Genomic DNA, 72089 nt, shown 5'->3' on the forward strand with positions numbered 1-72089 from the left:
TTTTCCATTTCTTTGTGTCCTCTTCAATTTCTTTCATAAGTGTTCTATGGTTTTCAGAGTAAAGATCTTTTTACCTCTTATTCCTAGGTATCTTACTGTTTTGGGTGCAGTTGTAAATGCGATCGATTTCTTGATTTCTCTGTCTTTCTGCTGTTTCATTATTGGTGTATAGAAATGCAACCAATTTCTGTACATGGATTTTATATCCTGTAACTTTGCTGAATTTATATTTCAGTTCTAGTAATTGTTTGGTGTAGTCTTTCAGGTTTTCTACATAGAGTATTGTGTCATCTGTGAATAGTGAAAGCTTTACTTCTTCTTTGCTGATTTGGCTTCCTTTTATTTCTTTTTGTTGTCTGATGGCCGAGGCTAGGACTTCCAGTATTATGTTAACAACAATGGTTAGAATGGACATCCCTATCTTGTTCCTGACAATAGAGGTAAAGCTCTCAGTGTTTCCCTGTTGAGTAGGATATTAGCTGTGGATCTTTAAAAATGGCCTTTATGATGTTGAGGTGTGTTCCTCCTTATCCCTACTTTGTTGAGGGTTTTTATCAAGAATGGATGCTGATGTGCTGGGTGGCTCACTTGGTTAAGTGTCTACTCCTGATTTTGGCTCAGGTCATGATCTCACAGTTCGTGGGTTCAAACCCCAAACTGGGAACATACTGGCAGTGCAGAGCCTGCTTGGGAATATCTCTCCCCATTCTCTCTGCCCTCCCCCCAAATAAAGCAATAAATTGAAATACATGGATGCTGTATTTTGTCAAATGCTTTTTCTGCATCTATTCACAGGATCATATGGTTCTTATCATTTCTTTTATTAATGTGGTGTATCATGTTGATTGATTTGCAAATATTGAACCAGCCCTGCAGCCCAGGAATAAATCCCACTTGATCATGGTGAATAATTCTTCTAATGTATTGTTGGATTTGATTTGCTAGTATCTTGTTGAGACTATTGCATCCATGTTCATCATGGATATTGGCCTATAATTCTCCTGTTTAGTGGGGTCTTTGTCTGGTTTTGCAATCAAGGTAATGCTGGCCTTGTAGAAGGAGTTTGGAAGTATTCTTTCCATTTCTATTTTTTGGAACAGTTTAGGAAAAATAGGTATTAACTCTTCTTTAAACGTGGTAGAATTCCCCTGGGAAGCCATCTGGCCCTGGACAGGTGCGTGGGAAATTTGTTTGTTGGGAAATTTTTCATTACTGATTGAATTTCTTTGCTGGGTATGGGTCTGTTCAAATTTTCTGTTTATTCCTGTTTTGATTTTGGTAGTTTGTATGTTTCTAGGAATTCATCCATTTCTTGCAGATTGTCCAATTTGTTGGTATAAAATTTTCCATAATATTCTCTTATAATTCTTTGTATTTCTGTGGTGCTGGTTGTGATCTCTCCTCTTTCATTCATGGTTTTATTTATTTGGGTCCTTTCTCTTTTCTTGTGGATAAGTCTGGCTAGGGGGTTATCAATTTTATTAATTCTTTCAAAGAACCAGCTCTTTGTTTCATTGATCTGTTTTACTGGAGTTTTTGTTTGTTTATTTGTTTGTTTCCATATCATTTATTTCTGGTCTAATCTTTATTATTTCCCTTCTGCTGGCCTTAGGTTTATTTGTTATTCCTTTCCTAGATCCTTTCAGTGTAAGTTTAGGATGTGTATTTGAGACTTTTCATGCTTCTTGAGATAGGCTTGTATTTCTATACACTGCTCTCTGTCAGTGCAGAGCCCGACACAGGGCTCCATCTCACAAACCATGAAATCATGACCTGAGCTGAAACCAAGAGTCAGATCCTTAACCAAATGAGCCACCCAGGTACCCTCATAATTTTATCTTCTATATCACTGATTTGTTCCTCTGCTTCTTCCATCTTTGTTGTCATTGCATCCAGTCAGTTTCGCATCTGGGTTATAGCATTTTTTATTTTGGCCTGGCTAGTTTTTAGTTCTTTTATCTCTGCAGTACGGGGTTCTCTAGAGCCTTCTATGCTTTTCTCAGGCCCCACTAGTATCTTTATGATTGTTGTTTTGCATTATGGTTCATGCATATTACTTATATCTGTTTTGATTAGATCCCTGGCCATGACCTCTTCCTGTTCTTTCTTTTGGGGTGAATTCCTCCGTTTTGTCATTTTGTCTAGGTCACTGTCTTTTGGTGTGTTAGCATAGCCTGTTTTACTTCCTGCTCCTGAGAGTAATGGCTGTATTAAGAAGAGGTCCTATACTGTCCAGGGCCTGGTGCTTCAGGAAGTGTTTCAAAGTGTACACTCTGCTGTTGTGTTTTGGTTGCTCTTTCCCTCAGGTCAGTCCTCTGCAGTTTCTCCTTACCTACAGTGAGGAGTGTTTGGACCTTGTCCACTGTGTGGCAAGTTTTAACTAGGTATGTTTTTGTCTGTTTGTTAAAAGAGGATAAATATGATTTCCCTTAAAGCTGAAGGTTTGCAATACTGTATGATCAGTAGATTTGGTATGCGTGAGGGGTTTGTGCTAGTCTTCTGGGGGAGGGGCCTGCTGTGCTGATTCTCAGGCCAACTTGCCCTAGTAAAGATACACCTGTAGGGCGCAGGGAGGCAGGACTTGGTGTAAGTGGGTCCAGCCTCCACTTGGTGGTGCTGTGCTACTCACTGAAGGGTGTTGGTGCTGATGGGCCAGAAAATGGTGTTCCCCAGCTCTCTTGTCCATAGAGAAGGGAATTCGCATCTGCTGTTGTCCAGAAAGCTGTCACAGAAGAGTGAACAGTCTCCCCTCTTGTGTCTCTGGCTTCCATCAGATCTCTGCCTTTACCCTATGTCTGGGCTGTCTGCCTGCCAGACAGCACAGAACTCCTGTGTTTTATCTCAAGCACTCAACTGAGTTTCAAAACTCTGAATTTTAGGGACCCGGTATGGTGTGGACCCTCACTGATCCTCTGGGGAAGGGTCTTGCCATGCTGCAGCTGGTGTCATTTAGTTCCAGAAAAGCAGTTGCATGATTGCACAGGGGTTGGAGTTTACGGTAAAGCACAGCAAAAAGCTGGCACCAAGGTTTGCTGCCCTCATCAGGTGTCTCTGTTCCTATGCTAATGAATAGGACAGCACATTGGTACAGGCCAGCTCTTTTGTCCCCTGATAGGCCATGCCACCTCTCCCAAATGTGCTCCAAGAAGGGGAGCTGTCTGTCCCAACGTGACCCAGGGGATCCTCAGACCACACTGGCTGCCCCCAGGCCTCTGCCCTCCTTCCCCACAGAAGCACCACTATGCCCACCAGGCCCCGGCAGTAGCACCACTTTTAAAACTTGAGACTTTCAGTGCTACCGCTTATAAAAATTTGCAATAATCAGCTGCTCTCATTCTCCCAGTCAGTGGTTTTGGGGAAGTGTTTCTCTTGTGAAGTCTCTGTTTCTCTCTCCATCTCTCTCTCTCCTCTCTCTCTGAGATCAAGGCCCCCTCCCCTCTGCAGCACCTGGGATTCTTTTCTTCCAGGAATCATGTCTCCTCATTTCCTACCTTCTAAAAAATGGCTTCTTTTCTCCCCCTGTTTCTGCAGCTTGTTCTCTCAGCATTCAGATTGATTTCTTGGGTGTTCAGAATGATTTGGTCTTTATCATCTAGCTGTGTTCCAGGGACAAGGCAAGCCTAGGGTCCCCCTACTGCTCCACCATCTTAACTCCTCTTTGATTTCCTGCAAGGTTAAAGTTACTCTATTTTTAAGGTTACTTGAACATTTCACAAGTCACAAAAATATTTTTAAGATTCTTTAATAGAAAAGTGACTGAAATAGATTGGATCAAAATAAGCTTCACCTTTCATCAGAGACTAGGCATGAGATATTTCCATTCAGATGGAGGATTTTTTTTTTTTGGCTTATATTCACCTGATGAGTGAGATATGAAAATCAGATTGCTAGCTTAGCTAGGGAATTCTATTTTGGAAACCATATTCCTCTCATTTCTATTCAGTAGCACATGGAGTGAAAACAGAAACACTGCAATTAAGTAATCATCCAGTTTCCTCATAAGAACACAGTATGTTTCAGATGATATCAAGAAGAGATGATATGCAATCCATAGGACTTAGAAACATAACATACCAGCATAATGTTTTGAAACCCATTGTCAACAATATTTACTAGGCATGGCAAAAGAGGGTGGGTGGTAAGAAAAGCCAAAATTACTGAAAGGGTCTGGTAGCAAACACCTGTAGATTGCAATTTGAAAATAAATTTTCTTGTCATTAAAGAGAAATGAATTTTAAGTAAGCATGTCATTTGCTTAAACATTTCCATTGATTCACCCTTCTGGGTTGCTAGCCAAGAGGTTCTCATTGCACTGTGCATTGTAGCATCTACAGGGCAGAATATAATCATTTGCATTACTAAATTAGAGAGAAAATACTAATTAAATTAAGGTGAATTTCTGCTTCTCACGCTAGTAGTAAACAGAGAGACGTCTGATTTGGCCAGGTATTCTAAGCCCAAAGAGAGGTGACTAACAATGATACACTTTTCTTAGACACACTTGGAAGGTTCGGATAAATTTAAACTCTGAGTCATCTTGGGGAAATGAATTAGGGTGAGGAGGGAAAAGAGAAAGTAGGGTGACATTGCAATCAATTGTGCAATGGTGTTTACAAATGTTGGCCTGAATTTAGAGGTTTTGGGAACAGAGTTAAATTATACCAGGCCAGTGCCCTGAATGGCTCTGTGCAGTGAGGCACTTGTCAAGTTCCAGAATGATGCTTCCAAAGCATTCATGGCTTTTCCTACTGAACTAGGTCAGCGGTGTTTGGATATTAAGTTTGGTCTTCATGGATATTAAGCATCCTAAAGTAATATTTGATTTCTCTCTCCATGACATAGTCAAGGGAGTAATAAATTTGAGAATCTGAAGTATCCAGATTATTTTCTGACTTTCTGAATTTAATAGAATACAGTCAGATACATTTTTACAGCTTTATCTCTAATGCAATTAAAGGTAGTGATTTGAAACCTGCAAATAATGAGCATCTACTATACTTTGTGATTTATATTAATTATCTGATATAATCCTCACTATGTCTCTATGAGATAAAGTTTATTCCTATTATAATTCTTACTGTAAAAATGAGGAATCGGAGAGTTTAATTTATTCACAGTCAGTATGCTAGTAAGTGCATGATTGGGATGATTTAAATTCTGACCTGTCCTACTTCAGAGTATTTTAAAACATATATTGTAGCACATTGCTGCTGGGACACTGATCAGCCATTTTTTTAAATAAAAAAATTACAATAGAACAAGGCAGTGTAGAAAGTATTAGACAGGAACACAGGTAGCAACAATTTTTGAAACTTTTCTTTCAGATGTGTATGTATGTGTGCAGCATGTGTGTAATGATCTAAAATAAAAATGCATTACTTGCTGTATCACAGTAAAAAAGAAGTTTAAAAAATACTGCAGTCTACATTCTTAAATCAAAATAATCCGTGGTAATTATAATATGTAAAAAAAGAAACCCCCTAAAATAAAGTACCGTAACTGGAAGATCTGATTGGTAACTTCCTCAGCTTTACAGGCTGTGTGGACTGCTTTTCATTTTCTCTTTCACTAGATGTATAGGCAGATATCTCTCAGATGACTCTCTGGTTTCTGCAGTTCAGAGCCTGACCAACTACTGTGTGGCACTTAAATGTACACAAGATCTCATTTGATACCAAGTAACACTGAGTTAGAGCTTATACAAATATTAGAGAGAGAATGCAGAATTTAAATATCTTTCCCAAAGTCACCTAACTAGTACAAGACAGAAATAAGAATCAGTTATAGACCCTGTGATGGCCTCTTCTGTCACTTCCATTAGGTGGCATATGGCAGGTGTTCCATGTACACACATTTTTCAGGCTCAGAGCAGAAAAAAAAAAGGAGTGCTTAAGGAGTGTGTGAGTCTTTAGTGCATCACTAGTGCTGATAACATGTGATGGCTTTTCACACTAGTAATAAATATATGTCCTTCTTGATCTGACAACACCAACGAAATAAATCGGCATAATCATTTAATTTAAAATGTATTAAGCAACAATTCTGGAGCCACAAAATTACCAGTTTTTCAGAGAATGAAGAATCCTTCAATAATCTTGACCTTAGTGGGAGTGGGGGGGGGGCAATGAAATTGGATGTATTGTAAATAAGATACTAACTGACAGATAAGGAAACTTAATTCAGCAGTAATATATGATAATGAGGAGCTTTAATAGTTTATTACTCTTTATAAATATTCTCTCCATCTCAGCTATATGAAACATGATTTGTAAATGTAAGGATAATTTGATTTGGGTGTTCATTTAATTGATTGACCCAAATCCACACACAGGGAAATCAATTGTTTTGTAACTATATGTCTATTTACTAATCTAGTCAATTTGAGTACAGGCCATGTGAAAGACAATACACAGGGCATCTCTAGAAACATTGTGATGCATAGTTTAATGCTAAATATGTTATAGGCACATATGTAAAAATAATCCAAATGTATATTTATACAGAATGTATTTGTTTAACTGGCTAAAATATAATTAGATATACAAACAAGAAATAAATGTGAAAAAATATCATAGCCACCATGTTTAGGAAACTATAAGTGAGACAGGCATAAAATAATGTAATTAGCTATAACTCACAAATTCACAAGTGCTTTTGACATGGCTTTTCTAAGAGTAGTAATATAGCATTTAGCTACTACCAGCTTCGTTTCTATTTCTAGGAGCTAGTAACCAGGAGATGAAATGCTACAGGGTTATTGTTGGCAAAAGACCAGGTATTTCAGATGTCTGTACTCACTAGCAGGGCATGAGTTTTATGAGGATAAAAGAGTTGAGAAATTAGCCTCTTCTCTGAGAAAACACTAAATGGCGGATGACACTGGTGCTGCAGAAGGCCCTGGAGGGCCCTGGAAGGCCACCTGGGCTTCAGCAGAGACGTCGGCAGTGGCATCTGCGACCCAGTCCAGCTATGGTCTGGATCGAGGTTCCCCAGGGCAAGGTTCGGGACAAAGAGTGGGTCCCCATCACCAAGCTGGGCCACCTGGTCAAGGACATGAAGATCAAGTCCACTGGAGGAGATCTCTCTCTTCTCCCTGCTGATCAGGGACTCTGAGATCATTGACTTTTTCCTGGGGGCATCCCTGAAAAACAAGGCTTTGAAGATTATGCCTGTGCAAAAGCAGACCCACGCTGGCTGGTGGACCAGATTTAAGGCATTTGTTGCCATGTGAGATTACAAGGGACAGGTTGGTCTGGGTGTTAAGTGCTCCAAGAAGATAGCCATTTCCATCCATGAGGCCATCCTCCTGGCAATCATCATCCCCATCATCCCCATGCAGTGAGTCTCCTGGGGGAACAAGATCAGGGCAAGGCCCACACTGTCCCATGCAAGGTGACCAGCCGCTGTGGCTCTGTGCTGGTGTACCTCATCGCTGCCCCCAGAGGCACTGCCCAAGAAGCTACTGATGATGGCCAGAAATGACACCTGCTACACCTCAATCAGAGGCTGCATTGCCATGGGGAGTAACTTCACCAAGGCCACTTTTGATGCCATTTCCAAGACCTATAGTTATCTCACCTCCCACCTCTGGAAAGAGACTGTTCACCAAGTCTCTCAATGATGAATTCACTGACCATCTTGTAAGGTCCCTGGCTCCAGCTGTGGTCACTACATAGTTTTATATGAGAAGAATAAAGTGAATTAAAACCCGTTTTTTAAAAAGTTGGGAAATTATGACTCTATGTTATATATAAACTCATATCATAGTTGCAATAATTTATCTATCACCAAGCATCTCATAATGCAGCTGTAATGTAAGAGAAGACACCTGGATTTAGAGTCAGAAGACTACATTGAAATAAAAGAACTAAAATTTACTAGCTGAGTAACCTTGAAAATTAATTAGGCTTCAATTTCTTCCACTGAAAATTGTAGATGGTAATTCTTTTTTTACGGGAAGTTGTAATGGTAATTTGAGGTTGAATCATATAAAATTGCTGATATTTGATCATTTTTATCTACAAAAATGATAATTTCATTTGGATCAACCTAGTAGTAAGAGTTACACATTTATTGAATCTTCTGTCTTATAGGCAGTTTGCTGTTTGACATGTTATAGTAGATTATAATAACTTCATTTTTTTACCCCTCGCTCTATTCGGGCCCTTTGCAATAATCCATTTTTAGTGTCCTCCCATCACTAGTGGGCTGATCTACCCTGTCCCTTGAGTCTGGGCTCAACAACTTGACTTATTTTTGTCAATGGAATGTTAGCATGGGTGAGTGAATGCAGGGGTTTGAAGTGAACTTCAGCAGTGGGGCTTGTCCTCTCTTGCCATGTGAATATGTCCAGGATAGACCACTAGAGAATAAGACACATCTAGACAGAGTTAAGGACTTCCAGTCATTCCAGCCTAGGCCATCCTAGATCAACTGACATACAGCCCACTCCCACACCTGTTCAGGAGACCAGGCATGATTAGTATAGCCAACCTCTAGCCAACCTCCAGCTATAAACTTTCAGTTATAAACCCCAGAAGATTTATATCAGTACACCTATTATTGTGGCAATAACTAACAGATACAACTGATTCATTTTATTCACACAACAAATCTTTAGGCACTATTATCATCCTCAGTGGACAAAAGAAAACACTGTGACCCAGAGAAAAGTTCAGTAAACTGCCCAGGCTCAGAACACTGAACACAGTAAATAACAGAGGAGAGGTTTGAAATTAGGGAGTCTGGCTTCAGAGGCCATATTCTAACCAGTATACTGAATGGCTTTGTTCTTGTGAAGATGAAATGAGATTATTTTTTTTTCAAAGTGCTTTGTCAATGCTAAAGCACACTAAAAATATAAGTCATTATTATGAAGCTGCAACTCCTTTTCAAAGATGCTGTAAAATTTCAACTAAGTTTTTTCTTTGTCTCATAAAAAAAGAAACCCCAGGCAAGCACAGATGATTTAAAATGCACTGTTCTTTCATATGCCAGTTACACAGGGAAAACTGATAAATGGTGAAATTTAACATGCCACCTTCCTTCCGAATCGGTGATAGACCGCTGCTATTTGCTAGGCAACTACCAAGTAAACAGAAAAATAAAGCTATGGTTTTCTTGGCAAGTGTCATTAAAAATAGATTAAGTTTACAGTAAATGCAATCTGTAGCATAGATCATACAAAAAACCTGAAGGGGAAATGAAGGCATTAATAACATATTTCTTAATTTTATGAAGCGTTACACACATCAGTCCACTGAACCAAAATAACCTAGGGAAATAGCAGTGAAACAGGCATTTATTCCTCAGCTTCGAGGAGGCATGCAAATACAAATGGTGCAAAACAAGAAGCTGATTATTCCTGGAAATTGGAATAAACATAAAAAAGAAAAGTCTGGAGATGCTAATAGGCATTAAGTTTATGAGGTGTGACTTTATTTACATGGAAGATTCTCTATGGGCATGAATTTTTAAAATTCCATTTGATTTTTCATTTTTATATATGTCAACCCCCAAATTATTATTTTCTTCAAAAAATACAACTAGAATGTTATACTGGATGAAATGAATAATGGGGAGAACTGAAGAGAAATAGGAAGAGGGACATCTTGATTTGGGAAGTTTTTGTCTGCAAGAGTCTTTTTTTTAATAAAACACAGAAATGACACTTTTAAAAAGAAAGAAAGAAAATGTGAACTTGGAAGAACAGAGAAGAAAAAAGGAAAAAGAACCAAAAAAATAGATTAAACATAACAGGAAAAGAGAGTTCTCCAGAAAGCATAACTAAAGACTTAAATGATTTATACAAAGCCTATTGCTTTATCAACGTCTCCAAAAAAAATCCTAGGCTTGATTTAGCCATTTCCTATTTTAACCATTTGTTTCTCTGATAATTGTCACCTGTTTTTCTCTGTCCTCTGAAATAGGAAAGAGGAAAGAGGGAGAACACTCAGAAGAGTTTTGCTCTTGAGTGTCCTTCTCTGGTGTTCAGTTTTCAACACAAACTATTCATTCATTCATTCATTCATTCATTCATTCACTTCTACATTAACTAACAAACATCTACTGAGAGAAATGATAAGTCCTCATTAAGGGACGGGCATATACAAAGTAGGCTGAGAGAAAACTCACCCTGCTTAATATGGATTTGGATAGCACTTTTTTCCCCCTAATCCCTACACCTTCGTGACCTCCCATTTCAAGTGAAATTCTGAGTCTCTTCATAATGTACTTGATCAGATGATGTCACTTTGTATAATTCCTGCTGAATTTTACCTTATTGTCATTGCTTCAGTGTCCTAGCCTGTCAATAATTTTCAATCCTGACAGTTTAAACATACAATGCTATATGCCAATTTTTATGTATTCTTAAAAGTCATTGACAAAATTTCCCACAGGCCACATGACTAAAGAAAAAAAAAAGCCTGAAAAAATTGGCACTCTATTACATGGCTGCTGGGCATATAAATTGATACTACTGCTTTGGAAAACTGCTTGATTATTGAGTTGAACATGTGAATCCTTAATAACCCATCAATTATATTCCAAATTATAAATACACAACAGAAGTGTGTGCACAGTTTATCAAGGGATCTGGACAAGAATAATTATACCGTCAATATTTGTAGTAGTCCACCCTGAGAGCAAACTATATGTCCAGCCACAGTAGACTGGATAAATAAATTGTGGCATCTTCATATAAAGGATTACTATAAGGCAGTGAGACGGGCAAACTCAGTTTACGTGCAACATGGATAAATATCAAGGACATATGTCGAACGAACTAAGACAGAAACAAAACAACTACTGTGTATGCCCATTTTCCTGAATTCAAAAAGCAGACTAAATAAAACTGTAATGTATCAGATGAATAGTTATGTAGTCAAGCTATTTTTTAAAAAAAAAAAGGAAACAAGGAAATGATTATCTCTAGGGTGAGGGAAAGTGGGAAGAAAGTGATGAAAGAAGCATGACAATTTCTGGCTTTTGATCTTGGTTATGGTTATATGGATGTTCACTCCGTGATAAATTACTGAGCTCTGCATATGTATTTGTACACTTTTGCATGTGTTTTCTTTCACAATAAAAACAGATTTAAAAACAACCAAACAATATTAATTAGAACATCATGTATGGAAGCACCCTTTACATGATTATCTTCTGTTTTATCTAAATTCCTTTAGCCTAAGCTACCATTAAACATTGTGCTTTTTTTTTAAATCGTTGCTTATAGAGACCATATCTTTCAAATAAACTACTTAAAGTCTTATCTAATACTTTCACCATTATTATTTTGTGAATAAGGACATATTAGCTTGGAATTGCTAGGCTGGAAATATATCTCAGAAGATAGATAGATAAGTCTCCTAAAATTAAAGACACTGAAAAATAATAACTAGGATATATGGCAACTCTTCTTAAATCTCCAATATTTTAATCATAAGGAAGAGCTAATTCTGAGGTGAAAGTCTTTTAATCACTTACAAATAAGTAATAACCATATTTCCTTAATCCTAAAACATATTTCCTCACACCTATGAAATCAGAGTGCATCTTATAATCAACTGCATCCTCAGTCTTTGTCAGCCTCGATCAAAATTAAGGTCTTCCAGAGAGAATTTTCATTTGCTTTTGCCAGCCAACTTGAGGCACTAACCCATCTGAGACCATTTTAAATTAAATTCTCTGCTTGAGGTTTCTTGGACCACACTGAAAGTGTGAATTCAGATCTCAAACTTGCGCGAGTAGTGACCAGTTGTTCAAATTTGCCACCCAGTGATGAGGTTGAAATGTTACGGTTCTTTGGCTGTACCTTTCTCTGTGGCCACTCTATTGAAATGTTTAGTTTTATACTGAAGCTATAGCCTTTGGTGACCCAGTTTTAGTTGGAGGACTCCTGTTAGACCACCCTTCCACCCATTCCCGGTTTTTCCTTTCTTATTGGTACCTACAATCTTACAATCGGTGATGTCTTAGATTATACAAGATACAGGTCACAAGTAGAGATTTGCTTTGTTTTCCGCAAGAAAATATTTAGCCTACGACTGGACAGGAAAATTCAGACTGATTCTTACATATATCATTTTGTTTAACCATGTATTCATTTTGGTCAAAATCTTGCTATATACTCTATATTGTAAAGTATTAGGTTGTAAAAAAAAAATCAGTAAACTTACTTTGAGAACTGCAAATATTCCACAATATACTGCAGAAGTATTGTTTCTATGTGAAATGCTTTGTGTTCCCTACTTGAATCAAAAGACCTGTGAATTCTCAGATTATACCTTTAGTAATGTCCCATTGCCTTGTACAATATTGGGCCGATACTAAAAACACAATAAAACTTACTGAATATTTGAAGGACTAAAAACAAATATGCAGTTTGCGCCAAACAAAGAAAACTTCTGTAAATAGGGTCATCTGTGTGTATGTGCACCCAAATGCAAAGGAAAGGTCAACATCTGGGCACAGAAGCAAACAGAGCTTCTTGGTTGGTCTTCATTATGAAAATATTTTGGCCTTGCCAGGATTAGATATTATGGAAGAGCGCTTGGGAGGGTATTGAGAATCCTATCTACAATGCTTGCTCCAACAGATTCAATTCACAGTGTTAGCAGGTAATAAAAGAAGCCTCTGGACCATGTAAGGGATTGCCCAGGCATAGCTAGGTGTACTGGCCATTTTATGTATTAATGCCAATCTCAAATAAATCACTTTTCTGGTCTGCTGTGGGAGGAAAGGATATTTCTGTCAGTAAGTGAATGGAGGATTACTGACTTGCTGACCTTTCCTGACTGTGATAAAAGACGACTTCTTTCCTTTCAGCAATACTTTAAAAATGGAAATTGCTCTTTTAAATGTACGATGTGAGAATGAAGGAAGGAGCCCACTATTATTCCATAAATAGATGGTGGCAGAGGGCACCCCTTGGGAAAGGGAGAAATTCTCATTAGGGCTATTCTTCTGAGAGTTGTCAGTATGCATGCGTTTGCATTTAAAGACTGGAAAAAGGAGGAAGCAAGTCCTGACCTGATGTATTTTTAAGACTCTATTCTTATTCCTGCAGCATTTAAATATAGTTTGTAAAATACAGCACTCCTAACTGCCTTGTGCTATGTTTGTTATGTGGATTCTTATGTCATTCTCCTGATGAAGGAGTCAGGAATGTAAAATGATTTTGCCTTGCATTATTAGATCCAAATAAAAATGGAAAATAACAAGGCATGCATTTTCCCTTGACCCAGGAAATGGGACAGTTGCCTGGTATTTCAAAAACAAATGGCTTTTGCTGTTCAGACCACAGGAAAAAAGACTGTGCTAAAGGATTGGACTTTTTGTTAAATGTGTTTGAGGATCTTTCGAAGGCCTGAAAAACTTAAACAAATGAGAAAATGATGATGTAGAGTATTTTGTGATATCAGATACTAAAACAACTAAAATGGCCCAGAGAAAGTCCTGCCATATCCCTGAAGTCTTCTATGAATTTAGTCTTAAGGGTCCCCTTTTGCATTAGTACCCTTTGTCAGTACCATTCTTTTGTCTCATGTTCTGCATGCATGTGGCTTCTCCAGATAATTTGAAGATACTGTTCACAGAAAGAAGGGATCGTGTATTAGACCGGTGAATGCTTCTGGTTCTGACTCAGTTCGTCTTAAGGGCATGAGGCCATCTGCTGTCATCCAGACTCATAGAAAAAAATGTCCATCACAGCTGAAATTTACATCAATCAATAGAACTTAATTCTGAAATTAAATAAGAGAAAAAAAAACTCTCTAAGTAGATAACTTAGTCCCTGAACGACAGCTGTGAAGATGAGAGATAATTTGCCTATAGTATTTTGCACCAAGAACTAAAATATCATCCTAGTATGTCATTTAAACACCTAAATATTTTTTATCTCATTGCATGAAGGAACAAGCCTCCTCTTGAAGGTGTTAGCATCTATATCATAGTGCATCTGATATTGAAATATATATTTCATCAGTGGATTTTCATGAACAAGAATATTCTTCTTCTTAAAATACACACACAGAGACAGGGATTTGCATTTAGGAGGACACAATAGCAAGAATGAGGGAGGTTTTACTCTCCATCCCTTGTTTAATCTTACGTTGAGTTGGGAACACCAATGTGAGAGAGACTAGTCTTTGACCTTGGGTTTAGTTGTCTGTGCTTGTATATAACTACTTTTTCATGTGTGGAGCCACTTTGTAGCCAAAGGGTGATCCAAGAAACTGTAACCATTAGGATGACTTGCTTACGCAGCAATTAATGGGTTTGCTGCAACATGCTTGATTCTACTTGAGCTTGATTTACCTGAGCCCACAGCAGCACTATAGTGAAGGTAATGGAAACCTTGGTTGATGTTATTGTGTGTGCGGTATTACTCTGAAATCCTCAAGATAAGCCATAAGTGCAAAGAAATAGGCAAAGTCAGCAAGACTGACATTCATGGAGAACACATGTGAATCTGGAGTTGTGAGGTGCAACAGCCCTTATGGGCTAATGGTGATTACCAATGCATTCTGGATGTAAGATGGAGGAGAAATTACCATGAGTGGCTTCAGAGCTTCCAGGGTAGCTTTCATGCCATCTGATAATTATCGGTCTTTCGCTCTCAGCATATGACTTTGATCCTGGAAAAAAATATATACTGAGAAGAGAGAGTTCACATTAAAATATTTTCCCTGAGCTACATTGTACTGTGAATAAGACATTGTACTGTGAATGAGACAACCGGAAGCAAATTTTGACAGGGAAATAGAGTGTTGGGCACCCTGGGTTGGGATGGGAAGTGTGTAAAGAAATCTTCATGTACTTCCCAATTCTTCTTTGGACATTTAGCACAACTCGAATATTGAACCCTCTAATAAAGGGTGCTTTGTCTAGTAGAAGTTCTATTGTTTCCAACTAAAACTGATTTAATCAAAACAGGAAATTATTGGAAGGGCACAGAAGTATTTCATGGAACACAAGTCAGCTTGATCTCACTAGGAACTGGTACTCCTTCATATCTCTGTGTCTTACATGGTCCTTTTTGACTGTTTCTCTCTGCGTATCTACTTCGTTCCTTTATTCTCTGTAGTTTTTCTTTGCATCCCTGCACACACCCCAAAACCCCATGGTTTATGCATTTTATTACTAGCTACATGCAGAGACCAATTCCAAATTAATGGGCAAGAGAAACAGAGGAGTCTAGCTTAAGGCAGGAACCATCTCTGCTGTAATTACCTCTGACCAGGGGGGCAGGGTCATGTGGTGCAAATACGGCTGCCTCCCAAGTCCACTATTGTTCTCAGAAAAATCATTATGGGTGGAGCATAGATTCCAAAGCTAATCAATTACACCAACCTGTCAGGCTTCTACTCTCATATCTACACAGACTTATACCACACAGTTATGACTAAATGGTAAAACTTGGAAGATCAAACTGTTTCATCTCCTTTTCTTATAGATAATTTTCCCCAATACTTACTCTGACTATAACTTTGTATTTCCATTAAATTGTAAATCTAAAAATGTACCACTTCCCAAATAGATAATATGCAAACCATCCTAAGCATCTAAATGCATGAAATTTGTACATGTTTATACTAAGAAATCAAAACCAGGCTTAGTTTAGGAAAACAGCATGTTTTCCTAACATGTTACACATGTTTTCACCATCCAAATAGCACAATAGTCAAAGAAATCTGAGGCCAAACAGTGCTTTTGGTTTGAATGGGCATGAGAAGTCTTTTTTTTTTTTTTTTTAATTTTTTTTTTTCAACGTTTATTTATTTTTGGGACAGAGAGAGACAGAGCATGAACGGGGGAGGGGCAGAGAGAGAGGGAGACACAGAATCGGAAACAGGCTCCAGGCTCTGAGCCATCAGCCCAGAGCCTGACGCGGGGCTCGAACTCACAGACCGCGAGATCGTGACCTGGCTGAAGTCGGACGCTTAACCGACTGCGCCACCCAGGCGCCCCGAGAAGTCTTAATTGTTGCCTCAACTTCTAGAGCATTTCTAATTCAAAAATGTTATGCAATCACTGGCAGCAAGAGGTTGCTGTGTTTAGGATCATACTTGAGCTTCCTAAAGCTCAAATACCTGGCTAACTATATGCTAATGACTTTTGATACACATAGGGGAAAAAATAATTTTATACGTGCCTGAAAAAAATGGGAGAAAGTAACTCACAGTATTCCATATCTTGAAAATTGGCTAGAAGGATATGTGCTAAATATTAAGGTTTGCACAGAAATATTCTGAGAATAGATTTCCCGAAATTCTGCTTCATTAAGCAGCATTTAAAAATATCAAGGTCTTCAGAAAATGTAACTGGAAATTTTATGTGAAATACATAAGGATTTCTATATTATGTCAAATTTATGCCAAAGTTGTTCCAACAGTGAACAGCATTCACAGTTGAATGAGAAACATAATTTTCATGATCATGAATGTTAAAAGTTTTATCATTTAGGGAAGCAAAATTTCCCACCCCAAAATGTGTCTTTTGGCATGTGGATTACTTTAGGCTCATTGTTTTTAAGAAATAGAAGACTCAAGTTGTTTTCTTCTTTGACTCCCCCATAGCTGCCTAAAAGGATTTAGAGGATATGCTTCAGGAGAGAGCTGTCCCCATACATAACTACAGTATAATATGAACTAGGTGTGGTGGACAGGGAGGAACATAGCAAGTCCTGTTTGATCAGACTGTCCCATTGTTTCTGGATGGCTCAGCAAATATTTGTTTACCAAACATTTACTTTCTCATCTTCCTGTGAACTTCCTTCCTTCCCTTTGTATCCCCAGACCCCTACCCACTTTTCCTTAGCTCTCGAGGGCATATAAACCTCAATTGCCTGACTGCCTCTGGTGTCATAGTCTTTTAGAGTCCCCATATGTACGTAATGAAATTTGATTTTCTCCTGTTTATCTGTCTCATGTCAATTTAATTCTTAAGACCAGGCGGGGCGGGTGGGGGGGGGCAAACCTTGAATGGTAGAGGAAAATTTTCCTTCCCAACAATTGCAATTTCTCACTTTGCTTCTTTCAGACACATCACTATGCAAATACTTAACACACTTGTAATAGCTAGATAATGTTTAAGAAGAATCACCTAAATATTAAAAATTGGAAAACTTGTTCTTGATGTCAGGAGTTGCCACACTACCAGTGAGCAGTGATATGGCCACAAAGGGGGACTTACTTTCCAAAAACACTTTGATATAGAAGTTTGTCTAGGAGAGGTTGCCAAGCATGAGCGCATTATGTCTTTTCAGTTAACATATGGTACCAAAGACCAGCAAAGTAGTGTTTCTTCTCCATTTAACCCTTAAAAATTTAACTCCCCATTCATAATAATCTTAAGTCTGTTCAGACTTGAAACAGTATCTTTGAACTCTTCTTGTGAACCACATTTTCATAAAAAAAATTAAATAGGCTGTGTGATATTTCTTTATTTTACCTTTATAATGATAAATTCAAAGCAACCAAGGGGCAGTCTTAAGTACCATCATCACATCTATGTAATGTGTAAATTATATACGATATATAATTAGTATATATATGTTTAGATACTATTTTCTTCTTTAATTCTTGTCACATGCAGAAATGGAAGTATTCAAGGTTTTTGCTGGTTTGATGACATGATTTTCCACGTACCTGTTCCAAGTTTCTTTTATAATCATTATTCCTATGAAGTCATTCAACTTGGAAATCATTGCTTGCCAAAACTGAGTTTCTCTGGTGAACCACTCAACACGGCTTTAGTTTTATAAAGAACACTATTCTTTGTGTGCTGTTAATCTTGGCTTAGAAACACCACATATTATTCTTCCCACTTGAACAGTTCAGCTCCTGTTCTCTTAGTTATACTTTGGAACCATTAGACTTACTGCTGGAATATAAATGTATGAGTCACCCAGCTGGTGACTCTTTGAAAACAGATTTTCCAAGTATAGATATATGGACTTTCTCTTCATAGCAACATTCAGTTGTTCAAAATCTGAGGACTTCCCAGTCTGAAGACCTGCCTCATGCAAGAAAAATTGTTGGCATTTTGTTAGGTGGCATTTTGTTACTTAGTGTGATTTTAACTTTGGCATTAAGTAGCTATGATAACATGTTCCAATAGTTGACATAGATGTTATTCAATAAGTTAGAGCTTCCTGTGAAAATGCTAAGCACATAATTCTAATTTTTATTTGCTCTTTTAATCTCATTTACGAATGCACTCCTGAAAAGCTGTTAGCAGGTCATGAGAATTTGGTAAACCAGAAATCCAGGTATTTGGTGGATCATTCTACAGAATAGAAAGTAATTTCACTACCAATTTATTTTCTAACCTGAATGACTTGAAAAGCTTCAAAATGGGACACCGTGTTGACATAGGATGGGCCTGATTTAATAAAAGAAACTGCTAACAGGCTATATGGCCATTATGGCAAAGCAAATTGAAATTACTTTCCTGTTTCATGTACACAATGAAATCCCTGAAGGCAAAGGATATTCCCTTGTCAAATCAGAATGAAGTTATGTCTCCATGTCTTCCAAATTCAGAGAAAGTGGGTCATGGATAATTACCAGGCAGGACATGTTTGTAAACATGTTTTGCTCAGGAGAATTCTGTATACAAATGAAAATAATTTATATTGAAATTTTAATCCATCAAATGAATGATACTACTCCATCAAATTAGAATAAGGCCATTGAAAGGCAAATTTCCAAGATGATAGAAAATTTGTGAAAATGTTAGAATTTATAGTTGTTAAATATGTGTAGTTTTGGAAGTTTGATATTAAATATAGCATAGGCTTGCAGATGATTTACAATATTTTTTGGCAGGAAAAAATACTGAGAACCTTTCAAAATTTAAGGGTTCATATGACACATGAAAGGATATCCTAACAAAAATATGTAATTCATGTTCAAACTGATTTTATCAACACAAGAAAGTTTATTCAATTATATGTGGTTCTATTTCTATCCTCAAGAAAAATTTCTGGCAATCATACAAGTGAATTTTATCACTTAATTTAAATTTCTTTCCAAGCACACTCACCATTTATATGTAAAGCTGATGCAAAATTTTGACTTTATGAACTCCTTCACATACACATGTGCATGTGCACTGAAAATTCAAAGTGCTTCTCTAATTAAAAATTAGAAATAGTGCAGGAAAGGCTGTTTTAACATACATTGCAAATGCTGAAAATGAAACAAAACCCAAAATAGAATTATCAACCCCATGCTACTCCTGTTTCTAACTGTGTCAGTAGAGGCGGAAAAAGGATAGCCTACTCTGTTATCTCCTCCCAGTGCATTTCAAAACAAAGTTTCAAGTCAACATTCTTTCTTTTATTGTTCATATAACTCACCTGCAGAGGACAGAAAAGAATCTTGGGAGAGAATATGAAAACAACTAGTTTTAAAAAGTCTTGCATAAATAAACATGTCATATTATGTTCTGTTTTTGAAAAAGTATATATTATAAAGGAAAATGTGAACTGAAGACATGTAATTTAGGAACCTGTTAATGGGTCTACACAGTAGAGAAGACACAGGTCACACCACATCAGTGAAACCACTTTTATTTTTATTTTTTCCACATAGATAACTTCATGTCAGCTACAAAAACCATGAAATGAAGAACCATTCGTGAAACTGCAAACTCAAAACCACTGGAGTGATAAACAGGTTTCCCCCAGAGGACTGTTAGAAAAAATAACCAGAATACCATGGATTCATATTTAAGTAGTAAACATGTCATATATTTAAAAATAATAAATATAGAACAGCAGTAGAGAAACTATAGCATCAACAGCATGAAGTATAATTTTATTAAGACAGATGAAATTTCTAGGCACAGTTTTAGGCATTAAAGAGGACACAGAGGCATAGGTTAGTGCGCGCTGCTCTGTACAAAAATACAGTCTGAATAAATTACATTGCTAGCCATACAATTAGACGTCACTTACCAGTCAGTTCATTGCATGTTTAATAATATACAGGTACATGCTAATCCATATATATCATTTATATTTCAAACACATAGGTCTCTCTATATTTGTCTTTTAAAATTTACATGTTGAACTTACAAAAAGCTAAATAGTTGTGCAAGAAATCCAAATAACTAGCCCTGCTGAGTACTTTATGCTCTATGTGTGTGTGTGTATATATCTAAGATAAACAATGGATTTGTAGTTAACAGTTTTGCTTGTAAGAAAACATCAAACAAACCTAAAGCTGCAACGACATAATGTAGGTGAAAATTCACTTGTGTTTATTCTGATAGACAAAACAGTATTTTGGATGATCAACACCTTTCATGTTGTACTGAGCCTGTTAGCAATGAAATACTTTTAAATATTAGTGACAGGAGAAATATAGCATAGGGCTCTTCACTGGGAAGGGGGAAAAAGTCATATAAGAAATCTACTTTTCAGTGAACTGCAAATACGTGTGCCTTAAGCCTATAACGTATTCTGTCATTTTCCAGCCTGTCATATTGACAGACAATGAAAACTTGCTAAGACTGGAGATGTGATATTGGTCTAACAGCACACTGCATCCTCTACTAGAACCAAGAAAAGTGCCTCATTGATGTCAGCACCAAAGTACTGTTCTTCCATTATTCAGGAATAAAGAGACTCTCTCACAATAGAGAGGGTGTAGGAGATGAAATCCCCATTCGACAAATACCGTATTTCTCATGCTGCCCTGACAATACGCAATTAACTGCAAGACTGGCCCAGATTTTATTATTTCTCAAGAAAATTGCTTCAAAAGATTCTATAATACTAATATCTTTCTGCAAAATTTCTACCCATAGTTTCTCATGATTCTATAGAGAATCATATACTTTAATAAAGGTTTCTCTCTAGGATGCATTTAATTCCTTTTGTCTGTCATTGCTAAAATAAGATTAAGCCTGGTTCTTGATATTTACTTTGTGATTCTATAGAAAAGTCACAAGATAAGGTTTTTTTTTAAGCATTTGAATAATAAAATAGTTTTTTTTTCTGTTGTTTTGGCAACAGTTCTTAAGACAAACTGAAGGCAGAACTCTGCTTTGGGAGGTAAAGCAAATTATTAAATACTATTGATGTGGTCCTGCTCTTAACGGATTTTGCAATACAATGGAACATAAGTACGTTTTAAATGATTTTTCCAATGCTTCCTTCTGCAAAAGGGCCAAAACCAGAACATACTGTTTTAGTGTTTTTGTTAACAAAAATAACTATTTATAACTTTCATATTAGAACTGTATATTTGATATAAAAATATGTTTATAATTAAACTATCCAAATTTGTATATTCAACAGGATTAACACAAGTTTGCAGGGTGAGATTAGTTGCAAACTCATTCCCTATTACTGATATTTCCTTCCATTTGAACAGCCAACAAATGATTCCTTTGACATAAATCCATCATAATTGTGTACACAAATCAGTTAGCCCATTAGTTAACTCCAGAGGACCAGGTGATAACCAGATGAATTCTACTCCTCTACTGAGACAGTTAGACATTTATAGAAATCTATCGCTATTCTTTTATTTTTTTAATAAAGACATTTAAAGTACTTGAAAAAAGCAGCCTTCTATTTTACTGAATTTTTAACAAAACGATCATTCTAATTGCTACTCTCTTTTGAACTACAGTGCTTACAGAAGAATCATGAATTTTCAGAGTAACACCATTTCAGTTTTTCTTCTTATACAATTCTATTAAAACTTTCCAGTGAAACAGTAGAGAACACAGAGCAAAAGCTTTAAGGTATATGTACTTTTGTACAGTAAGTAAGTGTGAATACCAATCTAAGCCTCTTAACGTGTACAAGGTTAGTGTTCAAATCACTTCACTAGAGCAAATATTACTTTTACGTGTAATAGGCAAATGCATGTATAGGGCCAGGGAACAACTTAATACCATTTATACTAATGGTTCACCTTTATAAAAATATTTAAGCTTGTTAAATACGCACAATTATTTGCTGTCATGTTTGGTAAATGACATAAAGGGTACTTAGGACAAAAGCAACTCATGCATATTTCTTTCTAGTTGCCCCAGGGAAAGTAAAGACTCCCAATTTTCCTCATTCTAGATATGGATGAGGCACAATTTCTAACCACATAATGAAAAGCATGTGTCTCCAAGTCTTGACTCCCTTCACGGGGAGCTGCTGATTGCCAAAGCATTGCTTCGCATTAAAATAGAGTATTCTTAAAGGTGGAAGTTGTACCATTAACCAATTACATTCAGAACTCCCATTAAGTGCTGAAGGGCAGTTCACTTTTCAAAAGCTCATTCAAGCAAATAACCAATGGCCAATGTAGTCATTGGGCGGGGTAAGCAGGTGATAAAGGACTCCAACAGAGGAATCCTTGTCAGAGCAAAGGAACTTCTAAATGTTGCTTATGCCAGCTGTTCCCCTGCAGGCAATAGGAGATTCAGGCATTTCTCATTCCAACTAGCTTCTCACAATGGTTGCTGTCATACAGACCCTTCACTTGTCAAGAAAAATGACATGAACATATTGCAAGTTTGCAGCATTTGCCTATGTCTAATCAGCTCTCTTAATTTGTGCAGGTCCCTAAAATGAATGTAAAAGCTGGTTACAGTGTTGATAGCCAAAAGGCAAAAGATATTAAATCAAATGAGCAAACTGTTTGATGCTCCACAAGTGTCTTAGAAAACAGTGAGTTAGAAAAGATACAGATGTAATCCTTTTGTTGGATAGTTGGTTGTTTTGAAAATCTGAGACTGTCGGTTCTAGTAGTAGTCTTCATAGTTCTTAGGGTTCAGGCAATAAAGGATGGCACCCCCAAACGAAAATATAGTTGCGCCCCATGCCAGGCCATAACCCCAATTAAACTCATGGTAAATTTTCAAGCTCACAGTTTCAATGAACTTGATTGGGTAAAGGACCAGGCTGCAAACCTGTAAAACAACTGAAAGGAAAACAAATCAAAATTAGAAAAATGTTATTTGTAGAAAATAAAATGATATAACATATAAATATATATATGAGAATTACTTTCTAATCAAACATAAAAGCCAAAAAATTTGAAACACTGCTTATTTCCAGATGGCACACCTCAAAACATTAACAATTTTTTAACACTGTTTCACAATATAGTAGCAATTACTCTTAATAATTAGTACCTCAGTATAATAGTATTTGATGAAATAATTAGTGCAATATAATTATTTAAGCATACAAAGTAGTGATTCGCACTTTACAAACATACATGTATAATTATCACTCTTATGGCATACAGTAGTCCCATACACTAAACTGTTCCACTATACAAAACCTGTAAATAGCTCCCCAAGAACAGTGACCCCAAATGCCAGCTAAAATGCCTGTGATTTATTTAAGCTCTTGAGGAGTTGAGGAATTTGAACTCATTTGTACTGATGAAACTGGTCAACCTGTGATTCAAGACATGCTATTTCTTGCTGCTGATTCTCAATACCATGTAACTCAGCTGACCATTCCAGCAACTCCTACTGTGGATGTCTTTACTTATATTCCTCTGTTCAAAAACTATTTCCATCCTTTTCCTCTCATCTTTAAAAAGGGGCTCAAAAGTCATCTTTTTTCAAGAAGTGACATTTAATAATACCTTTGCATGAGATATAACAGATGACATCTATATATTCATTCTTCACCTACTTTCAAAACAGAATGAAATCAATGAAGGCCTGGGAGATGATGGTACTGAAAACATAAACTAATGATGGCTACTACAGTAGAGCACAAAACTTAGCTCTTAGTTCTTAGCTAAATCTTAATTTAGTTGGCTGTCAGTCAGGGCTAAAGAGAAACTGTGATGAGTCATACCTAATAAAATAAAACAAACCAAATAATCCGGAAAGGCAAGGGTGTTTTTTAATATATCTAAAATTAAAGTGGTATTTATCCTGTGGCTATTTCTATATGGGAGACATGGGATTACACAAGAGATGATGTCTTCCACTCAAAATCATAACTTCATGTGGGATCAAATATTATATAATTTCTATTGTATTTAAATCAACTTAACTATCATTTATGGGATGTGTCTGCCTCATTCTCTACCATATGACAGCTTCCACCCTCAAGTTACAATCTTTAAAAAAAATGTGGGGTACTATGTAATATGTGACAGGGCTTGGCAAACTACCAAATCTGGTTTGCTGTTTCTGAAAAAAACTTTTACCGGAACACAGCCAGGCTCATTCATTTATGTATTGTCCGCACTACAATAGCAGAGTTGAGTGGCTGCAATAGAAACCATGTGGCTCACAAAGCCCAAAGTACTTACTATCTTGCCCTTTATAAAACAAAGTTTGCCACCCTGCTACATAAAATAAATGTTTGGTTAAAATGATTATTATTTAAGTCACCTTAAAGATGCTGTAAATTCCAAAAGTACAACAAAAATGTAAACAATTGAGACAAGAATAAAATTTGATATAGTAAAAAAGATACACTATTAAATTTTTTAAAAAGCAATAGGATGGATAGTGTGTTTAATTAAGCTGGACTTTTGCGTTTTAAAGTCTATGCTCATCAATTCTCAGAACCTATAAAAGATCTTTATTACCAATATGATTAATGTTCCTAGCAAGTCTATATTAATGGTCCTCTATTTCTAGTATAAAGCTGATGAACTCCAGAAAACCCCTGAGAGCATGATTCCACACAATCATTACTTTCTCTAAGGCTCTGACTAGGGGGTCAAGTAACCTTTCTGGAGCTGGGTATAAGAATTTGAAACATTTTTGCCATGTAACTCAACACTGCTCCAGAATGGCAGTGGCCTACCACACTTCCACACCATGGAGAGTGGATGGACAAGTAGGTCCGTATAAAAGGAGAATCTCTTGACATCCAAAATGGAAACCACACCTTGTTTATAGTTTAAAAATCTCAGAAAAGATTTTAAGTCCATGTTAGGACAACTGACAACCCATTATATAACCCACACTTCCTCTACTTACAGCCAGTAAGTGCTAAATATGTGTAAATATGTGCTAATTTTAAAAAATTCAGCAGGCTCTGTGTCTTTGTGAGGGAAAGAGTGCTTTCGTGTTTTAAATGTCTTAAAAAGAACAAGAAGTCAATTCCTATCAACCATGAACTACAGAAAACAAATTCCAAAGTTACTAAGTTTTTTAAAAAAGGCATTTCTCCTCAGGTTTCTCTACTCTGGTTGCTAGTCAAAGGATGCCTGATCCTGCCAGGATGTGACTGAAATATAAGTGAATTAGGAATAGTAATTCATTTACTCATTCAACAAATTCATTCATTCAATAAGAATGTTTGAATGTTTCTAAGGTGATACAGTTTAAGGCACTGAAAACAAAAGTTGCTACCCCCATTAGTTAAATAAGTACAGGATATGGCAGACATGATAATACAAGAAAGCAAAAAAACAAGATCGAGGGATACAGGCTGCTCTTTCAGATCAAAAGCTGAAGAAAGCCTCTTTAGGGAGGAGTCATTTGAACACAGTCCTGAATGAAGTTAGGGGTGCAGGCCACTATACTGAGGAGTGAGCAATCCGGGTAGATGGCACAGGTAGCGTAAAACCCGTGATGCAGGTGCATGCTGGTTGCATTGGAGCATCAGTAAGAATGCTGTGGTCACAGGACAGAGAACACGGTGGCAACTGGTAGGAGAGGAGACGGAAAAGAGAGCCAGAGGCCCATTCAGGAATGGCCCTGTGAACTGTGGGCAGGGGTCTAGATTTTATTCTAAGTGTGATGGACAGCTGCTAAAGGAGTTTAAACACAGAAGCAATAACTGATCTGAATTCTATTCTAGAAGGGCTCTATGGGTTCTTTTGTGAGACAGCCAGTCTCTAGGGTGAGTTGTTTACCTAGACTGCTTTTAATATTCATTTCAATGTGTTTTATTTAGCAAGTATTTGGCCTCCATGGTATAATACAATGATATAATTTCCCTCCAGTGGAAAAGTGGAAATACAACTGCATTAGGCTCCACTGGCATATTCTCCTGAGCAGCTTTCTTAGAGATAAAACTTTATTGTGTTGTAGCCAGATGAAAATTACCCTAAAATGTTTTATGCCTCTGAATTATTTTTCTCTCTTTAGAATCACTGAAATGCATGTAATAGCAAAACTGAGGGGAAAAAAACATACATAAGCCTGCATTTGTAAATAACTTTCTCCATCTAATAAAAATACACATACACAGGGGCGCCTGGGTGGCGCAGTCGGTTAAGCGTCCGACTTCAGCCAGGTCACGATCTCGCGGTCCGGGAGTTCGAGCCCCGCATCAGGCTCTGGGCTGATGGCTCAGAGCCTGGAGCCTGTTTCCGATTCTGTGTCTCCCTCTCTCTCTGCCCCTCCCCTGTTCATGCTCTGTCTCTCTCTGTCCCAAAAATAAATAAACGTTGAAAAAAAAATTAAAAAAAAATACACATACACAGGTAAAAATGCCTCCTTGCCTTTTGTAGATGCTGTGAAAAAAAAAAAAAGAATACAAAAACAAAAAACAAACCTGAAGAGTTCAGGACTCAAGAAAATATCATCATACTGATATTTCTACTTTACCACCAATCAATGAAACATAATAGGCATTGTATGTGGTATTCTCTATGCTCTATGTCAGACGCAACATGAGTAAAGTTGTGGAGCATTTTAGAATTTGAAGGGAATGTGAAGTTCATTTTATACCTCTCTCCACTTGTTTGAAAAGAGGCAACAAAATTACTAAGCATGAAATTGGTGGCTAGAAGCATGACAAGAACTTAGAGGTACTAATTTTGTCTTATGTCTAGTTTTCTTTAAGGGGATATTTTTTAGTGTTTCAATATTGAAACAGAAAACATTCAGTATTGAAATATTCAACATTTTCTTTTAATGGGATATTTCAACAAACATTTATTGGATGTTCACTATGTAGTAGGTGAAAGGGGTAAGACAGATAGAATATGGCCCTTGACCAGTCATATTTCATGCTCTATGGTGGAAAGAGACACACAGGTAATTACAAACGAATATATTCAACACTAATAGTAGAGGCATGTTCACTTATCCATTCATTCCACATTTACTGAACTCAATATTCCAGACACCATTTTTGCCTGGAGAAAGAAGGGAAAGCTTCCGAGAGGAAGCACCATTTGAACTGGATGGGACTTGGTCAGCAGACCAAGATGAAAAGACCTCTAGGAAAAAGCAGCAGCTTGTACAAAGCTTAGCAGTATAAGAGGATGTACTTATAGAAACGTCACAGGGTTGGAATAAAGGCTACATTCACATAGAAATGTTTGGTTCAGACCCTAAAAGGCTTAGTGTGTCATAAAAATAACAGATTGGATTCTATAGGGAGACATCTCAGAGATTATTTTTATTTTTTTCTAGTAAAGTATTTTTAAATTTTTTTTCAATGTTTATTTTTGAGAGAGAGAGAGAGAGAGAGAGAGAGTAGGGGAGGGGCAGAGCGAGACAGGGAGACACAGAATGGGAAACAGGCTCCAGAATGAACTGTCAGCACAGAGCCTGATGTGGGGCTCGAACTCACGAACTGTGAGATCATGACCTGGGCTGAAGTCGGATGCTTAACCAACTGAGCCACCCAGGCACCCCTCTAATAAAGTATTTTTTAAATGTTTGTTTATTTCTGAGAAAGAGAGTAGGGGAGGGGCAGAGTGGGAAGAGGACAACAGAGAGCCCATGACAGGCTTGAACTCAAGAACCATGAGATCCTGACCTAAGCCTAAGTCATACACTTAAATGACTGAGCCATCCAGGCACCCCTCAGAGGTTAATTGTAGATGCTGTCAGCACCCTACCCATAGACTTTCATCTTCATCACCCCAGTGCATGTCAGCCCGACTTCCAGCTGTGAGCACCACCTGCCCTTCTTGGCCTCACTTTTCCTCTGGCCACTAAAGCTACTTTGCCTGATTGTAGCCTGGTGCTCTGAGAAATTAACACTGCTGTCTCCCCAGCATCACCTTAGCCCTTACCAATGACTCTCAGAATTTGGTTTCTAAATACCCCAGTTCCCTAGTCCTTCCAATGAAATAACTCTGAGGTGTCTGTTGTAAAATTGGTTTCCAGAATTTTTCCAAGAGAAGCTCCAGCTGTGTACAGCAACAACTGGTTTGATAATGTACTCTTTACTGGCTCCCTTCCCTTCGCTGTCTCACCTTCTGTTCCCTTCTTTTACCTCCCAGATTAAGTGTTTGCACTGTCTTCTTGTCTTAGGTTCTGCCTCTGGGGAAGCCAAAGGGAGAAGCGACAAGGCCAGATTTGTATTTGATAACTACACCTCATGCGTTTGTGTGCAAGATAGACTATAAACTGAAGAAGACTGGAGAAGGAAGGCACTTAGGAGGCTGGTCAACGCATGGACACAGGTCAGAGAATGGGAAGAAAAGACGATAAAAGATAAACTCAATAACTGGATTCTAGGAAAGGGAAATGAAGGAAAGTCATGTACACATTTTAAGTCGGATATTAAAATTTGAAAAATACAGTAGGGTAAGTTCAAATTTGGGAACTGAGATGTTCTACATGAGGAAGAGTTATACCCTCAACTAAGGCAGCAATTGTGGTACATAAAAGAAACTATAGAATTAGAAGATAATTTAGAGACAGAATTGATAGGACTTACCAGCCAAGTCCCTAAATACCGAACTTACAAAAAGAAAATGGCATTTTGGAGAATGAAACATTTGCCCATAAAGGGTTAATGTGAAGTCATCTCCTTTTCCTTTTGAAATTTCATCTGTAACTACTGAGAGTTGTAGTACATATGAAATTAATTACTGCACTGATACTATAAAATGTTCTAGCCAGAGAGTAGTTTCATACTGATAAAGATCTGTGAGTAGAATTCCTTTTTAGTTTGAAATCTAAACTGGACACTGATTTTTCTGCCAAAATCTAGAGTGAAAATACTTTCAGCTACCTCATACGTGTGACAGGATGGTGAGGAGGGCTGCAAAACACAAGCCTCTCATCAGATATAGCTCAGAGGTGGAAAGCAGTTACAGGACCCTGGGGAGGGGGGAAATCACTATTCTGTATAAACACTTAATTGCAGAAGGCTTTGTGCACATAAAACAGAAAGGAAATATCATTAATAAAATTAGTGGGGATTCCGTTATTTAAAATCTGAATTATAAGACTGAGAATTCTCAATTTGTACTAAAGGCCTTTGAAAAATGGAAACAATCATCCTAAGTCCCCCTGGGGAATAAAAAAGATCTGCAAAACCAGATAATAAAAGAGGAGGACTCAGAATGATGCAACTCCTTTAATTTCACTAAATGCTTAGTGAGAACTAGATGCCAGTTATCATAATCCCATAATATCTCACTGATCATTGTCAGTTACACAATAAGAAACGGGCTACAGTCACCTGTATTGGAAACTTGCACACTTTCATGATGTGCTCTGATTGAGTCATGTTGCACTGATCAAGTTGTGGACTTTATGACATTTCCCATTGCTTACTCCCTTGGGTGTTGCCCCCCAAGGGATGGAGTAACAGGAATAACAGGATGGACTCCAACTGCAGTGCACAGTTGGCAGCTGCATTCAAAATTCAAGGCTGATTCTGCACTTCTTTTTCTATGTGTTATATGTAACCAAGTAAAGACGACTTGTGAACCCCCATATGGACTTTCAACTGAGATAGATGCCCTGAACTGAAACCCTGGCTCTGCAACTTACCTATTGGATAACTCTGGGGAATTACTTGACCTTTCTGAACGTATTTCTTCATTGATAGTATGGGGAAAAGAAATACCTCATCTTATAAGAGAGATAGTATATACTGAATGTCTAACAGTGCAACACATGGTAGATGCTCAATTCATTAGTATTGCCAGCATTGTTATTACAGATATCTTATTCTGAAGTCTACACTTCTAGGACCAGTGAGGGAGTTGTGGAACATGGGACAATGTTTTATTTTATTTTTTAATGTTTATTTATTTATTTTGAGAGCAGGGTGGAGGGGCAGAGAGAGAAAGAGAGGGAGAGAAATAATGCCAAGCAGGCTCTGAGAAGTCAGCACAGAGCCTGACAATGAGATCATGACCTGAGCAGAAATCAAGAGTCGGACACTTAACCAACTGAGCTACCCAGGCACCCCGGGACACTGTTTGAGATGGGCTCAGTGATGACTATCTCTCAGCAATTCTAGCAACTATTCAGGCAGGTAACAAGCCCACCCTAAATTAAGGACTTCAGAGAAAAAGGGAAGATGAAAAACCTTTATGAGATTTAATCATCAGCTTTTAGTAAATACCCTTGGAGTACATAATCTAACACCAAAGTAGTACAGTTACATACTATAGGTGCTCAACATATATTTGTTAAATAAATGAATGAAAACATGAATAAAAGAAAAAATAATTTTTATAACTATTACTTTTTCGACCTCTTTTTGGTCTGAGCTTTGTGCTCACATGAATTTTACTGCTTCATAAACTGCAGAGAGAGAAATGGTTTAAGAAAAATTGGATTATAGTTAGCTTGTTTACATGCCTGTTTTCCCTGTCAAATTATAAGCCACACGCCTTAGTCATCTTTCCATCATTGATTCAACTATCTATTAACCACCTCGTTGTACCAGGCAGAGCACACAGTACTGAATGAATTATATACTCCTGTGTAGAAATGTTTCCAAGTGGTAGTGCTATGCTTGTTTTGACTTTATGTATTGCATGTTTCAGCAGAAGCAAAGATTATTTCTTTGCTGAGACAGATAACAAGATCTGTGTGTGGACACCAAGATAAGGCTTGGTATTATTTGGGGGAAAAAAAAAAACCATTTTGAGAAAAGAGGAGAAACACAGACCATTTTCAAGCAAACCAAGATGAGCAAAAAGGTAAAAGGGCCCCAAATAAATATTTACAAAGAATCACTAAACGCAATTACAAGTGAGACAAGCCAACCAATAGAGTAAGTATGTTTACTATGAGGCAAGCAAAATCAACAGCCATGATTTTAACTAGCATTGTTTCAAGTAGGCAGAGTTCCCAAATTTGTTAATCTTCTACCCAAATCAATAATGGATTATTATGTGTAATGAGTATCTTTTCCAAAATCAGCTACTGGCAACTCTTTAATGGTTTCTCAGATGGCAGAGAGAAACCTTTTGTGACATGTTTCAAATCACCAGTAAGTTTTACCTTGCTTATGTCCAAAGTGAACACAAAACTAATGGTTATTTCAAAAAAGCTTCCATAAGCACAGTGTCAAAAGAGAATGAGTAAAATTATATCTTAGCACATGTACATTTTTAAAATGTAGCAGTATGATGCTTACTTGAGCTCTCAGTGGGTAGAATATGAATATATGAATATTGCTGTAGGGATTCCTTTCATTATTTTATAATTTACTACTACTTATAGTAGCTAGAGCTAAATAAAAATCTTTATTTTGACCAAGCCCAGTACCTAATAACTTATATTCATCTATAGTATACTTTCTGTTAAAACCAGTACTTATTTTCACATTTTCATAAATCTTGCTATACTTGGGAAACATACAGAGCTTCTTTAGAAAGAACTAGGAGGAAAAAAAAAGAAATAACTAGAAACTCCTAATTATTTTTATAAGCATGTTTATAATAGGTGCTATAAACAACTGGATTTCTATGTAGATTCTGCATATGCTAGTAGGTGGTAAGTTAAAGTCTAAATGAGACAGTAACTAGGTAGCACAATAATATTCCATATTTATAAGAGAATGTGTAAAGTACCTCTATACCTTCCTAAAATCAGAAATATCTGAGTATTCTAAGAATTATTCAAAACATAATTCCAGTTTTAAAGAATGGCATATCATTTCAGAACAATTTATCAAGAAATTCTATTATGATTAATTATCTAATCACTATGTTAATAAATCCTAGCTGCAAAGACAAACTTATACTAAAATTAAAATATCTAAAGTTATTTCATTCTAAAAATAGAAATAGCCACGAGAAATCCATGAACCAAGAAATAAACTAAAGAATAGTGATGGAATCTTTAGGAGAATTTTCAGGTTTACCAAATGATTCACAATACAGTTCTTTATTACACAGGAGATCAACAAAATAATCATAGTATGGTCACTGCCTATGACTTCAGAATATTTTTTTCAGAATATTTTTTGTAATAGTGTTTTCTACTCTTATTAGAAAGTATCTGTGGTGATACTTAGCTAGTTTTATGGGTCTCTTAATACAGTGTACACTCTGTAATAGTTACCTAATAAACAGCTGAATGAACAAATCATTAGCCAATGAGCCATGTCTAAAATTCAGTAGCCTCCCAGCCCCGGCTCTGCTGGTAACTACTATGTAATCTTGAGCAAGTCACTTAAGAGATTTGAATTAGCAGTTCTTCCAGATTGCTTCAGGCCTTTGGACCTTCATTTTTATGACACCTACATTATGATCGGTCTTTGTGGGTATAAAAAATGAACACAAACAGCAGGGGGCAGCAGAATACTTCTGATCTTACATTTTTAGATCAAACTATCCTTCAAATACTGAAATTTCATCTGTTCCCATCTTTAAACAGCCTTTAAAAAAAAAAAATCCATCTAATAGCCTAGATGGTTCTGTCAGTGTCTTCATTATTGACAGTCACGGGGGCTTATTTTGCAGTCTTGAAATCAGATGTGACTGACAGGGTAAACTGAAGGCACCACAGGAATATTTCAGTTTGAATCGAACAGAACAATATATTCAAAGCTATTCTTACAAATGAAAACTAAAACACATAATAATGTGCTGGACTTTTAATCCTGTAAACCTCCTTTCTAAATAGTTCCTTGATTTCAACAAAACTTCCATCTTACCTTGGTTGATATTTTTATCCAAGCTGTGCTTCACAGAATGATGGTTGTTAAGTTAATGAATATGGCATTGACCTCATACAACTGAATTATCTGATGGTTCGAGTTCTACATTATCATTTTTTTTTTTTTTTTTTTTTAATTTTTTTTTCAACATTTATTTATTTTTGGGACAGAGAGAGACAGAGCATGAACGGGGGAGGGGCAGAGAGAGAGGGAGACACAGAACCGGAAACAGGCTCCAGGCTCTGAGCCATCAGCCCAGAGCCCGACGCGGGGCTCGAACTCACGGACCGCGAGATCGTGACCTGGCTGAAGTCGGACGCTTAACCGACTGCGCCACCCAGGCGCCCCTACATTATCATTTTTCATTACAGCCATGTTTATTTCCAAACAGATTTATACCTTTAAGGCTATCCATATTGGAATGTTTTTCAGTTTCATGTCAGAAAACAATAATGTTGCCTTAAGATCACCAAGGGGGCAGTAAAAGGAGTGGAAAAAAACTGAATGTGAAGACTGTTCGTAAACACATCTGCTGCAATTCGTAAGGCAACAGCTCTGTCAAGAACTATTACTTATTCATGTTTTAGTCAGAAGTTTAGAAATTGCCACTATGCTCTGTGAAATGCTTATTTAACACACTGAAAACTAATAATATGATAAACCCTTAACCAATTTACCTTAAAATATAACAAATGTCTCTCAATTTGTATGTAATGCAGCAACCACATACTGCTTTTGCATGAGAAGACAGGATGGTAGAAAGGTTCATGAAACTTTAATATCAGTTTGAAAGTAATAAATATATATTTACCTGCTGCAAAAAGCATGACAGCAACAGGTCTGTAGAAGCGCCTTCGAGATCCCACGCAGATAGAAATCAAACCCACCAGGAATGCAATAAGAATGATGGCAGCACCGCCTAAGAGTAAAGCCAGGGTAGCAATCTGCCAATCTGGAAAGAAAAGAAGAAAGATACTGCTTTTAAGCAGTCAGTCCTCAAAGAATCAACACAATTATGTTCACCTTGCTGCATCTAAATACATGTGATCTTACTGTGTGCTAAGCGTCCTTTGGGAATTGAAATTTTTTACAACAAAAATTATAAATGTCCTTCTTCAGAAAAGTCTATTATGCTAAGCTCAGCAGTGTTTTTAGAGCAGGGGTTTGCCATGCTTTCCAAGGACTCTATTAAGCCTTCATGGTAAATTTGGTATCCTTTCCATAACCTATTTTGATTACTGTTGTTTTCTATTGAGCTAAAGTTCACAAATCTTAAATATGAAAGTAGAGAATGTGATGAAATTTTAGATATATTTATATACCCATATAACCACCATCCAGATTAAGGTCTAGAACATTTCCATCACTGTGGTTCCTTCATGCCTCTCCCTCCTCCCCACTCAGTATCACCCTCCCACCCAGGCTAGTAATGGACATCTATACCTCGGATTTATCTGTGCCTATTATGTAAACGGCATGAACTCTTTTGTGTCTGGCTTTTAAGTGTGTGATGTTTATTTTTTTAATGTTCATTTATTTATTTTGAGAGACAGCTGTGCTAGGGGCACAAGCAGGAGAGGGGCAGAGAGAAAGGGGGAGAGAATGAAAGAGAGAGAGAGAGAGAGAGAGAGAGAGAGAGAGAGAGAATCCCAAGCAGGCTCTGTGCTGTTAGCGGGGGAGCTAACCTCTGTAGGGCTCGATCTCAGGAACCATGCATGAGATCATGACCTGAACCGAAATCAAGAGTTGGATGCTCAACCGAATGAGCCACGCAAGTGTCCCTGGGATATTTATTTTGTTTCTGGCTTACATGTCTCTGATATCCACCCATGTTGTAATATATTCTTTCACTCTTTTTTCTGTCCTTTTTTGTAAAGCCTGCCCCTTCTGTACAAAAACAACAAAAAACAAAAACAAAAAACAAACAAAAATCCCCACACACACCAAGTTTATATTTGCCTTCTCTTCCTCCCTTTCTCTAAAACAACTCCCCCAGCAAATTGGCAGCAGGAGAATTTGTCGGCTGTTTTTTCTGCCTCTCTTTCATTTCATTCTAATCTTACTGTGGTATTTACTGCAAGGATGGCTTGTGAAATTAAGTATTCCCAGGGAGCCAGAAGGTACTCTAAATAGCTGACATGCCCTCTTCTTCACTCATGCATGGAAACAGCAAGCATATATTGACCACTTACTATGTACAGGTCTCTGTACATGGATACTTTGTCTCCCATGTGCTGAGTGAAAAGTAAACCTTACTTAAATGCATGTGTCATTGCTTATAAAGATGTAAAAATAGCCTGACAGAAAATTGGCCCATTTCCCCTTCCACAGAAGAGTAGAATGTTCTCTAAGAAGAAGCAAAGTGAACATATGAAAGCACTACCCAGCTTAGGAAGCATCACAAAAAAAATGATACTGTCCATAACATTCTTCAGCAGAGGTCCTTTGGAAGTCCCAGGCTGCCTCTTCTGGCCTTCACTTTAATATATGTGCAGAATATGAAAACAAACTTTAATCCATAGTTAAGTTGCAATGTAGTCTATCTAAAGTCAAGAATTCATGACATTTTGATGCTGCACTCTGAAATTATCCCTCAAGAAAGCTTCCAAAGTGCACACTTTACCACTGTAGGATAAGGGACGAGTGGAGGAACCTACAATTCCCTACGATTTTCTCCTTTTATTTATACTTGTATTTTTCCACCTCAAGAGTCCTCTTCCACATCCTTTCCTTTTAATAAATTTTGGATTTATAACCAGCACTGAACTAGAACTCACAATGTATTCAGGAAACAAACAAACAAGGGGAAAAGAGAAAAAAAATCCACACTTCTTAAAATATAAAGGTGAATCACAAGAAACTGGAGAGTATTTTTCAGCCATCTACTTGTAACAAAGGCATATAACTTCAAACAAAAGTATATCTGGCTTTCAACTAGAGTTTAAAAGGATAGCCATACTATGGCTTTTTTGTTCCATAACAGCATGTAGCTTTGAATTTAAAAAGCCAAAAGAATAAAAATTTAAAAAAAAAATTAAAAAGCCAAAAGAATAATCCTTACATTTGGAAGTCTCTAAATTTCTTTGAAAAAGTTTATACATAGGACAATTATTTTACACTTTAGCATAATAGAAATTGTTCTGAAAACGTTTAAGTTGAAACTTCTGAAAAAGTAAAATTTTCATTGTATCAAAGTGTTTGGGGCACACACAAAAAAAAATCCATCCGTTCATCCATCAGATTCTTTAAAAGGGCCTATGCTGAATATTTTCTAGTTGGACCATTATTTTCATAAAATGATCATTACTTTTAGCAACTTTCTCCAAATTAAGAACTTTTAAAGAGTTAATTTTAAGTCAAGATACAACTATTCACTCATTTAAAAAGTACCTTAAAAGATTGCTTTTTTCTGATAAGCTCTTTCACACAGCCCAATACATATGTATAAAATACCATCCATTTGACTGCTTCCACTTTTCACTCAAGATAAAAAAGGAATTGATCTTGATCACTTTTCTCTACTTTAAATATCCTCAAAGAATAGCTAAAATACAGGCATTTGCATTTTGTGAAAACAAACTAAGACAGAAAAAAATAGGCAAACTTTCCCTATAAAGGGCCAGACAGTATTTTCAGCTTTGCAGGTCAGGGTCTCTTACAACTATTCAACCTCTGATGCGTGGTGTGAAAACAGCCAAAGATGATATGTAAATGGATGAGCATGGCTGTGTCCCAATAAAACTTTATCTACAAAAACAGGTGGTGGGCTTGCTTTGACCCTTCAGCTAAATTTTGCAGACCCGTGGTCTGTACTTGACATAACATTTATAAATGTTGAAGGTTTTTCTAGGTAAAGGTCTTTCAGACAATAATAATTTCATTATGAAGTCAATTTGATAAGTGACTAATACAGGAGTGCAAAGTGATGCCTATGCAATTTAGCAAGAGAAAAGTACAAAAAAATCCTAGTCACAAAATGTCGAATATCCTGAAAATGGTAATACTTTATTTCATATGGGAAACCAATAAAATGCACCAGAAGCCACCAAGAGAATAACACTTATTAAAAGGGACTAGGACCTAATTAGGAAGGGGGGTTCTTACAGCACAGGAAATAGTTCTAAAAAGTAAGTAAATACAACCAGTTCTGATTTTCCTCTATGTCCTATATTTATTTTTAGTACTGACATTTGTGGCTAATGAGGAAGTCATCCTAGACATAAAGTCAAAAAGGCATATTACCAATATCACACTGTAATATTGCTACCCTTCCCTTTGGCCCATAACCACAGATAATGCCTGTTCAAGCAGAGAAGCCATTTTATTTTACAAAAGACTAGAATTGGGCCATGTCTGCCACCGCCCTGGCCAGAAAGCTGGGGCTTACACTGAAGTACTGAGGCTATATCTCTGGTACACAGTGCCAAGTTTTGAGATTGTTGTCATTATATCCATTTGGAATGCTTCAGTCAGGCAGGTTGCCCAGGACCAAAGCTTTAACTCGATGATCAGTTGAACATCAATCAGGAAGCTGAAAAATTGATTCAATATGGCTACCATAGTCAGTAAGACCTAGGGCACTTTTCACAGTTCATCACTAGGTACCCTGGAGCTGAGAACACTGTCTCTTTCCGTCAACAGCTAGAATCCATTGTCCACATATTAGGACCAGCCTGCTTTACGGGTGACCTATAGTCAGGGACTATGTAGATCAGCCTGATACCATTTCTTCTTTGTTGCTGAATAATACTAGAATATGGGGGATTATAAAAAACTGAAAAATAGTTTTAGAGATACCTACTAATGGCCATTAAAATAATATACGTTGGGCTTCATGTATACACATATATTTACTTATTTACCAAATGTAGATTTAACAAGATATATACTACAGAACTTGAACAATTTTATGGTAACAGTATAATAAGTGACCAGAAAACTTGTCTCTACACTAATGGTTTATCCATTAGAAGGTGTGCAGGACACAAATACTTGCTATCCCATATACAGTGTTTGCAAAACAAATTAAAATGTCATAAAATTGTCAATTTTCAGCCCCATTTCTTTAAAAAAAATCATCTATTTTAAGTTCTCATAATTGGTTAATTTCTATATCAATCTTAGTGCCACAATTTTAGAGCCCTCACAGCATTTAGTGAGGTGATGTGTTGAGACTACTTAGAGATTTATTACTCTGCAATAGTTTTACACATTTTTATAAATGATGAACTGACACTGTCATGGAGCAGTGAACACAAACCAGCTCCACAGAACTTCAATGGCCGTGGTGATATTTTACAAATTGCAGTGCTGTGCACAATTAAAACTGGTCATTGTTCACTGTCACGCCAGTTGATTTGAAATGTGAGTTTGGTTTCCAAGATCTCTGAGAACAAGTGGTAATGAGTTTTGATGACAAAATGTACCTCCTTGGTCTAGGAACCAGTGAGGACTCAAATGGGCTGAGATGTATCGAATCAAACCTAAAATGAGGCTGCCATGGTATACGGGGAGTATAGTAGTCCCCCTCATCTGCAGTTCTGCTTTCCATGGTTTCAGTTACCCGGGGTCAAAGGCAGTCCAGTCTGGAAGCAGAGGCTCCTCCTCCTAAGGGATCATCAGAAGGTCAAAAGTAGCCTAAGGCTATGTTACAGTGCCTGTATCATTCACCTCACTTCATTTCATCATGTAGGCATTTTATCATCTCATATCATCACAAGGATGAGTACAGCACAATACAATATTCTGAGAGAGAGCTTGCATTTACGTAACTTTTATTATAGTATATTGTTATAACTCTTCAGTTTTATAATCTTAGTTATTGTTGCTAATCTCTTACTGTGTCTAACTTAAAAATTAAACTTTATCACAGGTATATGTAAATAGGAAAAAACATAGTATATCTAAGGTTCAGTACTACCCACAGTTTCAGGCATTCACTGGGGGTCTTGGAACATATCCCACATAGGTAAGGGTGGTGGGGAACTACTATATTTTGGCCAAACTGACACAATGACACACAGAAGGTGTTGGAAGTGCACCTATGAAAGCCAATGCTCAAGATAAGCATGTGCTTCTCTACTAGTGCTTTTTCCACCAGAAAAAAAAAAAGGAAAAATATAATAGGAATGAATATATATAATGTTATACTTTCCCCTACAGTTACAGAATAAAAACTGGGCAGTCCTTATGTCATAACATCAAGTCCAGCATTAATATGCAACTCAGGAACTAAATTCAAGTCCTCTTTCAAGGTATTTTTATTAGCTGGCACCAGAGTTTCCAATGTCTATAAATGCTTTAGTATTCTGCAGAATTGTGCTGACTTACTTTACAGTCTAATACAGGAGACTGGTCTGAAATTGCTGCTGCATTATGAAAATTCTATGCGCCACATCATAATTGCCAAATTGGAGAATTCACATCCCTTTAGGGAATTTGTGGTCAAATCTACTTCCATTTTTCAGTAAAGGCAAAATCTTAATGACAATACACCTTCCATACTTTTGAACCAAGGTCAAAGGCACTACACCAGTGCCTAAAGCTTTCCTCCACCCACCTTATTTCAAAACCTTTAACTTGTCAAACACTGCCTAATTTATTTACCTCTGCAGGTATTGCTTATACGCTGAAATTAGTTCTACCTTCTGTAAATCCCTGAGCACACAATTGTCACTTCTTCTAGGAAATTAGGTAAAATTTAAAAAGCAACGAAGAAACAGATTTTTAACCTTATAAATTCAACTCCCACTGTTCCCGTGGGTAGTATTTTCCTAAATGTATTTTAATGTTTTAATATAGGGGTATCACTATTCAACAGTTCTCATCCCAAATTAAAATACTGATTGTTAAAAAAAATAACTTTTATAATCACATTCAAATTTGCCAGTCACTTTTATTTTCACCTTTGAGTTTTCCAAAAAGAGTTACATTAATCAAAATGATATCCATTCGTACAATCAAAATCATTTACCGTTCAACCTCGAAGAGAGAATGATCTTTCCCTATCATCTTGATACCACCTCACAGGTCATCCCTAAATCCTCCCTAATTCACCCACATTAGCTGTATTATTCAACTCAAACCTTCGGTTCATCCAGATAGTTTTTATTCACTTGTAGGACATATTTATAGCCAAACATTTAAAGTTCTTTTCATTACATTGGTGAGAGCTCAGAAAGCAAACTCACTATTGGCAATTCCATTTTATTATCAGGAACTGGAAATAATGGGATGGTTTATACTTATTTAAGAGGAAAAAAAGCTCCCATTACAGAATAACATGTCAAACCCAAATTCTCCAACATCTCCATTTCTTCACAGAAGGCCGTGTCTTTTTCCCGAATAGCTCATCTCATTAGAAATTATGGCATTTAATTATTTCCATCAATTGTACTTTAAGAATTTATTTTGAGATTAATGCTATATACTTCCGAGTTGGACAATAAGTCCATATCCTCATATATGAAAAATTGAATTGAAATGGTGCTGTTATTTTGTGGAAAAGGAAAATAACTATTGACTTAACAGCCAAAATATTTCCAGAAGTATCAAATGATATACTTGAGTTTTTTAGTCTGCATGTGGCAAATGAAGTGGAAAACCAAAACCATTACTGAGGGAGTTGAAACTTTGTTTTCTTGGCTAAATTGCATTCTGACCTAAATTCATCAGTGTTGCATTAATTTCCCGCTACTCCATGAGAGGTAGACACAAACAAAGGCCGGAAAAGAAGAATTCCGATTCTCATTTCAATAATTAAAATGACAATGTCTCTTCAAGTAAGTAATACCAAATTTAACATTCTTCACGTGCAAACAGATGTTTAAAGCAAACAACTATGTGTCTTTTACAAAATGACAGTATAGACACTGCCATGTGCTGTGCAAAGTGAAATGGAATTTTAGAAAAGGACCTACTTGAGGTACAGTGTCAATCAAGTTGCAATGATACAAATTAGAGTCCTACTCTTCAGGACAATTTATAAATTAAAAAATGTGTCAAACTGCAGGGCGAACCTGATTTTAAGCACATAAATGACCCTGGGTAACTGCGCAAATAAGTGATGCAACAACTTTAATGACCAAAGTGCAGGTAAGTTTTGCCAAAATTCTGGAAAACTCCGGTTGTCCAAAAATGCCAGACAAGTTACAAATTTTCAATTTATGACAGCTTCGTTCAAGTCTCTTGAATTATTTTGTGTTGATGTTAGAAGAATACACATCTCCTTTAACAAATAAAGGGTCGTTTTAGCTGCTTCACAGAATTCTCTAGAAAATTTGGTGAAAATGCAATTTATCATCTAAATACCATAACATATGGGGTCTTTTCCCCAAAATAAGACCATTATATACAGTGCTTAGCAAAAAGCCCTTCTTTTAAAGCATGTTTCAGAATTTAGATAAAAAAGAAAACAAAAAACAAAACTACACCATCACCACTAAGGACTGTTGTTTCTTACCATGTTAGAAAGCTTTCATTAACATTTGATGGTAACTAATATTATCTAACAGGTACTGGTATTTCTCAATAGTAATTCCTAATCATGGTATTTCCAGAGTTGTGATGAGTTACACTGAACATTTTTCCTTCCCTACTCTTAGGGAAAAACCTACGAAGGTTGCAATTTTGCAATTTAGAAAACTTGGATAATTATCTGGAAAAGCAGGAAGACCCGCACACGGACGAGGACACGCAGGAAGAGAGAGAGGAGAGAGAGAGGGAGAGCGAGAGAGAGAAAGGAGAGCGAGAGAAAGAGAGAGAGAAAGAGAGAGTCTCTCTCTTTCTCTCTCTCTTTCTCTTTCTCTCTCTCTCTCTTTCCCTCCCCCACCCCCTCCCCAACTCAAACTCCTGAACTGTGAGATCATGACCTGCGCTACAGTGGGACAGTAAATTGCTCGCTGCCCGCCAATCAGTACTCGATCTACCTCTAAGCAACTAAAAATCTTCTGTGATGGGTTTAGAGTAGCTATTAATAGTCAAAAGGTAGATGGAGGACAACTAGACAGTCACCCATGATCAGTATTAAGATACCTTCTTAGTAAATATGGGAGGGATAAAACTAGTAAGTTAGTGGTTTCCTGTTACCAAACTTCTTTAGAGGAGATCTCTTCTATCCCTCTGCAGAAGTTGAACTTACATTTCCTCCTTTACATTAGTTTGTACATTTATATGATTTTGTTAATTTGTTTGAAGGAAAGTGTTTCATTCATCACTTTACCATCACCACCTGGCACAGCGCTAGCTAACTGGCTAACTGTACCAGGATAATGCCTACTCCCTGCTATTAAGTCAATGACTATATTTTAACAAAGTTAACTTTGGGTACGTGTGAGACGTTAGGAAAGAGGAAAGATCATTTCTCTCCTTAGGTCACCTAATGGTGCTAGGAACGGACACCAGGTTGTATTCACAAAGTATTACGGCAACATTGATCAACTTTTGGTTTAGGGACCTTAAAACATGAGAGCAATAAAACACCTTTTGATGGAAATTTGAGTTGTTTGTGGGTGTGCTTTTATACACATTTAAGGATATGTCATGTCACTCAGGGACCCCAACTTCTGTGTTTAAACATCTTCTTGCTAATAAACATATATTTTGAAAAGAGAATTGATAGGTGACATGTTGAAACATGCCTCATTAAACTATTATTTAAAATCTCCCAGTTAATAAGCTAGTAGAGACAAAAATAATCTCCTAGGTATTTTTTCTTGGTGCTCTGGGAGCCATGGAGGCCTCATTTTTATAGGTTTTCTGTTTTGTTTTGTTTTTAATGGGAGTCTTTGGTGCCAAAAGAATGAAGACTACAACAGAATAGAAAAGTGATGGTGTACTAGTGCCTTAAAATCCCATACAAATATAGAAGCAAAAAAGGGTAAGGAATGGTGTCCTTGTCTAATTTTCAAGGGAGATGATCCAATACTTTGAAAAGACCGGTAAGATTTAGCTGTCAGTGCCTTTCACATATAAGGATGAAATTCTAAGGAAAAATCCATCTCTTTTGATAAGTAAATGTATCTTTTTAAAAATAAGGTCAGAATGCAGTAAAAACTTGATCTAGTGAAATTTATATTCATTTAATCAATTTTAGAAACTTACATGACTGCCTTCCACATATTTTTCAATTGTGATTCAAAGTAGAATTAAACAGATGTTTTAAAGTATTCTATCACAGGGGCGCCTGGGTGGCTTAGTTGGTTGAGCATCTGACCTCAGCTCAGGTCATGATCTCACAGTGGTGAATTCAAGCCCCATGTCAGGCTCTGTGCTGACAGTTCAGAGCCTGGAATCTGCTTCAGATTCTGTGTATCTCTCTCTGTCCGCACCCCCCACCCCCGACTCATGCTCTGTCTCTCTCAAAATAAAAAAAAATAATAAAAAATGAAAAAATAAAGTATCCTATCATGGAGAAATTTAAAGAAAAACAAGTTTTGTTGATTTTTAAGGACTAGTCATGACAACAATGTAAATTTAATGATAATAAACATCTAAAACTTAACAGACTTATCAACATATGAGTCTATTTGAAGACCTTAAATTCTTTGTGAAATCAAATCTTGGATGATAAATAACCTTATAAAAAAGTAGACATCTAGGGGTGTCTGGGTAGCTCAGTCAGTTGAGCGACCAACTCTTGATTTCGGCTCAGGTCATGATCTCACAGTTTGTTGAGTTATAACCCCGTGTCAAGCTCTGTGCTGACAACTCAGAGCCTGGAGCCTGCTTCGGATTCTGTCTCTTCCTCTCTCTTTGTCCTTCCCCTGCTCACACTCTTGTCTCTCTGTCTCTCTCAAAAATAAACATCAAAAAAATTTTTTTTAAGAATTTTGAAATATTTTCTACCCCAAATGTGCTATGATTCTGCAATTCAGTATATGGGCAATTATCAGGAAAAGAATTATGTTATTAAAACAAGGGAAAAATAAGCAAACAAAAAACAATGCTGCAACTCCAATACCTTTCTAGCACTACAAAACATGGCTCCTGTCTTAAATTTTAACATTTTAGGGTCCACGTACAAAGCATCTATCTCATCAGACTCATACAAAACTTTCTTTAAAAGAACTAAAATTTTATCAACAATATGAAGTAGCAGATTAGGTCCAGATTCTTAATCGGTTTGGGGCTCGGTCATTTGAGACTATAAACCAAAGACTATAAACCACCTAGAGAGGGTAGAAGTTCTCTATTTGTAGACAGAAGGCTAGTCCCCAGGGAATCCAGTCTCCCAGCCATTTCCACCAAGGCGCCAAACCCAGTGAAACCATTTGGAAGAGGATCCTGCAGTTCCAGATGTTCCAGTCCCCAGCCATTCAAGTCATCCTCAGCTATGCCCCCAGATATCCCAGAGCCCAGATAAACCATCCTCATTATGTCCTATCTGAATTCTTGGCCCACAGAAGTCATGAGGCATAATAAAATGATTGTTGTTTTATACTACTAACTTTGGGGGTGGTTTGTTTCCCAGCATTAATAACTGGTACTCTTTTGGAAAAAAATCTGTCTCTACCACTGATTGAAAAGTTGGTAAATTTATAAAAACCCAGAAAAAAACCTGTCTTTACCACTGACTGAAAACTTGGTAAACTTATAAAAACACCTGATCTCTTCAATAACATATAGGGATAACATTAGCTACCTTGCAAGTTTACAGTGACACTGGGAATAATTGAGATGTCTGCTGTGTAACACTACTGACAAAATAGGTAGCTATTAGAAAAGAGTTGTGTGATCACGATCTACCAAGATCAATGTTAAATGCTTGGTAATCCATAGCAAAATTTAAAATCAAAACTAACAGCACACTTCATTATTCAATGCAAAGATAGTTTACCTTTTAAGTGGGGGGGGGGGATTCCTCAATTATCCAAAAAAAATCTGCAATATTTGGGTGTGTTTTTCTGAATACATAATAAGGAGGAAACACAACCCTAATAAGCAGGTACTTTTACCTATCTAATCTTAATGACAAACCATTTGAGGACATTAAATTGTCTGAATTCACATGACTGGTCAAGTGGCCAAGTTCAGGGCAGTTTGAATCCAAAGTTTTATGTATTGTCCAAAACACTACTCTGCCCTCCCACAGGATTAAGTTATAATTTAGCATTGTTCATAGACAAGTTTACAGTGGTATTTAGGTGACGTATTCCAGGGAGTTATTTTGAAGCATCTACAATCCTTTTCACTAATGTATCTAGTAGTACTGGATGTATCTATGGTCTTGCTAAGTGGTCTTACTATTAACAGAAACTTGAAAGAAATTCCTAAAATATATTTCTGACAGCAGGAAAAATCTATTGCTTGAGATATGCCTTTGTTTGTTTTGGTTTTATTGTGAAATGGTTTATGAAAGGCAAGGCTTCTCACACACTCATCAAATCCCTTTGCTGACAAAGACTGATCTAAATGGTTCCCTGGAGATTACAATCATTCTATAAATGTGAGCAAAAGAGGAACTATATCTGCCCACAAATTAAAACGTCCTTTGTAAAAGTCAATCTTGGGAGCTTGAAAATCTTAGGAGACGTTAAAAGAAAATCATCATGAAGATCGTGAAAGAAGTAATACCTGGTTTTCTTCAGTTTATTGAGAAAGTTTTGGTGCTAGGTGCTACTCTTCATGTACTTTTCTACCCATCTATCCTGTGCAGGTTAAATAAAACTGCATTTGTTTTACTTAAGTACTTTTTCGGAAAGCCAGAAGAATATCTAACCATCCTGACCTCCAGGCTTGAGGAGCTATTTGTTTTTTTTTTTAATTTTTTTTTCAACGTTTATTTATTATTTTTGGGACAGAGAGACAGAGCATGAACGGGGAGGGGCAGAGAGAGAGGGAGACACAGAATCGGAAACAGGCTCCAGGCTCTGAGCCATCAGCCCAGAGCCTGACGCGGGGCTCGAACTCACGGACCGCGAGATCGTGACCTGGCTGAAGTCGGACGCTTAACCGACTGCACCACCCAGGCGCCCCTTGAGGAGCTATTTGTAAACACTCATCAATATCAACTCATACCAAGCAACAAGCTGAACCTTTCCTGGAGTACATCACATTGTAAGGTTTCCCAATAAAATTCTCTTTCCCAATGAACGTATGGATTCAAAATATGCACGGATGATATACAACTGAATTCAGGATCACTATACCTCTGATTTTCTAAGATTTGCAGGTGTTTAGGTAGTTTGGTTTATTGTAAACTACGACCTAAGATGGGTTTTCTTATATTGCCTTTTAAAGTAGAATTTTATACTACAGTTTTAAGAAAATGAGCTACATATATAGCACTCTTAAGAAAACTTCTTGTCAACTAAAAATAATAATATTCACCTGTTATTAGCACACAGTGCACTGCCATTTCAAAACTGCCAGTGACTCATGCTACAAATGTAGCTATTTTTAGGACAGTGCACAATGATGTTAACAATATTCCTTGAAAAAGGCACTATTTGATCAAGTATTTCATGGATGAAAAAGCTGGATAGATTTTGTAGATGGAAAGATGGATAAATGCACTTGTTATATCCTAAAATCACTCTCAGTAAAACGTGTTCATTTGGCCATCTGCATGTCCTTGCTTTTTGCTTAGTCAATAAATCACACAGACATCAAAAAAAGCAATCTGCTTTATATGAAATAGCTATACATATTTATAAATTTTCAAGAAGAAACATAAAACCACCCTAGAGGTTACATAGTATGTGTGATGTGGAGTTTAGGGATCAGCACTCTGCAACCACTTGGATTTGCACTAAGGATTCTTTTGTAATGGCTGTGGCTGTGAAACCCTAACAACTGTATTCTAAACCAAAGTTATCAAAACTAAATGTGACTAAGCAAAAGCCACAAATATGAGACTGCCATTTAAAAAACACAGGATTAAAGATTTATTAAAAGGCTGCCAAAATCAGTAGTGGGGAAAACTATCTTTAGAAATTCTGTGGCCGGCATGTGAGTACTACCTATTCTAAACTTCCTAACAAGCATACTTTATTATTATTTGTTTCCACAGCGAATGACAGTCTATTAGCCTGTCCTCTCATCTGTCCTTTTGCAAAACTTATAGCTTTGGATGAACGCCTGGACTGTCCCCCATACACTGAACTGGGACACCAGAGAAAAGCATTACAGTTGACTGACATCGGATTACTGGTTCCTACTAGAAATGCTGACGCAGCCTTCAACAGACCAGCACACAAAAGGCATGTTTCTGCTTTCGCTTAAAACCATAAAACGGGTATAAGCAGCAAACAATGCATATTTGGTACCAAAATTAAAACGCAGCTTTAAAAATAACGGCTGAGGGAAAGTTTCCCTAGGAACTGGGCCTAAGTAGGACATATTGTCGTCAGTAGAAACATTCCTGAAATTTCCCTTCTGTAAATACAAGCTTGCCTCTTCATAGCAGTTTTAATTCTAATTAAGACAAAGGTTTTTAATTAAGCCCTGAAGATGCTGGTGAAGGGCCTTCGGTAAAATTGTCCTTGGTGGTTCCTGTCGAGGTAATTCATTTCAAGAGACAATGAAGTGGATCTCTTAAAATCTTCAGAGAAGACATTTCCCTCCCTGCTTTCTGCTACTCCACACAGCAAACAGACTAAGCTGCCTGCCCTTTGGAACAGGCAAGAAAATTGCTCCTTTCAATTCAAGCTTCCCTCTTCATTTCAAAACATTTGTGGATAGAACGTTCAAGTTCACAGAACATTTTAAGAAAGCACATTTTGTAAAGTGGGGAGATGGAGCAATTTTCCATATTTTGTTTCCTTTCCTCCAGCACCCCCCACCCACCACCTTGGAGAGGAAAAATGAACTGCTACTACATAAAGAAAGTCAAGAACTTGTTCCAGTTAGCTTCAGACAAAACCATCTCTATGCCTCCCACCTCATTTGCTCACCAACTATACTTTTTCTGGGATGAAAACTATTTTAAGCAAAATAAAACTGAAGCTGATTTTCAGGAACCCAGATAGAAATAAATGCTGTGGTGTGAGTTTCAGCAAGAGGGTAGAATAACGGGGGGGGGGGGGGGGGGGGAACAGCAACGGTACCTGCCTCCAATTTCTACCTTGTAGACAGACCTCTTATCACTACATTGGCATTAAGCTTGGGTCTCCCTATTTCCTTGCCCAGAGAGGAGAAAAAGCTGAGATAAGGGGTATGGAGGCAATTAAGCGAAGATTAGCAAACACTGCATACCGTTCAACAAACTAGAGCTAGCTTCTCCCCATTCCCTACATTCCTGGCCAAGAGAAAAGCGTACAGGTCTGAAAAGAAAATAGGAGTAGAAGCTGGTTTCTCTAACCTATCTGAAAAGTCTTTATGCAATCAGGGGGCTATTATTTCAGGAGACAGGAGAAAGGGGCAAAAGATTCACGTTGCTAAGGAGACAAGCTGAAGCTGGCATTCCTACATAAATTTCCATTTCTATTGGAGAGGGCAAAGAAAAGATATTCTCTCCAAAGTTTATTTGGATCCCCTGGTTACTGGAGAAAGGCATTTTACCAATTTATTTTATCTTTAGTTGTAAACAACCAACCCTGAAAGAATTAAAAGACCTAAATGTTGACCTCCTGCTGCCAACCAGTCCCCTCCACAGTGAATTAAACAACAAAGACGAAACCCGTCAATGGAAATTTTGAAGTAAAATCAAAGAAAAAGCCTTTTGTAAACAGAAAATTAAATTTATGGAAGAAACTTAACCAAGTGAACTAATCTTTCTTAAAACAAGAAACCAAAGACAAAAGTAAAACGGATTTGTGTGGCATTTGTGCTATTTCAACTTTCTTGGAACTTGAAACGTTTCCAGGAAAGCTTCATAAATAGTCCCAGAGAAGACAAACTGTCACGAAGGAATTTAATCGGTTTCTTGGGGGGTGCCTGTGGGTAAGTGGGTAAAATCACGGGCAGGTCCTCTGCCTTTATTACTCTTTCTCAGCACTGACCCCAGCAGCTGAAGAATCAAGATTAGCAAGGAAAAGGGGTTTGCTGCAAGAAATCCGAAGTTGGAAGATTTCTGCTAACGGCATAACCGGGACTCAGGGGAAGGCAAGTGGGGGTCAAGGAGAGTAAATTCCCCCTGAGGCTGGGTAACCCCAGTGACTATCCTTTTTTCCATCCTGCACCTCATCCATTTGCAGTTTCCAGTACTAGCTCAATACGCCACAACTTTCCAGGCATCTGTGAGTAAGTAGCTCATGAAGAAGAGAAAGAAAGGTCTGGAGGAGAGAGGAGGTATTTGGAGAGGAAGAGAAAGAAGGGCAACTCACAACCAACGACGTGTCACCAAAAAAGGAAAGGAAATTACGCCTGTCTTCCAACTTTCACATCCCTCAAAAATTTAAGGAAATAAAACCCAAACCGCAACTCCTTGGGGAAAACCCAGACAAAGTGGAGTAGAGCTGGCAGAAACGTGGGCACGAAGAGGTAAACTCGGGCAAATTCCTCCTTGAGAGTGGAGGGAGAATAGAGTGGGGAAGAGCGAGCAGAGAACCCACAGCGTCTCGGTGGAGTTGGGGCGTTTATGCTGGTCTTTTTTTTTTTTTTTTTTTTTTAAAGAGAGTGTTGAAGGCGTTGCGTTTTTAACACAGCCACACGGTTCTCGCCTTAAATGATAACAATGACCCCAAATAGCATACGTGTTACTCCAGAGCCCAAGGAATGGCTACGGGAGGACGGAGAGGGCGTGGGACGTCGCATTGGGTCTGGCGGCCCGGACGGAGGAGAGGCGAGGGGTGGCCATCAGGGAGGCGGCTGCAGCCCCACGGTCCCCGAAGGGGCAGGCTGGAGCGGGGCGGACAAGGGTAGGGGACCCAGAAGGTTGGGGAGGGGCGGAGAGGCGGTGGCCGTCCGGGCAGTGGGGCGCGGGGAGGTGCGGGGCGGGAGGCAGGGGTCGCGGCGCGCCGGGCCCTCACCGCTGCTGAGCGTGGACTCGCAGTGCCAGATGTCCAAGCTGGCGGGTTTCCGGCAGGACTCCCACAGGGACAGGTAGTACTGGTGGTCGGCCGTGACCCAGGCCGGGCTCAGCACGGCCCCCAGGTCCAGACACAGCGCCAGGAAGATGCACACCAGCCCGACCAGCTTCAGCGGGGTCAGCACCGACACGCGCACCTCCTCCATGCCGCTGCCCGCCGAAGCCATGCCCCGGGCGCCGCGGCCGCCCGCCCCGCCGGAGGCGAGGTCGCCAGGCGGGTCCGGAGAGCGGGGAGCCCGACCTCCTCTGGAGGGAAGCAGCGGAGGCGCCGCGCACCGGGAAGGTGGGTCTGCGGGGGCTGCCGGCCCGGGTGGGGGTCTTCGGCAGCGGCAGCTACGGCGATTTCGCCGCGGACCTTCGCCGCCAGCCCCGCGCCGCGCTCTGCCGGCGCCCGCTCCGCCCCGGCGCGGTTCGGCTCGCTCCGCCCCGGCCCCGCCCCAGGCTGCGGGAGGCGGTGACGAGCGAGGAGGGGCGGTGAGTCCGCACCCGGGCGGTGTCAAGCTCCGGCTCCCGGCTCCGGGCTCCAGGCGCTAGAGGCTCGCGAGCGCCCCGGCCCTTGCCACTGCACGAAGCCGGTCCCACTTCTAAGAACCCCCTTGCGTGGCGCGCGGAACGAGTTGTCTCCTCCACGGTGTCCGGCACTCGCCGAGCCTGGTGCGAGCCCTTCACCTACGACCGGCTACGCGGGACGATTCCTTGTAGCAGCTTGGTCTCCGGCCCCGCCCCGGGCCGTTCTGGCTCCGGGGTCGCCTCACTTCCCCCCACCCCCCCTGCGGTCACGTGGGTTTCCTTTTCTCAGGGAGCCTGGGTGGGTCCTTTTCTGGAAGGCGTCAGCTGTGAATCCATACGTTTCTTGGGCTGTGGCTGTTACAACAAAGAACAGTACTCTGTGTCTCTCTGATGTGAACTTCGTCCTCCCCCCAGCCAATTTCTCCTCCCGGGGGATTTGGAGGAAAGAGGAGAAAAGTGACAAAAGACATTTTAGTTCTCTTTTCAAGCCCAGGACGAACTCAGTCTCGGACCCAGGAACCCCGCAGTTTTTCCTATTTCCTAACTTTCCCACAGTCCTGCTGCCGCTTCTATTCTCTGGGCTCACGTCCTTTTGCGCCCCCTATGAAGGGCAATTGCTCTGGGAGCGCAGGCGCTAAAACGGGGATGAGACCTGCAAATTGTGAAGTAAACCTTACTTGCTTTTCTGGTGCTCTGTTCTTTGATTGCGTGTTGACTAAAACCTTTTTTCATTCGGCTGTGCACTGTGCCAAGTTGGATCTGAATCCCTCCCAGGTCATTAACCTGTTCCTGTGCTCCGCAATACCCACCCCAGGGCCTGACATAGGAAAAGTGGCATATCCTTAGGCAATCAATCTACATATATTTATTGAACACGTACTGTTCGAACTGAGGATTCAAGCCAATAAGACCTAGCCCCTGTTCTTAATGAGATTCACTCACTCATTTGTTTGTTTTTCTATATGTGAGGAATAAACACCCCTACAAATTGACTTTCCAGTTCTGTAATTGACTAGTTCAGCTTGTGCTTGTGCTTGTGTGTGTTTATTGTATCTCTTTGACTACTTTCCATTTTTCCTATAAAAGAAGCAATTTATTGAATAGACCATTGGGGATGGGGATGTTCCCAGATCTTTCACCATCTGGAAAATTTGGTAGAAACCCAAAATAGTGGTTTACATCTAAACTAAAGAATGAAAGAAATGTCTTCTCTCTTTTACTGAAACACTGTCCTTGGCACTGAGGGATTTCATACTTATCTGTTGCTAACAATTTCTTTCCACATCTTTGTTGTAACCACATCTTTCCATAGGGCTGACTACATTTTGACCAAAGCAACATTTTGAATGTAAGAAACAATCGAGTTAGCGTCAAATGATTTGAGAATAAGAATCAACGCAATGTAAAATAAAAACCCATGTTTTTTTTTTACATCAGGAAATTAGAAAACTGGCAACTTTCCCTTACCTCTCATTTATGATATATAGTGCTCTTACAAAAGAATGCCTAGACCCCTCTGAGGTTCCTAACCTCTAACACCCAATAAGCTCCTCAGTCTCCCAACCTCCCAAGCAGAAAGAAGCCCACATGCTTTTCTATGAAAATTGATGGAACACTGAAAAATTAAAAACCAGAATAATTAATAGGGATGACCAGTATTGTGATATTTTTCTTTTAATTGGATTTATGTTCATAGGTTTATAATGTACATTTGAAAATAATACTTAAGGAAATCTCTTGACCATGCCTCAGAGTTATAAAGAAATCTTTTTTCTCCAAGTTCTATCACCTGCCCTTTAATAACTTTTGTTTCCAGCCAACCAATATTTTTCTTTATCTTTGTTTCCTCTAATTAGAGCTCCCTTCCTTCTCCACCTCTACCCTAGCTGCTCTACCTCTGCCCACCCCCAACACACACTCCTGTTGCTTCATTTTTCTGGCTTGTGCTCAATTGCTTACTGAATGAATCTCTTTCTTTGTACTACCTACAAAATTGTCTCTGTACTCCAAAATTAGAAAAATAAGACATTTTTAACCACAAAAACCCAAATTCTCCTAAAATACTCCATTCCTCTGTTAATCATTTTTACAATTTGCACAACATAATACAGGTCTACCATCCTTAATTCTTACTTTTGAAATATGAAAAGCTTTCAGAGGCACCCGGCTGGCTCAGTCAGTTAACTGGCATGATCTTGTAGTTTGTGAGTTCCAGCCCCACGTCAGGCTCTGTGCTGACAGCTCAGAGCCTGGAGCCTGCTTCAGATTGTGTCTCCCTCTCTCTCTGTCCCTCTCCTGCTCACGCTCTGACTCTCTCTCTCTGAGGAATAAACATTAAAAAAATAAAATAAAATATGAAAGGCTCTCAAGACAAAGTATATTCTTGTTGTTGTTCTCGTAAGTTTGTAGCATACTCATTTGGTGTAAAAAAACAGTTCCAGACTAATGTGAGGCTATTCATGGTTTTGGTTTATCCACATCTAGCATGAATAAATATGCAGCCATAGACCCTGTTGGGTATTGTGTAAATTTACAATATATGTATCATACCATCCTTTAAAGATCTGAAAAAGTCTGAATTCCTCAACACAGCTAGCCCCAAAAGTTTTATATAAAGGATGGTGGACTTACATTTACCCTAAAGATGGAAAAACTAGTGTGGAGGATTCCAACAATTAGTAAACACTGAATGAAAACTACAAAAAAAAAAAAAAATAGGTAGGGGTGCCTGGGTGGCTCAGTTGGTTAAGGTCTGAATCTTGATATTGGCTCAGGTCATGATCTCACGGTTCATGGGTTTGTGACCCACATGGGGCTCCATGATGACAATTGACAGCACACAGCCTGCTTGGAGGTCTCTTTCCTCTCTTTCTGCTCCTCTCCTGCATTCTCTCTCTCTCTCTCTCTCTCTCTCTCTCTCTCTCTCTCTCCTTCAAAATAAATAAACTTTAAAAAATTTTAAACTTATAAAAAATAGTTAATTAACTGGAAGTGGGCTGGGAAGTGTGTATGGGGGGCAGAAAGGGAGGTAGAAATGAAGATTGAAATAGACTTCTATCTGAGAAATGATGTGGGTCAACCTTGAACTGTGAAGAAAGAGTTCCTAGCTTAAAAGAATGGACTTGGAATCTCTTAGAAGCAATGCCTTTGTTGGCCTTGTACTAGATAGTGCCACATAAAGGCCAGAGACCTCCTCTTTTAGGACACCATGTCACTGTGGTCCCCCTCTCCCTACATCTCAGGCAGGGCAAAGGCTAGAGGCTCTAACTCCATCCCATGGTATAGGAGCTCCATGAAAATTGGTGCCACAGAACTCTGATATGTGACTCTGTGTGAGTTGTATAGCCAAAGAAACACAGGGAGGAGTCATTCTCTATACCCCGAAGTAAAAGAAAAGATAAGCCCCATGCTTGAATCAGGCCAGAAAAATGGGGCAGCAATGTGAAGGGTAAAGTCTGATGGAAGAGATGGGGAAGTTCATCAGAAAAGTAGAAAAGAGTCATGGTGGGAGTAGAGTAGAGAGTATGGAAGAGATGAAGAAGAAGAGCACATTCTAGACTTTGAACATATATTAGACTTTGAACATGAGTAAATGTCATGTCTGCTCACAGTCTGTCAGCAAAGGTACCATCTCTGCATTTGCTTAGCATGTGAAATGTACCACTATTGATGTACAGCTACTAATGTTCTTTCAGCCCTGGGATGGCATCCAGATGCATACCGGTTAGACCTGTCTGCTCTAAGGCACAGGAAGAGATAGAAAGCAGGGGAAAAGGGGTGCCTGGGTGGCTCAGTTAAACATCCAGACTTCAGTTCAGGTCATGACCTCATGGTTTGTGGGTTTGAGCCTAGTAGGGCTCTGCCCTGACAGTGCAGAACTTGCTTGGGATTCTCTCTCTCTCTCTCTCTCTCTCTCTCTCTCTCAAAATAAATAAATAAATAAACTTAAAAAAAAGAAAAGGGAAAATTATGAAGCAATTATTAAAAGATTAGAAATATGCACCAACTGTTTTTCCAATGTCACACATAATAATGTTGGCAAAATATTCTAAAAATCAGAAACAAAGGATACTAGTGGGTTATTCTATTTACTATAGTTCCATTCTCGACTTCCATGCTAGAAGGGTTCTGATGTGAGTGAAACCATGATACAATGAGGCCTGCCTGCTATTTATGATAATTAATAAGGTAAAAGAGAGTTCCAGGCTATGGCATATTCAGTATTGCGTTATTGAGATTTCTTGTTGCATTGTGGCAATGTTCTTGGTTTAGAGTTATCACAAAAAACTGTGACTAATAATTGCTCTTTCTGCTTTTATGAAAAAAAGGAACATTGATGAAAATAAAGAATTCCACATCCAAACAAACTAAATTCTATCATTTGCTAATGTCTTTTCTGATTTAAAAATGTATGATATTGTTGAATCAGTTAGATTTAAGTCAATAATAGAATATTCACCATTCACATTATGTGTTGACGTTTTGATTTCAAGTTAATCGTTGTTTCATAATAGTACCTATGACCATAATAATTTACTCACCCCCAAATAAAGGAAATAAATCTTGGAAGTAAAAACACAACAGGCAACTGGAATTGAAGGATGATTAGCTTTAAAATAAATGTTTGTTGTAATGAGAGAAGCATGAGTCAGATGCCCAGGAGGGAGGAATACGCGGAAAGTTACAATGTTCCCAGTGGGACTAATTCTGAATGCCTTTTCCATCTTTTTCAAGAGTCTATTTCCTTAATAGTAATCACTTATAGGCACAAAACTTCCTCCACATTTATATTTTATTTGTACTCACTTATAGCTTTGTGGATAGATGAACAGGTATAAGCATTTCAAGCCCCTCATGACTGCATTTTTATATTTTTTGTTTCTTCCATTGTTTCTACAAGTTGAAGCTTTTGCTTTCCCTGAAGCAAGTACATGCCTACCAACATATTCTCGTCCTGGTGGAATTTCACTTATCCTTGGCCACCACCAGCATGATACATCATTTCTACATCTCTCCTGGTGTGCCACATGCTTGAGGACTAAATTGAAAATGGAACCCTGGAAACCTCAGAAGTAGGGAATACTGTGGTAGGATGATCAAGTTTAGCTTGTGCTTGGTGGAACTTCAAGGGAATGAGTGTTGAAATATGATTTAGGTGTTAGCTTAAACACAAGCCAAGCGAAGTTAGAGTAGAGAAGAAATCATTATCATCAGGAATCACCCTGGGAAATTGCTCACCCTTTCCGTTGCTCTCTTTGGAGCTTGTTAGCTAAGCTTCCTCTGTAACTTTAGATTTTAGTCTAAAGCCATCTTGGCATATTTCTTGGTGAGTTTTCATGGACACCTTTTACCCTTGGACATTTGAATGAAGACACTTGAGACTAGATGGAAAAATTCTAAGAAATGCCTACTTAGGAACCCCCCATCTTCCCAAATTGCACTGCAACAGTGTCAGTTTTTCATCTCAAATGATGATTTGCACTGTTGTATGATTTCTCATGTGTTTATTTTTTATAGTATAAACAATATCAAAATTGTTATTGCTGGGAGCCCTTCCAAAGTGTTCTCCTGGTAGAGACTACATCTACACTGTAAGAAAGTTCTTTTTCATTAGAAAGTGTGGATCCCTCCTCCTCTCTGTGGCCTGAAGGACTCACATTCGCAACTGGGGAAAAAAAATGGACCCCAGATTCATAAATCTCAAGTACAGTGTTGCTCAAAGTGAATTGAAGGTAAGTCTGAAATTTAAAAAAAAAAGATTAGGTAGAAAGAGTACCTGGGGCAATTTATACTCATACTTCCAAGGAGAAGAATGCAGCTAAGCTATTTCTCTCTGGAATTTCCAAAAGGTGGTCTTAAATGTCAGCAATACGAGGGGATTGAGGCTGGTGGAAAACAGATCCTCTTAGGAATTATATTTCACTGTAGCTCTCACCTCTAGATTTCACCTTTTAAAATGTGTCTCTGAAATGACTGAGTAGTACTGCATGATTCGTCAGCAGTCTGTCAAAATTCAAAATGTCAGCTCATTCAGGTTCAAACAAATATGGGTGGAAATATCAGAACAATATGAAGATCATTGCTTTTTGTCATTCTGTGCTTCATTTTTTTTCAACTTTTCCTTAGCCTACCTGTTTCACTCCCGGCCCCCACATACACACACATACACTCCTTTTAAACTTTTTAGTCTTTAGTAAACAAGAATGGGAATTGCTTTTGATTTACCCAGGCCAAGGTAAAGATACTCACACGGGAACCTAGTGACTCTATGGATTTGGGCATGCCATTTACTTCAACTACCTCTTTTATTTTCAACGTTTATTTATTTATTTATTTATTTATTTTTTGGGGACAGAGAGGGACAGAGCATGAACGGGGGAGGGGCAGAGAGAGAGGGAGACACAGAATCAGAAACAGGCTCCAGGCTCTGAGCCATCAGCCCAGAGCCTGACGCGGGGCTAGAACTCACTGACCGCGAGATCGTGACCTGGCTGAAGTCGGACGCTTAACCGACTGCGCCACCCAGGCGCCCCTCAACTACCTCTTTTATAAAATGGGGTGATACCTACATCATTGAGTTGTAATAATTAATGAGGTAATTTATATAACATACAATGTCTGCCATATGGTAAGCACTAATCATAATTATTATATTATTATAATCCAGATGTCAGCTAGGGCCTTCTGGTCCCTGGGAGGTTTAGATAAACTTTGTTTGAATCTCCATTTTATGATCTTTTAGAGCCCCAAATCCTCTCCTAATTCCTTGCTTCTGTTCTCTGTATCTAGTTCTGCATCTAGTCGAAAGCACAATTCTACCCCTAACCAAGCTCAGTGCAAGTGTCAACTTATTAACCAATTTCCAGGAAAAAGACAACAAATAGTACCACTGTATATAGTTTTGAGTTATTAAACTGTGGACTCCCTGAGAAGTCACAAGTAAGTGGTGCTCCACTATGAAGAGTAAAGCCTTCCACGTCTCGCTTGCCTCATCAGCTCCGCATCTGTCCCACATATCTGTCGGTCCCATCCCTTACTCTTCTCCCTATCTGCTCATTCACTATAGTCCATCCCTAGTGCCTTCCATCCTTGCTATTCCAAGTGTGAGCCAAGGACGCCAGCAGTACTGGAATCACCGGAAAGTTCACTAGAAACGCACAGCTCAGGCCTCTCCCCAGACCTAAATCAGAATCTGTACTTTAACGGCATCTGTAGTGATTGTGTACAAATTAAAGTTCGAGAAACATCTTATCTATATCATCTCAGTCCTCTCAGGGCTCAACTTCTATTACAAGTAATGGTACCAAAGCAGCTGGTAAGCAAATAAAAATGCACCGCTTTGTGCCCTACCCTCCAACACGTTGCTGCCCAGGAGATGGTGTTTCTTTCATGGGCACTTCTCAGCAGGCTCTAATTGTCACTGAGTTTTGTGCCACTGGTAATGATTAGTCAGTGTTGTCGACATTAACTGGCATCAGTGTATTCTAGACTCACTGGTTCTAAACCATGTTGTCTCACTTCTGAAAGCTGTAATTCTCAGTTCAGTCCCAAGACTCTTATCATGTGATAATTGACTGATGAAGATAAATGTTGACCCCTCTTCAAGTACACCTTAAAAAACAAGTTCAAAGATTGAGGAACACTGAGAGTGACCCCTGGCTTCTTGTGAATTCACTCTAAGATATTTATGCAGCTGCACAATATGTAAATAAACTCCTAGGAATCTAGAAGTAAAAGGCAAAAGTTCAATTATCCAAGTCATCTGAAAGTATGACTGATAAAGACCATCAAATACAGATAGTCACAGGTCTGGAAATGATATCTGTAGGTAAAGTAAGAGGATGAAGCGGCATTGTGGTTTTAAACTCTGGCCACTTTGACATTTGCTCTCCAACTCCTTTTAAATTCCTTTTCTTTAGCCAACCCAGTTATTAGATTTTATATAGCCTTCTTAATTGACAAATCGACAAACAAGAAAATGGTGTGCCAGTGAACAGTGTTGAGCACAGAAACTGCCTGTAGAAGCAAAATTAAGCTAAAGATGGCATTTGAGGAACTTGACCCAGGGACATGATGTAGAGAGAGAGTGGATACAGGATTTTCAGTTTGGTTGAAAGAACTAATGTGGCAGGCAAGTAAAATTTACTTAAGAAATTATAGAAGCTCAGTTACATATGGATAGTTGGCAGTTCAAGAGAAAAACAAAACCTGAAAACAAATGAAATTTATTGATTACTAGAGTTGCCAATTAAGACTGAAGGACAGGCTGGTAACCCTCATAGGGACCCGTGTTTCATAGCTGGCATAGACTCAGGGTGATTGACACCACCATTCCATGTTTTGACACCATTGCCCGCCAGTGAACTAAGTGAAGCTGTGATTTCTGATAACCCTTTATTATTATTTCTGGACAAGGTATCACCAATTTTGGTAAAGCAGATTCCTAAGCACATTCAAAAAAGCACACGTTTCCAATATATTCCGTTCTTCAATATCTATTGCAAGTTTTCTCAAAATGTTTTGAATCTTTTTACCAATTTGCTATCACTTTCATTTCAATCTCTGGACACATCTTTGGTCATACATTTTAATACTTTGTGTGCGCCCAGGAGGGAGAGTACATATTTTGTGTCTGTTGTACGTGCTTTGGTGTTTCGATTTTTTTAACATGTTTTTCATTGACTGAATTGATGTGTGCTGCTGTTGTTGTTCATACTTTTTCTAGAGTGCATTTCTCTCTCAGAGAAACAAGGTTCGTTTCAGGAGAAAAACCAAATCTGGTTTTCATTCTTTGCTCGAGTTTCTGAGGGCAGAATTAAGTAATATAAGAGAAAATAAATATATTAAAGTTGTGCTTTGGAGTCAGCAAAATTAAAATGGAAATTATTTTAAAAGATTTGGTTTTAATTATTGATAGACCTGCTTCAAAATACTTTCAGTTATTCCATGCTTCTTAATTTCTTTTCAATTAGCATATCCTTTTGTATTCATGGTGTTTTCCTAATGATTTTCAAATTTTACTTTCATTCTCTAAGTCCAATGAAAGAAAAAGAAAAAGAGAGAAATAAAAACAATCAAAAGATATTTCTTGGGGCGTCTGGGTGGCTTAGTCAGTTAACATTCCAACTTCAGCTCAGGTCATGAGCTCACAGTTCGTGGGTTCAAGCCCTGCATTGGGCTCTGTGCTGATGGCTGAGAGCCTGGAGCCTGCTTCGGATTCTGTGTCTCCCTCTCTGTCTGCCCCTCCCCTGCTCATACTCTGTCTCTTTCTCTCTCAAAAATAAACATTAAAAAAAAAAAAGACATTTCTAAAGTATGCTTGCATGACTTGCTTTTTCCCATTTTAAAAATCTTACTCCTCTTTATTCCTTTTTCTGCTGTTGTCATATTTAGTCTCTCACATGATCCACTTTCTGACTTTTTTTTAGAATAAGCAAGCAGTGAATCACATTGTCTGAAAACATACACACACGCACACACAGCATGCACAGCCCATACTGTATTATTTGTATGACATCCAATCCTCGTTAATATCCTTGTCTCTCCCCAGGAAATATGTAGAACCATCTTTCCCTGAAGTATAGTCAAATTTCACTTGGATATGAGCAATTTCACCAAACTGAAAACTCTGCATATTTGGGGATAATGTTCCTACTGCTGTTTTATGAATGTGGGGCTGTTTTTGCCATTACCAAGCCAAAATCATGCTATCCAACAAGTCATCAAAACCAAATTTAGGACACAAGGTCTGACCAACTAACTGTTTTAAAGGAACGACTAAGCAAAACATTAAAAATCAGGGGTGTCCTACAAAACCCAAACTTGGGATTGCTGAATCTGTAGTGCAAAACATTCATTCTGTCCTTGATCTCTGTTCTCTGTCAGACTTCATTGTTTAAGCCAAGCATTTGAGTGGTTTTCTCACCACTTCATTTTTCCTTCACTCTTCCAAATGGTTTTCCAACCATGCCCAAGCTTCTCATCCTATCAGCTAATGCTGTAGTGTTTAGTCTTGTAAGGTGCTTCTTGCGTTCCTATCATCCCTTCTGGGAGCTATCAGAAGTGTAAGATAGTAGATCACGTGCATAAATGATAATAATTATGGTGGCAATCATTAATAGTGCTTTAAACCAAAAGATATCAGAAGTTGAGAAATTAGTCTAGATTGAGTTCGAATTGAGTATACTCTGAATAATTTATTTGACAATGACTCCTTGAGAAGAAAAAGTGTGGAAACGCATTATATAGGGGAAAAATGTGAAGCCTCTTTGGAAACAGCCAAGATATGTGGATACTGAAGAGTGAGGAGTTGGAAATGATTCCACCATGTATGGGTAACAGGTCTGTTTGAAAAAACCTGATTCAAAAGGCAATTTACAGAAAGTAGAATGGTGGTTGCCAGGGGCTAGGGGGAAGGGAGGAATAGGGAGTTATTGTTTAATGGGTTTGGAGTGTCAGTTTTACAAAATGAAAAGAGTTTTAGAGATCAATAGTAGTGACGGCAAGCACAATATTATGAATGCATTTAATTCCACTGAACTGTACACTTAAAAATGGTATACGTATTTCACAATAAAAAATTGGAAGAAAAAAAGCAACAATTTTTTTCTTCCTCCAAGGTCTCTTTAAACATTTTTAGTGCGGGGTAATCTTCCTCCACTCGTTGAGATCTCCTACAGAGCTCATGGGTGTCTGGTCACTCTCAGATAAAAAGGAGTCCCTTGGTCACATTAGGTGGCAAATACGATCTTGGTTCAGCAGTTATAATGTCCAACCTCAATATAATAACCCAAACTCCAAACTTTAGTTAGCACTAAAACCTCTTTGCAGCTCAGGCTTAATTCAGGTTAGATACGTAAGGCTACTCTTTTTTGTTTTTCTCTAAGGAATGCTGCTTCTATTATAGGTCTATTTTTATGCCGTTGATCAAGTTGAGGGGTTTAAGAGATAGGGAATGGGTCTTACTTTATATTCTTTGTAAATTCAGGAATTGGAAGAGGGAGTCTCTGTCACCCGCACTCTGGCATCCCAATATCTGTTCTGTTTGGTACCTTATTTATATATGAGGCAAATTCCATTATAAGACCCTGTCACAATGTACTGTCATGTTTAGCCAGAAGGTTGGGAAAGAGAAAGGATACTGTGGCTATCATTCAGATGGCTGGTCCAGGACAGTCAGAGATTTAAATGTTGTGACACATGTGTACTAATGGCCCAGTGTGTAAGAGATCTAAGTCTCTCCAAATCAGATTTCATTGCACATCATTTTGTTAATATTACTATTAGCTAGGATTTGAGTGCCTACCAACTGCTAGCATTTTTGAGGTGTTTTGCACATGCTTTTTTACTTACTAAGTGAATACGACCCCACAAAGAGATAGGTGCCAGCATGGCTTTTCAGGTGAGTTGACCGAATTGCACAAAGTTTGAGTCACCTACCTAAGGCCACACAATTAAGTAGTAAAGCTGATATTTCTATTTTATGTCATCTGAAATTGATAGAACATCAAGATTGCTTCATTATTCCCAACTAATGTTTTCATTTTGTTTTGTTTTGTTTTGTTTTTGTTTTTGTTTTTGTTTTTTACAAAGAGGCCTAAAGCTATGTTATGCCCAGGGAACAAGAATTGAAAAGCACTACTGATTGCCTTCTGTTTTATTCCCGCTAGTAGAATTCAGTTCAGAACTGACCCTCCCTTCGCCCCTTTCCTTCCCCTGGCATTACTAACTACCTTTCTTTCCACCTTGAGACTTAGTCTTTCAGACTAAGCAGCACTCATAAAAAACACCCACCTAGCTCACTTTGTGTAAAGCATTATCTGAATACAAATACAAACCAAAAATTTGTGAGACTACTATATTAACCAAAGATGAATGAAAGCATCTTAAGTGAAAGATAATAAATGGAGGGAAACCTGTGTCTCCTAGTTCAGATATTTTTTATAGTGTCATACTTTATATATCATTTAACATATCATGATCTCATGTAAGAAATCTGTTTCTGCTAAACCAACCAATCAAATTAACTAACACTCTCTACTATCTTTGTAAAGCAAGCCAAATGATGCCCAAGGCATACTCAAGACTCAGGGCAAGTGGGCTACTCTATTGTAGTCCTACTCACCATGGAGATGAAAGTTTACCAAGAACTATTTGTGCTTATTATGAGACCAGTTTATAGTGCTTGTGCATGTTGTGGTAATTGTTGAATTAACTGCAGAAGAAGCAATGATAAAAATGGAAAATAATGAGACAAAAATCTAGATGCAGTCCAAATCCAGAATGACTCTGAGTTCTAAGGTCCCTTCATAATTAAAAAAACAAAACAAAACAAAACAAAAAAACACCCAAACAACAAGATAGTTATTTATTCATGAAAGATATTAGGAGAGGTTCATCAGTGCATTCTTATTCAAAGGAAATATCTTGGGCCTACATCACAAAATTGGTAAGTAGGTGCTCAGTCTTTGAGGAGGTCCCATTTTACTTTGAAGAACAAGGACTGAGATTGTGAATGTGACATTAAGAACCACCACCACCCCAGACACGCACACACAGTGGTAAAGTTGGATCCCTAGACCAGAGTATCCCTGTGTCCCATTAAGGATCCAAACCACCAAGGGCTTCATTTCAGCAGTGGATGATCCACCATCAAAGAACCAGAGTCCAGCTGTGACTCCACAGGGCAACAATACAATGATGGTAGAACCAGATTCTGTGGTTCTCTCTATGGATAGATTTGGGGAGAATAATAGATTCTTTGGACCAAGTAAATTCTTTTTTTCTTGGTTAATGCTAGCTAAAGCCCTGAAAAGGGAGAAGCTGGACATACTGCTAATAAGGACATGTGAAATTTTAAGCAATTTGAAAAATAAAAGAGGGATGACCTTGTTTACATCCCAACCTGTTGAAAAAGGTCATAAACATTAAGTTCCATCTTGGGAAATGTTGTTAGATTGAATATAAAATGATCTAGTTACTTTTCCAAGACAAGAAATAAATTGATTTACTATTCATTTATTTGCAAGTGTAAAAAAACTACACATTTAGAGAAACTATGACTTGTATAAAAAGGCATTATAATATCTGTATTTAATTTAAGGTTATTTTCTCGCTTTTGATTCATCCAACAATTTCACTTACAGGTACATGTGCCGGAAAAATGCTTTGCAGTTTTTGATATTAACTTTACTGTTTTGATGTTGCAGTGGAACCAGTATCTGCACTCCGCTCCATCCAGGTTAGTTGCTTTTTGCATCACAGAAATCGTGTGAATTTGCCATTAAAAGAAGCAAGCCAAAGCTGGTAGATGGACCCTTTCCTCACTCATGAGAGAGCAGGGCAGATTTTGGCTTTGGACCAGAGCATTACTTGTTCCTGGGTAGTGCAGCAAGTACAGATAATGAAAGAATGTAAGAAGCTGTATCCTGAGGCGAAGCTACAAGAAACCACGTAAACAGATTTTCAACCCTACGGTGCCAGACCAAGAAGTAAAATTTAGGGATATGGCAGCCAGATGGAACCTGAGGGAATGACAGGACATGTAGGAGTTTGCAAACACTGAAAAATTCTCTGAGAAGAAGCAATATCTGCCACACATCTTTACAAGACATCCAGGGTCTTACACTGTTTAACAGGGAGCATTCACAAGTTTTCACGTGGCCTGAAGCGCAGTGGGGAATTTATCAGCTAAAGACATATTTTTCAGTTTTCACTGGGTTTGTGTACACTTTTTCTAACTTGTTGAAAACACCACCGGACATGCACGAGGTGAGGATGGGTATTGTAGTGTCATGTAATTAGGTCCTTAGAGGAGGTTATGTCCTAATCACCATAAATATTGTAAATAAATTCCTCTACTCTAGAGAAACAAGTCTAGGGAAGCATCTGACAGATTCTGCCTCTGAGCAAATTGTCAACCCTAATGCCATTTTTCTTCACAGTCATGTTTTTTTCACGTCCAACTATTATTTTTATTATACTAACAAGCCAATAATGAGTACATTAGAATATGGCAGTATGTGTCAATAAGACACTGCAGACGATACCATGTACAGAATACTTTTAATCACTTCTTGTGACTTACAATGTGCAGAGAAGAAGAGAAACATAACGTTAATTTATTTTAAGGGTAATTTTTGGAAATAGAATGATAAGTGGTAAAAAGATGTATTTGTATTTCAGGTCCTAATATAACAACAATTTTTAAGAAATGCCTCTGTAAATATTTGTATTTAGCCAAATACTATGAGAACTTTGAAATTTTTCATTCATTATTCAGTTTTATATATAACTCTGTTTATTTTAATTTTTAATTGAAGTATAATTGACATAATGTTATATTAGTTTCAGGTGTACAACAGAGTGACTTGGCAATTATATACGTTACTCATTGCTCACCACGGTAAGTGTAGCCACCATCTGTCCTTATACAACATTATTACAATATAATTGACTATATTCCCTGTGCTGTACTTTTCATCTCTTTGCCTTATTTATTTTATAACTGTAAGTTTGTACCTATGATCAGATTTTTTATTATGTGTATATACAAAAGGGAGGCATATCAGTTTAACCACTAACATTTAAATGAGTGGTGATGTATCAATACCTAATTTAAAACAGATTATTAACACCTGAGAGTCCCCTGTATGTTCCTCCTTGATCTCCCTTTCCTTTCTTCAATCTAGGTGTACTCACAGTCCAAAAATTTATATTATTTTTTCTTACTTTTATTTTATATTTTTACCACATAATGTAGTATTTAGGTTTATCTGTTTTAGTGTGATATGAATAAAATCTTACAGCATGGCTGAATTTCTTTTCTGAATTTCACAAATGCTGATGCATGTGGTTGCTGGGTTTTTTTCCCATTGTTTCTGCTGTATAATATTCCAGTGCTTATTCATACAATGAAAGAATATTTGTTGATTCTCCTGTGGAAGCCCATAACAACGGATTCCATTTTTGCCTCTAAGAGCAATGCTGTTCAGAACATTCTGGTAAACATTGCTTAGTGCATATATGCAAGTATTATGCACTAATGAGTGAAATTGTGGGTTATCAAGTATGCTTTTGTTTACTTTTCTTGGATAATACCAAGCTGTTTTCCAGTTTGAATTTCCAGCAGCAGTACATGAATGTTGGAGGAGATCATCTGGGGACATGACCATAGGTTGACTTGTGATCTGGATTAGGGCAGAGACTCCTCATCTTCCCTTTCCCTGCTTTTGGTATGTATATTCTGCCCACCATTCCCACACTACGAGCTGTTCTAAGGATGTAGCCTTGAGAGAGTAAGGTGTTGTTAAGAACTTCTGGATGGTATATATGACCAAACCCTGTTAAACCTATGTGTAAACTTTAAGATTCTCTCAGGCAGTTGTGAAGATCTACTTGTCTTGCAGCCGCCCAAGGCAAGTTTTATAAGTTCCCTTGCTTATTAAACCTGCTGCCTACCATTCTGGAGTGGCCTACCTTTCTCTGGTCTCTCCTCACCCTTTGTGCACAAGGGCCAGTTTGTGAACCAACAAATGTAATTTCTATTGCTCCTCTTTATGAACTTTTGGGTTTTCTGAAGAGGCTTAGGAGAAACATCTCAGAACTGTGTACCTGGAAGAAGAAGGAGGGAAACACTGATTAAAATGTGGGCTCTTTTATCCTGTGGCCTGAGATGGACTCATGGGGTATTAACTACACTGTATTTTTAGGTTTCACATGCATAAATACAAATAGGTTCATGCAGGTGACTCTTGCCAGTATGGTCCCAGGAGGGGAGAGGTGTGGGATGCAGCCCCAGGGGAAGAAGCTCCTGAAGGTAACTTTTTTTTTTAAGTATATTTATTTGTTTTGAGAGAGAGAGAGAGAGAGAGGATAGAGAGAGAGAATATGAGAAGGGGAGGGGCAGAGAGAGAGGGTGAGAGAGAATCTCAAGCAGTCTCCCAGAGTGCTGAGCTGGAGGCAGGGCCTGATCTCATGAGCCCTGAGATCATGACCTGAGCTGATCATGAGTCAGATGCTTAACCAATGAGCCACCTAGGCACCGTTCTGAAGGTAACTCTTGAACAAAGTTATTAAAGGCAGCATGGAAATGGTTGCTGTAGCAGGAAATGAAGTCAGAGTTTATATATGAGAGTGGCGCAAGAGGTTTTATAGTTTTTGTAGTTTTTTGGTTTTGTAGGTGTCCTTTATCAAGTTAATAGCTCCTTTTTTATTTTTGTCAGCTTTAACGAAGTAAAATAAAGTAAACTTCACCAATTTTAATTATGCAATTCAATGAGTTTTGACTAATGTGTATAGTTGTATAATCTCTACTGTCATCATGATATACAACACTTCCATCATGCCGGTAAGTTCCCTCATGTTCGTTTGCAGCCACTCCCCCCTCACCCCACCCCACTCCCATCTCACCATCTAGGTCTTGGCAACTGATGATCTGCCTTCCATAATTAATGATAGAGGTTAATAATTCCCTTTTATTTCTAGTTCTCTAAAAATTCTTATTAGGAAAAAATGTTGAATTGTATCAAATGTGTCTTATTGATGTATTTAATGATCATGTATCTTTCCCTCCTGTAGTCTCCAAATGTACGAATTTTATTGATACTTTTATTTATTTTACTTTATTTATATTTATTAATTTTATTTATTGTTTAATATTATTTATTGTCAAGCTGGCTAACATACAGTGTGTACAGTGTGCTCTTGGTTTGTGGGGTAGATTCCCGTGATTCATTGCTTATACACAACACCCAGTGCTCATCCCAATAAATGTTCTCCTCAGTGCCCATCACCCATTTTCCCCTCTCCCCCATCCCCCATCAACCCTTAGTTTGTTCTCTGTATTTAAGAGTCTCTTATGGTTTGCCTTCCTCCCTCCTGTTTGTAACTATTTTTTCCCCTTCCCTTCCCCCATGATCTTCTGCTAAGTTTCAAAATAATTCCTGGGATAATACCAATTTGGCAATGATGATTTTATTTTACAACAAGACTACATTGAACTGGTTGGTAGTTTGTTTGTTAGTAGTGCATCTGTATTCATGAAATGTTTCTAAAACTTTCCAAACTATAGTCTTTGAAAGGAAATCATTATAAAGTTCACAAATAAGGAGTGGAGACTTACGCCCTTTCTTCTTGAAGAAGTATTTACATAAATTATTTAGAATTCTTCTGCACGGGAGACTTGTTTCTTATCCCTTAATTATTTTTTTATTTAATCATTTATTTATATCACTATGGACTCATGGATATTTATTATACTTCAGGTTACAATTCAATACTATGTGATTTATTTTGTTACTCAGATGTTGGCTCTTATGTTCCTTTGACATATACAAATCATTGTGCTATTTTGTTTTGTTTTGTTTTTTTCAAATTCTTCCTTTCGGTCACTGCAGGATGCTCCAAGTTCATTGTGTGTGTTTTCAGCCTCAGTCCTAGAATCAATCAGCCATTTCTCCAAGGAGTCCAGTCCTATAACTTTTTTTAATTTTTTTAACGTTTATTCATTTTTGAGAGACAGAGAGAGGTAGGGCATGAGCGGGGAAGGGGCAGAGGGAGGGAAACACCGAATCTGAAGCAGGCTCCAGGCTCTGAGCTGTCAGCACAGAGTCCGACGCGGGGCTTGAATCCACCAACTGTGGATCATGGGCTTAACCAACTAAGCCACCCAGGCACCCCGCCCATTATATTTAGATATAATAATACTCTATATGTCCATTTCTTTTGGTGTTTGTCCTAGCTATTTATATATGCGTACTTTATTTAGTTTTTTTTCACATTTTCCAATGCTTTTTCTCCCTGAATTTCTTTCTGAAGAGTTCTTTTGCATACATCTTTAATTTACTTCTTCTCTCTTCAGCTAATTTGCTATTTAGTCCACTCTCAAAATTCTAACTTTAATTATTATGGTTTTTATTTCTAAAAATTGTTTTGATTTCATTTCAGAAGTGCATTTTTATTTTTATTGTTTTTTTTTTTTATTTTCTTGTTAGGGAAGATTGTATTCCCTTGCATTCAAGGTGAATATCAAGACAGGTATGTTTTCTTGTTGTCCCCTTGGTGTGCCAGCTTTATTTCTTATTACCATACATGGAAGGTCTATCCCTTCTGGACCCTAGCTTTAATCTGGGAGTTGTATTAGACTTGGGCAAGTCTTAGGCTCCTGCTCCTGTCCCTGTACCCTTCATAGCAGCAGAGAATGCTCTGCTCAAGGTCACCAAGATTTATACATGCCCTGAAGATATATATATATATATATATATATATATATATACACATTTATATATATGTATACATATACATATGTATACATATACATATGTATACATATATATATGTATATACACATGTATACATATACATATATGTATATATACACATGTATATATGTGTATATATATATATATATATATATATACACATTTATTTCTCTTTTACATTCTGGAATTTTTGTTTTCATTTTATTTTTTGTAATTTGTCCATTCTTTATTTCTTGCCAGATCAGTGGTAACATTTAAAAACAAGTTTACATTTTATGTAACTTTTTATTATTTTCCTTAGAGGGGATATCCAATGCCTCAAGTAACTGCATTCTGCTTGAAATAGAAACCACTGCACACACTCTCTCCCTCCCTTCATATGTATTATTTTCCTCTTTTTTGTGTTTCATCTATGTAAATATGAAGTATATTGTTTCACTTTGACCCTTTCCAAAACCATTATGTCCTGTGAAGAAAGAGGTAACTGTGATAGTAAATTAATTTTGATAATTTGATCATTGTTGGTAAAAATTGGTGACAAACCATATTTTAGTATGTCACAGGGACATATCCAATTATATTATCGCCCAAGCCTACTAGAAATCAGTAAAATATAAACCATAGTTATTAGTATAAAATGGGGACAACCATTTTCCAAACGGGTAGTCCGAAAGCTAGAGGTAAAAACCACTCAATTTAATCTCTATTTTAACGTTGTATTTCTTCACACCTTCTCCAGTAATACTAGAAACTTGTACAGGTGCTATGATATGACAGAGAGATGAATAAAACGCAATCTTTGAACTTCTTTCTGATTTCTCCCTAGTCATTGATTTCCATTCTGACATCCATGGAATGTATACCTAAAAGCTTATGGGGATTTGATCATAAATAATGATAATCTTTTATAAAATACTGATAACATAAGCTCCTTCACAAAAGAAATGTATTTGCTCTTAAGAGCTTGGATCAAAAAAGCAAGACATCATCTCTATATTCAAGAAGCTCACTGGGTGGTATTTGAGCCTGACCTGCAAAAATATAAATTATGTGGTACAATTAATAGAGTTTTATAAAAAGCATTATGAGATCACACAGGAAGACCTCCGATCCAGGGCTGAGGTGTTGAACCATAATGGACTTTGTAAAATGGAAGATTTGGTAGGGGAGAAACAGCTCATGCTCACCAATTATTTCATCTATATTTTACAGCTTGCTGTGCAGTTAGGTTAGGTCATGTGATGAGTTCTGGCCAGTGAACAATGAGCAAAAGTGGCACAAGTCACTTAGCCAAGGCAGTTGAGAGTGAGAGTGCATCCTCCATTCTGTTGTGCCTGCTGACATGACTTAGGATACTACTGTGTGTTCTAGATGCTATGGCAACAATATGGAGAAGAGCTGACCAGTCTTCATTAGACTTCACAAAAATGAGAAAACACATCGTTTGTGTTTAGTTATGAGATGTTCTGGCTATAGCTTCAGGTAACATTAATTACCTAGATTAATATAGTAAACTCTTAGCTTGAGATCCACCCAAAACAGACCCCAAGGGTGGGATTTGAAAACAGGTAGTTTATTTGGGAGATGACACCAGTAAACACCAGTGAGGAAATAAGATGATGAAGAGATGATGGTGAATAAAAAGATTATTTTCAAGCAGTTGCTGTGGGGAACTTGAGCTTAATTGTGCTGGCGAATTCTGAGGGACAGTGTAGAATATAGACTTCAGAGTTATTCCTAAGTGATTCCTGAGGGATGAGGGAGTGGCAGTTTTTATACACCAGCTCCTGTTGGTCATTGATGGGGTTTTTTTTCCTGGGAAGTGTTGGTTCTCCAGCACTTTTTGCCTGACAGACAGGTGAGAAAACGGGTCTTTGTGGCTAGAGAATGCTACCCATCAAAGAAATGCAGATGGGCACAGCATGGTTTCACTTGTATAAAGGCACAATACAACATGACATATCCTGGGAACTATAAATAGTTGATGGCTATTGAAGTGTAATGTGAAAGACTGTATGAGTATAAGATGGGGCTGAAGAGATAATATGACATCTAGTTATGGGGGCTCTTGTTGGCCATATTAGGACCTTTTCTCTTTTGTCAGTGGCAGGAAGCTGTGGATGGGTAATAGGTGTAGGAGTGATGTGGTCAGATTTGTGCTCTAGAGGTTATTTGGAGGATGGAATTGAAGTGGACCAATTCAGTGATTGTTATAGCTCTCCAGTGATGAGACCACAGGATCCGAAATATGACAGTGATGATAGAAACAATACTGAAAAAAGCTAATATTTAGCAGGCAGTATATGCCACACACATTATTGGTTTTTTACATACTAAGTCATTTAATACAACAACCGTATCAATATGAAGTATTATTATACACATTTTAGGAAATTGTGGCCAAAAAAGTTTAAGAACATACTTTGCTGAATATCAGAGTTAAGAAGCAGATGAACTTGGACACAAATCCAGGATATGTTGTTCCAGAGTCTACACTCTTAACAAGTTCCACACCAGCTCTTGGTCAAAAAGAATGGATTCGTTAACATTATTTGGTAAAATGAGCAAACCATGGTGATTTCTAAGGGAGAAGAAAGTGTGAAGGATAACTCCAACATTTTTACCATGAGTAAAAGGTAAGATGTACCTTTATAAGAAATATTTTTAAAACAAGAGAAAATTCTTTATTGCCTAAAATGCTACTAACAGGCATTTATTTTAATAATAGCACAAAAAAGTGTCTGAAGTTTAGTTTATCCTTACAGTTATAATAGAAGAAACGAACCCTGAATTGCACTAATTTCTTCCAAGAAACTGGCAGACAAATTTGTGGTCAAAAAGCTAAAGTATGAAATAGCTCAATAGGAACGAATATCATATTTTGTTTACTGGCAGTTTGGCATAGGGTCTTCTGGTGTAGGAATACTGGGCCCTTCCAGCAGGAGAGGCTTATTTTTGTCATGATGTGAAAAGCAAACCTATGCATGAATAAACAGTACCCTTATTTATGGTGGTCATTTTACATAGACTTACAGTTTTAAACATTTCTCTTAGAGACAAAGATGTGCCATGCTTTAAGTGTTCTTTCTCTAACGATGGCTGAAATTATATGGAGAATGAGCTCAAATGTTCCTTTTGGTGGTACTGATGGCCAAATAATCACCATGAGTGTTGTTGTGGTTCTACTGTATACACTGAGGGTGATAGTCATTACCTCTTCATTTGAAAGTATATTTCCTGAGGGGCGCCTGGAGGTGGCTCAGTCTGTTAAGCATCAGACTTCGGCTCAGGTCATGATCTTGCGGTAGGTGAGATTTGAGCCCCGGGGTCAGGCTCTGTGCTGACAGCTAAGAGTCTGTAGTCTGCTTTGGATTCTGTGTCTCCCTCTCTCTCTGCCCCTCCCCTGCTTATACTCTGTCTCTCTCTTAAAAATAAACATAAAATTTTTTTTAAAAGTGAAAGTACATTTCCTGAGATCAATGCTTTAAGAACATATTTCACAGACTATGTGAGTGCTATAAGTGAAACT

General features: G+C 38.0%; 1 protein-coding gene and 1 pseudogene across 1 annotated transcript; one reads left to right on the plus strand and one right to left on the minus strand.

Annotated features, from left to right (window-relative positions):
• The first annotated feature begins 6866 nt into the window (after window positions 1-6866).
• Window positions 6867-7676, plus strand: LOC123594337 (annotated as a pseudogene).
• Window positions 7677-19563: 11887 nt separating this feature from the next.
• On the minus strand, window positions 19564-50522 carry TMEM47 (transmembrane protein 47). The gene is made up of 3 exons (XM_045470622.1): window positions 49732-50522; window positions 33633-33773; window positions 19564-22940 (listed from the first exon to the last, which is right to left on the minus strand). Exons 1-3 carry the CDS (start codon window positions 49955-49957, stop codon window positions 22762-22764), a joined length of 546 nt encoding a protein of 181 aa, XP_045326578.1. The 5' UTR covers window positions 49958-50522; the 3' UTR covers window positions 19564-22761.
• Window positions 50523-72089: the final 21567 nt, after the last annotated feature.

Source organism: Leopardus geoffroyi, chromosome X (assembly GCF_018350155.1).
Source record: "Leopardus geoffroyi isolate Oge1 chromosome X, O.geoffroyi_Oge1_pat1.0, whole genome shotgun sequence".
Classification (NCBI taxonomy): Eukaryota; Metazoa; Chordata; class Mammalia; order Carnivora; family Felidae; genus Leopardus; species Leopardus geoffroyi.

Excerpts from the sequence above, each read along its gene's own strand:
- TMEM47 (XM_045470622.1), bottom strand. The coding sequence starts at position 49,957 with ATGGCTTCGGCGGGCAGCGGCATGGAGGAGGTGCGCGTGTCGGTGCTG. Across the intron at positions 33,774-49,731 it reads CGAGTCCACGCTCAGCAGCG|ATTGGCAGATTGCTACCCTG; the intron begins GTGAGGGCCCGG and ends TTTTCTTTCCAG. Across the intron at positions 22,941-33,632 it reads TGTCATGCTTTTTGCAGCAG|TTGTTTTACAGGTTTGCAGC; the intron begins GTAAATATATAT and ends TTTTCCTTTCAG.